Raw genomic sequence first — 72089 nt, 5'->3', positions numbered from 1 at the left:
TCACTCTTGTGCTTTAGGAATTTTACCCATGTCCAGCGGCTGTAATCATCAACGATTACTAGTCCATACTTCTTTCCATTGACTGATGCTGTTTTCACAGGACCAAATAAGTCAATGTGAAGAAGCTCCAGAGGCTTGGAGGTAGAAACAACATTTTTCTTTTTAAAAGATGTTTTTGAAAACTTTCCTTTCTGACAAGCTTCACACAGAGCATCTGAAGAAAATTTCAGTTTAGGTAAGCCTCTGACTAACTCAAGTTTAGTTAGCTGAGAAAGTTTTCTCATGCTAATGTGGCCTAAGCGTCTATGCCATACCCATTGCTCTTCGTGAACTGACATTAAACATTTAACATTTTGATCTTTTAAATCAGAAAGATTTATTTTATAAATGTTGTTTTTCCTCTTGCCTGTGAAAAGGACAGAGCCATCGTTATGACTAATTGCTTTACACGTTTTTTGATTAAAGATTACATCATAACCGTTATCACTTAATTGACTTATGGATAACAAGTTATGCATTAATCCTTCTACATAAAGAACATCAGATATAGAGGGAAGAGTACCGTTACCAATAGTTCCGGAGCCTCTGATCCTTCCTTTCTGATCTCCTCCGAAGCCTACAAATCCAGCGTCTTTAAGTTCCAGGCTTTGGAACATAGACTTTCTTCCCGTCATATGTCGCGAGCATCCAGAGTCCAGGTACCATGACTGGTGTCTGAACTTTGCTGCATAGGATATCTGCAACATAGATGATCTTATCTTTCGGTACCCAGAATCTCTTGGGTCCTTTCAGATTAGTTTTCCCAGAGTTTCTTACAACTTTGGGTCTTCTAGCATTTTTAAATTTGTGTTCTTGTGTGTGTGTGTAGTGGTATGAAAAAGGAGATTTAAGCTGGTTACTGGTAGAAGTTTTATCAGAATCAGAATCATACCCAATTCCCCTTTTATTATTCTGACTTACTCCATAAATCATGGATGCCATAATACTCCTATCTATTCCATTCTTCAGAAATTGTTGAAAGGCTTCTTCATATTTATAAATAATTTCATTTGAAGTTTGTGGTGCTTGAGACAACACTTCTTCTAATTCTAAGCTTTTCGTTTTAGCTTCATCTCTTTCTAACGTTAAAGATATGATTGTATCATCTCTTGCTAGAATTGTTGTCTCAAGTTTACTACACTCTTCAGATTTTGCTTTAAGAAGGCCTTTGATGTTTTTAACTTTTTGTTTTAATTTCTGAAGAGAGGTAAGAGTTTCTGATAAACATGATTCTAAGTCAGATCTAGAAAGTTCAGAAAATACCTCTTCAGATTCTTCATCTGAGCTGCTGGATGTGGTAGCCATAAGAGCTACGTTGGCCTGTTCATCAGAGTCAGATTCTGATGATTCGGATTCACTATCGTCCCAGGTGGCCATTAATCCCTTCTTTGTTCTGAAGGTATTTTTCTTGAAGCTTTCTTTCTTAGAGTTGTCTTTCTTCAGCTTGGGGCATTCATTTCTGTAATGACCTGTTTCTTTACATTCAAAACAGGTAATATCTTTGTTAGGTTTACCTTTTGAAGTTGACTCTGATCGATCCCCTCTGGGTCTTGATCTTCTGAAGTTGTTGTTGTTCCTCTTTCTCCAGAGTTGCTTAACTCTTCTGGTTAGTAGGGACAGCTCTTCTTCATCATCAGAGTCTTCAGGTTCAGAGTCATCAGTGTCTGCCGTTTCTGCTTGAAGAGCCTTGGTTCTGTCTGACTTCCGTCTTTCAGGTCTGGACTTCAGCGCCACTGACTTGTTCCTTTTCTGAGGCTCATCCTCCTCCAGTTCTATCTCATGGCTTCTGAGAGAACTAACAAGTTCTTCAAGGCTGATGTTGTTCAGATCCTTTGATAACTTCAGAGCAGTAACCATTGGTCTCCATTTCTTTGGCAGACTTCTGACAATCTTCTTAACATGATCTGCAGTCGTGTATCCCTTGTCTAGCACTTTAAGACCTGCAATAAGAGTTTGGAATCTGGAAAACATAGCTTCTATAGCTTCGTCATCTTCCATCTTGAAGGCTTCATATTTCTGGATCAACGCCAGAGCCTTCGTCTCCTTGACTTGGGAGTTTCCTTCATGGGTCATCCTCAGAGAGTCAAGTATATCTTTAGCCGTCTCTCTGTTGGTGATCTTTTCGTATTCGTTGTATGATATAGCATTTAGAAGTATTGTTCTGGCCTTGTGGTGATTTTTGAAAACACGTTTCTGATCTTCTGACATTTTGCTTCTGGGAACTTCAGCTCCATTTAAGACTGGAGGTTTGTATCCATCTGTGACAATGTCCCAGAGGTCAGCATCATAACCCAGAAAGAAACTTTCGATTCTATCTTTCCAGTAATCAAACTTTTCTCCATCAAAAACAGGAGGCTTGGCATTGTAAGAATCTTTCTCATTTGAGTGGGCCATTTGTTTTTCTCGCACTGGATCTCTCTACACGGTTAAGTGTTTGATTTGAAAATCAATAACAGAGCCGGAGCTCTGATACCAATTGAAGGTGAGAAAAACAAGAAAGGGGGGGTTTGAATTGTTTGAAAAATAAGCGCTTTTTGCAAAATGAAATCACACAATGATTTTATACTGGTTCGCTTATAACACAAAGCTACTCCAGTCCACCCGGCCAAGGTGATTTCGCCTTCAACAAGGACTTAATCCACTAATCTTGAAAGATTACAAACAACCCCTAAGAGAGAAGAAAATCTCTTAGTCCTCTCAAGTCTACAGACTGCAAAGAGTCACTTGAGGAAATCAAATAAAAATTAGATACAAGATGTGTAATCTAGAGTGCTTCTAAGAAAGCAAATATTACAAACTTAAGAACAAATTTTTCACTTGATAAGCAAAAGCTTAGTGAAAATCTTTGAAGAACAAGGATGTTTTTCTTGAGCGTGATATGATTTCAGTATAGTTTTGGCTAGTGATTTCTTCTCTTACTGAATGAGATTTCTTCTCTATTTATAGGAGTTGAAGTAGAGTTGAAGTAGCGTTGAATCTGTTGGATATTGAGATGTAGTTACGCCATTCCATTAATAGCTTCTGCAGTAGACTTTTTCTCTTAGAAGTGACTACTTACCACAATTAGTATCTTCTCTCTTGGAAGTGGAGATTAACGTCTCTTTCTAATTGAGGAAATCCATTTGCAGAACTTTAACTTGGCTTAAACGTTACTTCATCATGATTAACAATTCTGATTAGAGTCTTCGTGTATCTGGAGAATCTTGCTTCTGATGTTATTTCTTGAAAGTTCAGATGGCGCTGATAACTTCCAGAGTTTACAGAGGGCATTAGTTCAGAGTCAGAGCTTCTAGACTTTACTTCATGTTCAGATGCTTCTGATACTTTGTAGTTTTGTCCAGAGTCAGAGCTTCTTGAATGAGATTCCTCTTTAGATGCTTCTGATACTTGAGATTTTGCATCTGATCTTGTTTTGCATCTGATGACATCATCAGATTTATTTCTTCTTTCTATAGAACCCTGCACACTTAGAAACTTTTCGTTAGGGTGCCATTTTTGGTTTCATCCTTTGTTATCATCAAAATCATGGAATCTGTTGTAGAACAATTTTTGTTCTTACAGTCGCATCTGCTGCTACCGGAACATAACCATCAGTGACAAGATCTAGAACATCTTGAGCATCGAACAGTACACGCATTTGGATCATCCAACGATTCCAGTTTTTACCGTCAAATACTGGAAGTTTGGTGTTCATGTTGCCGTTTCCGTTCATCTTTCTACCTTGCACAGTACACTCAGATTTCTCACACAGTGTTTCCCAACCCACAGAATTAAAATTCTGATCAGATTTTGTTCAAGATTCAACACGAATCTAAGAATCAAAACCAAACACACAAGACCTCACGTTCACTCGTGTTTCCCGTGTTTCCCAATGAATCCGAACCGGAGCTCTGATACCAATTGTTGGTGCAAAGGTAGAATAAAAGATGAATATTCTATTAAGAATGACGGCTACAAAACATGATTAAAAGTTACAATGATTGACACCCTATTTATAAGCCTCTAACAAACTTAAATATGAATCAAATCTAATAAAAATGACTCATTGATGAAATAATTTTGTTGTAAATGTGTTGGAATTTTCATTTCTAGACACTGCAAAGAACATTTTTGGGTTTTGTATGGTTGGGTGAGCACCAGTGTGAATTAATAGACTTTAAAATTATCTTTTGTTTATGAAAGGTATATGTGAACACGGTCCTAGTATATATATTTGTTCTCCAAATTCCACAAGCCAAAAAACAACTATATTATTTCCAACTATTTGGCAAATATGATGCTAATTCAAATACTACCTTTCATCAGCAAGGCAACTTGTATTATATTTTGGGTGTAGGCAAATCTCACTCTAGTCTCTATTGATGTATCCTATGCTTATATAAAATTGACATTGTATTACTTGTGGAATAAATTAATCGCATAAATGTGTCCAATTTTTTAAAAATTAGTAGTTACTAGAAGTTTGATGATGTGTCACAATCTTGAAGATAGAATATTAAATTAATACATATTTTTAAAATTTTAAATAATAATTTTAATTTTTAAAATATAGCAATTATAGTTAATTAATTAATTAATTAAAGATTAATTATTTTTCCTTTTTTTAAATAATGCTTTATTAAAAATTAGTAATTCATGTAGATTATCTAGTAGTTTAGTTAATTTAGACGATTAGTTTAGAATTTAATTTATGATAGTAATATTTATTTATACTTATGTAATAATATAAATAATTTTTTGATATTTATAAATTAATAAATTTAAAAAATAATAATTATGAATTTATTTTACCGTCGTATTTTTAAAAGAATTTTTTACTAAAATAATCCAATATTTCAAAAAAAATCTATTTCAAAAAAATTCTCAAACCACCCCACTTTTAGGAGGAAGCATCAATCCAATTGGCGCCTCCTTTTAAAATTAGAGAGGACGCGCCAATTGGATTGGCTAGGGCACATGGTGCAGCCAATTCAATTGGTGCCCATGTGAATGGGTTAAAGGGAGGCGTCAATTGGATTGGCACCTTAGTGTATTTTGTATAAAAAAAATCAAAAAACAGTCTACGTGATACATAATTTCGAAATCAAACAAATTCATATTAATATAAATTCCCATTTACACAAAAAAGACTAATGTTGATGACCGGGATCACCTAACCGACCTCTGGTTCCATATCCCCTAGCTACCCGAACCCGTGACCCTAACCCAAATTGATGATTCACCACTGGTGTTTGACCATCTGAGGGCCCAGGTACATCACTACCAACTACAGGATATGGCATGTTGAGATAGTCAGACAAATCAACGTAGTCTTGAGTATGCATCGAAGGTGTACCGCCATAGCTGAGTTCATGACCCATGCCAGAGTGATTGAGTTGTGTTTGACTTGTTGGTGGGCGACCAGGACGGTTGAAGGGAGACATTGGTGTGAATGATGCGTCGAGGAAAGGTTGGAAAGATTGTTGTGATGTTTGGTAGAGATAGGGTTGTTGAAGGTTTCGGTTTTGTGAGGTTTGGGCTTCTTGGCTATGGTAGGAGGAGGGACGGTTGGTGTTAAATGATCGTTGAGTGTTCTGGCTAAGGCTGCTTTGGTAGGGTGATGTGTTGGATGCGAAGGGATGTTGGGTCTCTGGTTGATGATCTATTTGTTGGTGGTGGTATGGGGTATGCTCTTGGTATTGTGGTTGGGTGTATGACATGTTAGGGTTGTATGTTTGTATGTTTGTGGAACGGAAAGTTTGACGGATATGGGGTTGTGTGTAGTCGGTCTGACAATGTTATTATGGGTTAGATGTTGAGGCGTCTGATGTGTAAGTTTGTTGGCGTGTGTCGTATAGGTACATATCCTCGGCGATGAACTCAAAACCAACCGATCTGTACCAAGCCATATAAGTACGACTTGGTTTTTCTTCATTTGACATCACTGCGCCAATTAAGACATGGTCATGATGGTGCTTCCATTTGCGACACTCAGATCTAGCTAAGCTTTGCCATGGGTTGAAGTTCCATTGGTCGTTAACTTTGTGCAGATGTCATTCTCCTAGGTTTACTGGGGGATTTGGGATATGTTGAAGCATACCGAACTGCAATTTCACACGATCACTGTTGTGCATCTCCACAGTTGTGAATCTTATGATCGGTGTACATGCACTCCATACGGTTGCACCTTCTTCGTTGATTTCATGATCATGATCCAAATTTAGGTATGGACGCCAAATGAACTGAAATGTGAACGTATGTTAGATTATAAACTTGGTAGAAGAAATTAACAAATTATTACGAAATAATTAGGTTATTATCCATACATCTGTCGATCGAAGGCAATCCAAGAGATTGCGATACTGGGTAATACAATGTCTAGGACATTTTTTATAACTCATATCACGTGCCGACCATCTGCACCATAAAGGTAAAAATATTAGTTAGAGATATAATCGTTAAAGTAAGTAAATATATAGCATTTTAAACAACTTACTTTTGTGCATACAGGAATGTGAAAGGATTGTTATTGACGGGCGCTAGGGACGGTAGTCTTGACCAACCCCATGCTTGGAGCAAACCAGCACATTCAAAAAAGGTAGATGTGTCTTTGTGTGAATTTTTACACAAATAGCTATAAAGATAGGCCAGACAAGCGGATCCCCAACTGTAACTTCCTATTATATCTACATGTTTTAGTAAAGGTAAATACATTACATGCATACTAGAACCACTACCTTTGGGAAATAAAAAAGAACCAATTAAAAGCATAATGTAACACCTAGTTTTTATTATTCGAGCCTCTTCGGTAGAATGCTCATCTAAATGTAAATTGTTATAGTATGACTTAAGGCGTGAAAGGAGTATACCTTGATCTCTTGAGTTATCATCTAACAAATCAGTATCCAAGAGGTCCATGCAAATTGAATTTGCATAGTTGGTTTTACCATTTACAGCTTTACCTTCAATAGGTAGTCCCAATAGTATGTAGACGTCTTCTAACGTCACGGTACACTCATCGGTTGGAAACCATAATATGTGTGTCTCGGGACGTCATCTTTCACATAACTCGAGAATGAATTTATTATCCACCGACCAATACATAATTTTGCTTATATGTCCAAAACCGGTGAGTTCGACATACGGTTGAATCATCGGGTCCATGTGGACATATTCGTGGACCCGAGTACGGAACCTTGAAACATCCTATAAAATAAACAACAAAACACTTTACTAAGTTGATATGTTATTAAAAGGTACTCTAGACAAATAACAAAAGAATTAAACGCTTACATAAGTTGTTATGTTTGCAACTGTTACTCTGTGTGATTCGCCCATTGTGAGGATAGACATCTTGTCGAAGATGAAAGAGGTTGGTGCAGATGAAATATTTGATGTTGTAGAGGAAGTAGTGAGTGATGATTGTGTAGTTTGACCCATGCATCAAAGATTTTGCATTTTGCAAACCTGTTATTCAAATTGATGGAACATGGTTATTCAAATTGCTCACAACAAACATCACTACAACATAAGCAAACTGAAAACAGAATATTTCTAACTGATTACAACAATCAAAGTGATGTCATCTCGTTCAAACATCATTTCCCTAGCCTCCTTATCAATTTTCATTTGCACCCAACCAAAGAGATTGTCGAGTCTCTCAATACTTCTAATTTTTTCCCTTCTGGTATTTTCCCATCTCACCAACGAACCAGTTCCCTCTTCAGTTGATTGAAAGTAGTGATGTTCCAGAAGAGCATCAACATCTGAGGTTTGTCTCTCGAATAAATCACATTTCCATAGCAGCGACGAACACCAAACATGTGTTGCAAAATGATGAAATGAGATGTGGAAAAATGATTCATACAACACCTTTATATTTATAACAAAAAAAATTGCATTTTGCACTGAGGCGCCAGACCAATTGGCGTCTCCTCTCAAAACTAACACATGGGCGCCAATTGAATTAGTTGCACCATGTGTCCTAGCCAATCCATTTGGTGCCTCCTCTCTAATTTTAAGAGGAGTCGTCAATTGGATTGGCGCGTCCTCCTAAAAGTAGAATAATTTGATAATTTTTTTGAAATCAGAATTATTTTTAAAATTATAGATATTTGGATTAAAAAATCACTTTTAAATCCATCTCATTTCCAAAATAAAAATTTAAACTAGAGAGACAGATATACTAAGTTTTAGGAACTTATCATATCATTTATAGTTTTAAGATTACCTTATTATATTATTATATCATCTTATTTTTGGACAAACACAAGATTAAGATAAATATGATATAGTTATCATTTTCTATCTCGTATCCTACCCAATGAATTCACCATTAAATCTTTCAATAAAACTCTCTTAGTAATAAGGGACGAAGACTCTTAACCAATCCCCATTCCCTAATTTTTAAATTTTTAAAGCTAAATATTATCCTAACCAATCTTTCTTTTCTCTTGGTTAAATAGGGGCACTGTCCAAGCTACTTTTGGAGAAGCATACAAGAGTTGCTTGGATCCTAAAGAAGGAATAATGTTGGTGTTGGTGTAAGCCCTAGAGGCCAATATTTTTTGTACTTGTATCAAATTATTTATTAATAATAAAAGGCTTTTTTTTTATTATGTTTGTTTAATAAAGTCCCTAGAATGGCTAGTCCGTTTAATGTATCAAGTGTGACTTAATCATGAGATCACATTAAACATAAGGACACTATTCTGAAAGTATCCGTAGTCGAGCTTTATTGTGAAGTGGGATAACATTAAAGCATTAAGACTATTATGTATATAGACTGATGATTACATCTCATGGATCATGGATAAGGAGTTATCAAGTCTTAAACATAGGTATGAATATTAAGAGTAATATTTATACTGGATTGACCCGCTATGAGAATACTATATAGAATGTTATGCAAAATGTCATAAGTTATTCTCATGGTGATAATGGTGTATACCACCCTTCGGCCTGAAACCACTATGGACCCTAGATGTAGAGTCAAGTGCCTTATTGTTGATCAAACATTGTCCGTAACTGGATGACCATAAAGACAGTTGATGGGTACTCCACGAAGCATGCTAAGGGACATGAGTGACCTAGATGGAATTTGTCCATCCTACGTAACAGGATAAATGTTTATGGGCCCAATATTGAACTGGACAAGGATGACACGGTTTATGCCTTGTGTTCAATATAGACATAAGAGCAAAAGGGTAATTATACACATAAGTATTATCACAGAAGGATTTGTCAGATCACATGACATTTTCGTGTCTTGGGTAGCAGTGATGTGTTGCTAGATACCGCTCACTGTTTATTATGTTAAATACGTGATTTAATATAATTACCAATGTCACGAAAACCTACAGGGTCACACACAAAATGACAGATTGATGAGAGATAGAGTAACTAAGGAATACCGTAATGTACGGTGTCCTTAAGTGAATTGTAGAACATCGTAAGGTACGGTGTACTTAAGCAGAATACGAAATATGGTAAGGTCTCACTCGCTTAAGTGATTTTGGCATATTATAAGATATGGGCCACATATACTTGAGTGGGCTTTTTAGCTTGCAGCCCACACAAGTGGTTCTATAAATAGAACCCTTGTGTAGAAGCATTTGTGCAGTTGCAATTTCGTTTCTCTATCTCTCACATTCAAAGCCTTCATTCATAGAAGCTAGCACTGAGATTGAAGGAATCCGTTCGTGTGGACTGAGTAGAGACGTTGTCATCGTTCAACGTTCGTGATCGCTCCGTAGATCTGCATCAAAGGTTACAATTGTCCCAAGAGGTAACGATTCTATCACTGATCATGCCCATTCGTAAGGATCATTAAAGGAGAAATTTTAAATTCCGCTGCGTTTTGGATCGCCCTTCTCCTTCAGTTGGTTAGTAGGATATGGCAATAACACTGATATTTGAAAGGACGTCTGGTTACCGGCTCAAAATGACCACAATATTTGGATTAGTCGGACTTGGTAATCGATTACTTCACAATTTCAAATAAGTATCGGGAAAATCTCAAGTCTTATATTGGTTAGATATAATGGTGAACATGAATTGGGTTAGACTGAATTTGGTTAAATTCATTATCCAACTCGTTCGAATTTCAATGTATTGGGTTCATCATGAAATCCGCAATTTCATTGTTAAAACCGATCAAAATCGAGTCGTTCATTTATAGATTGAATTGCATTTTTTTTTGTGGATTATGTTTCAAATAAAATATATATTTTTTATGATTCTTGTATGTCTGTTTAAAAAAAACTAACACAATTCAATACAATCATACTCATTTATAACACTCAAATTCGATAAAATACATCATATAATATCTAATAAAATTCATCAACACGACATAACATTTGATAATAGTATCTTTCTTTTCTTTTAGGTCAGCGAGTTTGTGGGTTGACCCGCACCTATGGACATCCTTAGTTAGATATAAAATTTGCAAAGAGTTTATATAGACTGACACTCACCTTACAAGCCAATTTTGTAAGGATGAGTTAGATCAGACTCTAATATGGTAGCAATGTCTATCGATCAGACCATAAGTCGTCCATCGTTAATCTCCACACACTAAACCCAAAAGAGCGTTGGGCATGAGAGAGTGTATTGGGAAAATTCCAAGTACCACATTGATTAAACATAGAGATTGCAAAAAGTTTATATAAAGTGACACCCCTCGCCTTACAAGTAGGTTTTATAAGGATGAGTTATGTTAAACTCTAATACCAAACACACCTTTTTATTTTGAACTTGCATAACCAAATAGGAGGCTAGAAAATTAAACTCTTGGGCTTTTGGGCTTTTTTTATATAGATCCTTGACCCATTTGCATTTTGCATTTCCCTTTTTTTTCTTTCTAATTGCACAACTTATTAACACTTTGTCAAAAACCAAGACTTCCTAGTTCAAGAGAGTTTTAAGATAAGACTTTTTAGACCCTTGTGAAAATATTGAGGCTTGGCTTATTTTTCTTTTTTATAGACTTTTTTTTTAATTTTCGTGAAGGTTTTAATATAGTAGACATATGTTTCATCTTTTTTTTCTTCTAAAGATCTTCTCTTTAGAATATTTTTTTTAGATTTTTATGAGAGATATCATCTCCTTCTTCTAAAACCGATTACATATTTTGAACAACTATTAATAGGACTCTATTTTGTGATTGTAGAGCACGCCTCTATCACATAATTAATTTTTAAGTTTATGTACCTGAACCTTTTTGGAACATTTTGCGTTTCTGGAAACCATAATGTTTATAGGAGTTCATTTCTTATTACATTCATGATTTTTCTTTAAAAAAACAAAAGAAGAAATATAACCATTTTTCTCATCATAAGTACATTTAAACAAGTTCTTCCTACTAATGTTATTAGATGGACAAAAGTTACTCAAGAATTTAGCATTATTTTCATATTGATTTCTTAAATCATCTTTATTGTATGCTCCTTTTTTATTTCCAAAATTATATTTAGATTATTTCTACCTTTTGTAATTTGCTAAGATTTACATGCATATCTTCAAGCATCATATTTAGATTATTTCTACTTGTCTATCCCAGAACCATAATTTAAGTGTAACCTGGTGAGGTGGAATACTGAATCAGTGGGGACGGTCTTCGATGCGGTGCCGCGTGGTCAACATGTAAGGTTAACACTCCAACATTTAAGTCAGTTGAAGATTCGAGATCAGTGTAATCAAAAGTGGAGATCATAACGTTTACCTTGCATTTTGCGTGAGATAACTTTTATACCTTGAGTCATCTGGAGTAGATTGACATTAATTTGGACCCTATCAGTTTGGGTCTTCGACCGGTCCAAAACAGTTGCCACCAAGGCTTGTTGGGCGCTTAGGTGTAAGTTTATAGTGCAATATAAGAGAGGGTGAAATAGAATTGCTGGATTTTTTAGATTTTTTGCGCTTAGGATATCAAGTTGATATTTTACTGAAAGCAAGATTTGAATGTTAATTGAACGATAATGTAAAATGCATAATTTTAAAGACATGATTGTAAGAGACACAAGAATATATACTGGTTCCCATTTTCAAAATAGGGTAGTCCAATCCCTTCACACCATGTGAAGGATTTTCACTATGTTAGATCTTTATACAAGTCTAATACCAAGACATCTCTTACAATCTTATAACATAGATATAAAACTTATGGTGGACTTTGAATCAACTCAATTCAAATGACATTTTCACAAATACCAACACTATGATAGACTTTTAATCTCCCTGAATCAAAGAATCTTTTACAACACAAACATAAAATGTAACACTTTCTCTTTGTACATACTTTTAGAAGTGCACATACTGTTTATTAACAAATTAAGTCACCACACACTTGGTGATCAATTACAACACTTAAGCAAATTCGAATATATGAAGTTGTTCTTGATTCAATTTCAAAATAAAAATGTGATCTTCTCTTTCAACGTACAATTCAAATATATGAAAATACATGCTAAAAAAGTTTCAAGGTTTTGGATGGAGAAAATATCTTTAAAAAAATTTGAATTGTATATTAAATTTGAGTAAAAGAGGTAATTTGAAAACTGGTACATTTCGTCTTAAATAAATCTTAATACACCTCTATGAAATGATGCATAATATTTTAGAGGTTTCGTGATGATTTTGCAAAACTTTGCAATCATACTGGTTCATATTTTTCAAAAATTTACAAGTTGTAATCGATTACATAAATGGTGTAATCGGTTCACCTTAGGTAACAACTATATTTATAAAATAAACTCAATATGTAACTAGTTACATAAAAGGTGTAACTGATTACCACCCTGTCAGTTTGCAAAAATGCATAACATAATGATCATATAGCAAGTAACGTACATAGTGTAACAAGTTATACTGTTGCGTAATTTGAAAAATGCTTTTGCAAATGATTTGGCATGCAAGGTATTGATGCGTTGAGGCTTAGAAATATTTGAGATGAAAAGATGAATGACTTTATAAGCATTTAAGGATATACATAATATGAATTGTAATCGAATGCATTTGCATCATGATCAATTTCTTTTAAATCAATATTCAATGTCTTTTGTAATCTTGATATTTGAACGAGCTTAGATTTTCAATCTTTTTCTTCTTTGATAATCTTTTGTCTTTATCAAAACTAAATTAAGCTAGATGATGAACATCTTCTTCATAATCTCCCCATTTTTTATGATGACAAAATATATGAATGAAAAGTTTTTGTTTGACACATGATGCTCCCCTTATTTTGTATATACCCCCCTTTATTTTGTAACTCATGCTTTGCCTTTGGTATTAAAAAATTTAACAAAAATAACCATCTCTTCTCTCCCTTTTTGACATTATCAAAAAGAAAAAGAGTAAAATCCAAAGTAAAGTAATATAGGGAAAAGATACATCATATATTAATGTACTTATCTTCTTCACAATGTTTTGATGCAAATGTTGATATCAAAGATGATTCTCTTTGAAACTGATTATGTTGATACCAATGAGATTCTATTTGAAAGTGTCAATCTTTTCAAATCATGTTCAATCAAATTAAACTTTAATCTCACCATATCATATGGTTTTATTGTGTCTTGAATAACCAGGCTTGTTGGACGCTTAGGGAGCCGAGGAAGTCTTTATTGGTCGTGGTCGGCCTCCGAGGATATTGTTTGCTTCAAACTAGAAGTGGAAACGCTTGGATCCATTTGAAAAAATATTTGAGAACAAAGGCATTAAATTAATTTCCATCATTGAAATGTTTCACTGCTTATTTCTAAAACATGTGCTAAAGTGACTAGTTAGGGCATGTCGCTTATTATAATGCTTTTGAGTTTGTTTGTGTTTCCCAAGGAAAATACAGCTGTTGATTTTATAACTTCTCTTTGTTGTTGATCTGGTTCTTTTAATCACCTTCTCATATATACAGGGGTCGTTGAGATCAGAGGAAACTTTTTGCAACCCTTGAAAGTTAGTTTCCATTCATAAGTGTTTCTTATTAGCAAGTGTCTTCCTCTATTCACTCCTGAAAGTACTTAATAGAACAGACACAACTCTTCACTTAAAGTTTATTCCTTTCTTTATTACATTTTCTTCACCAACTTTTCCTCACCAGGTACCATTCTCTGCTCAAACTTTTATCTTTATCATTTTCTGTTATTTTTGTCAAGATTAATGATAGCTCTATTCGCATAGTTAGAAATTCTGAGAGCGATGCTTCCTCTGTCGCGAGAACGGGAGTATCTCCTGACTCAAATCCCTCTCTTTTTTCCCATGATTGGATGGGCTACAAAATTATATCATTGTCCGATGATTTTGATTTGAAAAGGGTATTTGGGAACTCCCTTGACGAGAGAGCTTCTTCCATGAATTCTTACGAGGACCTCTTGTAAGATGATGGCGGTGAGAAAGACCATACGGGTGTTCCTATGCCCCCTTCTATTTTGTCTACTGTATAAATACAAGTTGCTAAGTTGAGGAGAGAACGCATATGAAACTTCATTCAGGTTTACCAAATAACTTACAATCATGAACCCAATGATGCTGAAATCAAGACCCGTATGGAGAATAATGGTAAACCATATGTAGTTTCTTGGATCAATCCCAATGAACATTTTATAATTGATGAGTTATCCGAAAATGGGTGATGTTGGCGGAGTCAGGAGATAAGAGTAAGCATACATGGGTAGCTGCAAGATTGGTGGGGACCCCATCCATTTTGAATATTGAGGCGGCCATAAATACAGACAACATTGTGGTCGTCGCTCTCTTATCTTGGCTAATCCTCCATGTGTGTATTCCTATTGGATTGGCCCTTTTGATTGGTTTCATTTTGCAAAATATTAACATGGAAAGTATTCAAAGTATTCAAGATTATCTAGATTGCTTAAGTTGTATATAAGTGCAAAAGGGACACATGTTAGACTTTATGCTCTAACATGAGGTACGACATCAGGGCCTTTCTCAACAAGCTCCAGATTGATGCGTTGAATGAATCTTTTGAGAAGATTCAATTATATTTTATTGCTTTTATTTAGCAATGTGATTAGGTGATTTGTTTGACAGTTGAGAAAAGATTGATTTAGATTTAAATGAATACTTAAATTAAAATAAATCATATCTTGTTGGAGATATTTATGGAATAAATAATATCCAACGGATTCTGCAATAATTATGGACGAAATCGAATCTCGAATCCAAGAAGAAAAACCCATAACTATTATGCTATATAAGGAGCTCAAAATCTACATTGGAAGCTAAGCAATATATTGAAGATTTTAAAGTGATAGGGTTTATTTTGAGTCCTTGTTATTATTGTATGTACACCTCTATGTTTCAATAACTTGGTTCAATTTAACAATTTTTTGTTCAAGAGTTTCACATTTATTAAATACTGAATTTTTGAATTGGTCGAATTTCACTTTCATGTCATTAGCCTTACTTTGTAGAGATAAAATTATTTTCTTTTATTTTAAACATGTTATAGAAAGTGTCAAATATTTTGCATGCAATTCAAGGAAAGCGTTATGCAATTTATCATAAGATGGCTCAAGATCACTAACCTTGTTTTCTTTATCACCATAATAGTGTAAAACCATTAATGTCATGTTTTTTTTCTTTATCTAAAGAAGAACTTACTTCATTGTCTTTCCATGTCACATATGCTCTTTTTGTTTTCCTATCCTTCTTGTTGTTGACTTTGATCTTCTTTTGAAAAGTATGACACCCACTTTTGACATGATCTCTTCTTCCACATTCAAAATAAGTAACTTTCTTCCTTGAAGTTGATGCTTCTCTTTGACTTATTTCCTCTTTCTTTTCCTTTCTTAATATTTTTTCAATTTTTTTATCAGTGCATCATCTTTATCATCTTCGGATTGAGATTCTTCTTTTTGATCACCATCATGTTTAGACTTCAAAACAAGGGTTTTACTTTAACTTCACGCCCTTTATGCTTCTTCAATAATATAATTCATATCTTTGCAATCGATCAAGTTCCATTTTATGTTCTTGAAGTTTTCCTAATAATACAGCCAATGGCATTATAGAGAGACTCTTATTTTTGGATATTACCGTCAATATTGGTTATCATGCTCTAGACAATGATCTAAGGAATTTTAAGTTTAGCTCATCATTTATGAGGAATTTTCCAAGAGAGCCCAAGTGATTCGTTAGGACGATAAACTTTTTTTATATATCAAGAATACTTTCATGGGGTACCATTCTGAAAATTTTATGTTCTTGAGATAAAATGTTTAATTTTGATATTTTGACTTCTCCAGTTCCTTCGTGTGTTACTTCTAATGTATCCCAATTTTTTTTGGTTGTTTTACAATTTGACACTCAGAAGAATTTGTTCATTCCTAATAATTATGCAAGTATGTTCTTTGCCTTCTTGTCATACAACACTTTCTTCTTGTCATCATTATTCAAATAGCCTTTCACATTTGGTTCTTCTACATTATTTATGACAGATGTAGGAATGAATGGTCTATTTTCAACAACATCCCATATTTCTTCTTCTTGTGCTTATAAGTACATATGCATGTGAATCTTCTAGAAGTCATAATATTCACCAACAAAACATGGAGATTTGTTGATATTGCCATCATATGCCAAGAACAGTGTTGCGGAAGCCATAGCTATCCCGATTGAGGAGAACCTTACCTTAACTTGTTTTGATGCCAATTATAACTATAGAATGCAACTAAGAGGGAGGTGAATTAGCTTTTCTGAATTTTTCTTGTTATTTTACAAATTTTATTTTATTTTTATTTTTCCGGAATAACAATGATGAACTTATAACAAAGAGTGCAGAAAAATAAACCGTAGAAATGTAATGACACAATAGATTTATCCTAATTTCCCTTTCCAACTTAAGGGTACATCTAGTTCCTTCACACCTTGCATGATTTTTCAATGTGTTAGATTTTTATACAAGTCTCACACCAAGATCTCTCTTGCAATCTTCTAACATAAACACCAAACTTATGGTGGACTTTGAATCAACTCAATTCAAATAACATTTTTACAAATACCAACTATGGTGATCTTTGAATCTCCCAAAATCAAATAAATTTTTACAACATAAACAAAAAATCTATCATTTTCTATTTGCAAACACTTTAAGAAATTAAGCATATTTTCTTTATAAATTAAGCCACCACACACTTGGTGATCAATTATAATACTTGAACAAATTTAAATATATGAAGTAATTACTAAATCAATTTCAATGGATAATTGATTTTCTCTTTCAATGTACAATTTAATAAGATATGAATCTTAAGTGCTCAGAAATTTGAATGAAACTTTTTCAGTGATATGAAAGTTTATATACAAAGTTTCATTATTTTTATGTTGTATGAACAACTTAAAAATTGTTTGAATTATATGTGAATTTTGTATGGAAGAGGTTATTATAAAACTAAGGTGTTTTGCTTTAAATACATCCTAAGAAATCTCTATGAACTGATGCAAAAGTTTGAGATATTTCCATGAAGGTTTGCAATAATTTAGAATGATAATGGTTCATGAAAATCACAATTTTGCATTTTGTACATGATTTCTTAAATCGGTTAAACAGATACCTCATTTAAAAAGTAAAAAATATTTTTAATTTTCAAATATTAACTTATATGTAACAGGTTTCTTAAATTGGTTAACCAATTACCTGACTTAAAAAGTACAAACTCAATGTTTTAGAAAATTCAACAAAAACAAAGGAGCAATTGATTACACAAATGAAGTAATTGATTGGCACCTTCAAAAAATTCAAATTTTCAAGATAGAAAGTACCCTACAATCAATTCTTTTAAATGGTCAATTTATTGCACTAACTAAAGAAAATTGTGACGGTTCTGGAAGTGTGTTTATGGTGGTTTCATATGGTGTAATTTAAAAAAAAATAGTTTTTTTCTTTTTAAAAGACTTGACATGAAATGTCTTGATGCATGAATGTTTTAGAAACCTTAAAGATGAATGTATGAGACTTTTTTAAGCATAAAAAGTTTATACATAATGGTTTGCTATTGAGTATCATAACATCAAGATCAATTTCCTTTACTTCTAAAATATCCATTAGTTTATGCATTTTTTATTCTTGATTCCAAGCTTTTTTTTCTTTGATAAACTTTTTCCTTCATCCAAACTAAACTAAGACAGATGATGAAATCTCCTTCACAACCCTGAATTTCAATAATTGAAAAAAACACTTATTTCTACCAAATTGAATCCTTATTTCAATTTCCAAAATGACACATGAGATAAGATAACTTTTATATGATCCATTTTTCATCTATAACTTGTATAAATATGTCTCATATGTAGATGTAACTAACAAAAACACCTCACTATACTTCAGTATTGGTATCTCACATTTGTTTACTTCAACATCGTGAAACCTCTTCTTGAATTTATGATCATAGAGGATACCCTGCTTGATGTCTAAAATCTAAATTGGATAATCTCTTGCATTACCTAGACAATCACGAGTGATTAAGATCGAGTATCATTTATCCTCGATTGATAATGAAGGAAATGTGAAGTTCATTAATTTTTAGTTGAAGATGAGTGATATTTAAGAGCTACGTCAAGTATGTTTCACCATTATGACACAAAGAGTCTGAACGAAGTGGATTTGATAGCGGTGAGGTCTGATGATATTCCTAAGATATTGAAACATCCTCAACCCTCTCTTGATCATGAGATGTCATGTTAAATTTATATTAACAAAGATCTACGTGATGTTACTTGTTTATATTTATGTTAATTTTTCTATTTTCTTCAACTCTTGTATGTGATCGTGAAATTGTTTATGTTTTTTTATAAGTATATTTTAGATTTTAAAATCCAAAAAACCTCTTGGAATATGTTTGTGATTCTGTATTTGTGATAACAAGGTATATTTCGGATTTTAAAATCCGAAAACACTTCTAAACATCGTTCTATATTATATCAAGATGAATTTCTGGTGGGGTTGAGTAATAGTATCAAGGGAGAATTCAAATTTTAAAATTCAAATTTGTTTTTAATATTTATTTTACATGTTTCATAGTTGGTTGCATATTTTAGATGCGTCAGATTTTAAAATTCATAATCTTTGAGTAGTTTTAGAATTCCGTCCAAGTGTTTGAGTAAATCATTCGGTGCATTAAACAACCACTAAAATTAAAGTTAAAACCAAAATTATAACATATTATAATATGATAATTAAGGAATTTAAAAGTTTAATTTATAAAAAAATCACTATTTTTGGCGAGTTTAACCGTATAACAAGAAAAAAACACAATTAAATTAAATATTACATAAACAATTTTAATGAAATATTTCATCCAATTATTATAACCAAATATTCTCTTTTTAAATATAATTTCTATTTAAATCACATTTATAGGTTATTTAATAAATCTAAAAAGTTTATTTTTTTAATAATAGTGATAGGGGGAGAGAGTAGGCATTTAAAGGGGGAAAAGTGGAGAGTTTTTAGATATCTGAGTCATCTGCCGACCAATTAAAATTTGAACATAAGACACAATCCCTCCGAAAAGAAGCAAAAATATTGTTGAACAAGAAAGCCATAAAAATAAAAACATGGCAATTCTAAGTTTATTACAAAAATAGTTACAGCAAACATTTATTGTGTGGTTAGTACTTAGCAAATTCTATCCTGAGGCTATGCTAGTTGTCTTTATGCTTTACTTTCCATATACGTTCATCGTCATTATCAATGACTTGCATTATGTGGCACCAAAATAATGACCCAAAATAAAGCAAATAATACAGTTAATAACACGTCTTAGAATCCTCCCTTTGTTGCTCATCATCCGTGAACGTCATTGCCTTTTTAGTTTTCACTTCATAAACAACATTCATTCATCTCATATCATAGCTCTTATATGTTTCATAATTATCATCATATGTTAATAATAGTAATAACCCACCGCGGTTAGCCAGTTTTTTTATCAAATATTAATGAACCTTCTTAATTGTTAAAATTAATCAATGTCCATGAAGTGGATTATGTGGCTCAAATACATGGTTGGTGCTTAATCAATCTTCTTCAACCAGCTACAGTTCCACTATTTCATGTCATTAATTGAATTTGCCGTTAAGATAGTATATTTAATTAAACATTAATACTCTGGTTAGTTACACTTTTCTGTTCCTCATGCTACATCCAATTTTAAATTTTACTTTCACTAAAATTAGAGTTAGAAAATGAACCGAGTTGAGTTCACATCGCCTCAACTCAGTTCGACTAGATAAAAATTAGTTCAACTTAAATTTTAGATTGAGTTTAATATATTTTTTTTTAAAACTCAAATTCGATTTGTTATAACTTCTCGAACAATTTAGTTTAATTCGTTAGATTCATCTTGTTAAGTTTAGTTTCGTTGCTTCACAAGTTTAAAAACCATTTATATATATATTTGACATTTTAAATTAATATATATTTTTTAAAATAAAAGTTATCCGATTGGAATTTAATTTTATCTCAAAAATCTAATAATTTAAAAACTACACAACTTTCAAGAGATATATTTGAAAGCCTAATTCAAAAGCTACTCAATTGAAGTTTAAATTTGTCTAGAAAATACAACTTAATCTAAATATTTAGAAACCTTACAAATTTAATGAAATTGTTGATATTTGTAAATATAGTGTTAAGAATATTTGTATATAGAATAGTTTCGCATCAATTATATCATGTAATTAGTTGTAATCTCTCTATATAATAATGTCTTCATAACGCTTTTCAAAACACATGGTTTATTGAAATGCCTCTTAGTCTATTGTATTTCAACATGGTATCCAGAGCCTACTGAGAGACAACATTTCCTCGTACTTTATCCAATTGATCCATTGTCTTACTGTGAGAATTTTTTGACAAACCATGTCATAACTCCGGTTTGCCTCCCATACACTATCGTGACTCATCCGGACATCAGTTTTCAAAATTTTGCTTCACCGTCGCACTACTGTCGTTGTCCTCCGCCGTCACTATTGTTCCGGGCGACCTCCTCCGATCCGGCTGTTTCCAACATTTTCACCGGCAGAATCCGCACGCGGTCACATGCGCCACCTTTGTCTCAGTGTGTGGGCCTCATGCTCTGCCAATTAAACCGCATATGATAGTACGTCCTGCGGCCGATCCCGACAATTTTTCCACCGCCCCACTCGCTATCTTTCAACTGTTTCAAATTCGGTCTCATATTTTATTTTCCACTTGCGGAAAGTTATGATCCAGTTCAAGCAGAGTCTTTTTAACCCAGTTCGCCTGATATTTTCTCTCTTCAAATACTCATGGCTACTCCTTAGAACTTTACGTCAAACTACGATGATTTTTTCAGGTAGTATCAGAATTATCAGAACTCGTATTCTATTGCTTCGGTAGCACACACTTGTAATTCATCTATTTGCCTTTCTCAATCATCTTCTCTTGGACCTTGGATCCTTGATTCTGGTGCGTCTAATCATGTTACCGATACTAAAAATCTTGTATCTTCCCTCTCTACCTCTGGTTTCTTACCTACTATAACTTCTGCCAATGAATCTCAAACCGACCCGAATGGATTAGTATTGTTCAATTCTACCTTCTCTCTCTGTTACTTATGTTCTCTATGTACCTAATTGTCCATTTAATTTACTTCCAGTCAGTTGTTTAACTCGTTTTCTTGATTGTAGTGTCACCTTCACTCACAATAATGTTACCATGCAGAATCGAAGTTTGGGACGGACGATTGGCGTCGGATGTGAGCCTTAAGGCCTTTATTACCTCTCAGTATCATCTCAGACATGCTCGGCCAAAGATTTTTCACTCACTATCCATGCTCAGTTAAGTAATCCTAGTCTTCCAAACTACATAAGTTGGTGCCAAATTTATCGAAGGTATCTAATTTACATTGTGAGTTGTGTCAGTTAGGAAAACACACTCGTAGTCAATTTCCCAATCAAGTCAATATATGAGTTTCATCCCCTTTTGCTTTAGTTCACACCGATGTTTGGGGTCCCTCGCATATTGTCTCTACTCTTGAGTCTAGGTATTTTGTCACCTTTATTAATGATTTTTCACGTTTCACGTGGTTATTTTTAATGAAGAATAAATCTGAATTATTTTTTATTTTTGAATAATTTTATCGAAAAATAAGAACTCAATTTGGTATGTTTATCTGTATCACTAGAAGTGTCAATGCCTGTGAATATTTATCCCAACAAATTTAAAATTTTATGTCACATAATGATATTCTCTATCAAACATATTCTCGTCACACACCTCAACAAAATGGGGTAGCTGAACGCAAAAATCGGCATCTCGTAGAAACCATTCGGACCCTACTTCTCCATGGTAATGTTCCACTTCATTTTGGGGGGAATGATGTGCTAACAACATGTTACCTTATAAATCGCATGCCCTCATCTATCCTTGACAATAAAATCCCTCATTCAATCCTTTTTCCCAATTCCTCACCGAGTCTTTGGGTCCACATGTTTTGTATACAATCTCTCTCCTGGTCTTTATAAACTATCAACTTGATCACTAAAATGCGTCTTTCTTGATTATCATCGATCCCAAATAGGTTATCATTGTTATTCACATACTCTACAATGATGCCTCATATCGACCGATGCTACCATTTTCGAGTCAGTTCCATATTTCGTGTTCATCCACGTAACTCCGAAACCCCTTCTGGAAAGTACTCCCACACCTTTTCCGGTATTTATTAATGTACCATCTACCATTATTCCCCATCAGTCTATGGATCCTGCCCCTCCCCCCCTCCCCACCCACCCACACCCACAGACACATACACACCACCACCACCACCATTTTTCGACCACTTCAAACATATAAACATCGTCAACCAACGTCTGTCGTACTTGTCCCTAAGGTCGTACTTGTCCCTGAGGTCATTGCAGACCTTACTCTGATGCTCTCACCATCAACAGATCAGATCATGCAACCTGAGTCTGATCGTCTGATTGCCCTTCGAAAAGGTATACGTTAAACACGAAATCCTTCTCCGCATTATATTGATTTGTGTTATCATCGTCTTTTCCCTTTGCAGTATACTTGTTTGTCTTCTTTATCTTCTGTTTGTATTCCTAAAACTTCAGGTGAAGCATTATCTCACCCTGAGTGGAGGCAGACAATGACTGATGAAATATGTGCTCTTCAAAGCAGTGGTACCTGGGAACTGGTTTCTCTACCCCCTAGAAAATCTTTAGTAGGTTGTCGTTGGCTTTATACAGGGAAGGTTGGTCTAGATGGTAAGATTGATCGATTTAAAGCTCGCTTGGTAGCCAAAGGATATACTCAAATGTTTGGGTTGGATTATAGTGATGCTTTGTCGCTTGTAGCCAAGATGACATATGTTAGACTTCTTCTAGTCATTGCAGTCATTCGACACTGGCCTCTTCATTAACTTGACATCAAAAATGCTTTTTTACATGGTGATCTTGAAGAGGAAGTATATATGGAGCAACCACATGGGTTTGTTACTCCGGGGGGGGGGGGGGGGGCATCGAATATGGTGTGTAGGCTACACATGTCTCTTTATGGTCTTAAGCAATCTCCGAGAGCTTGGTTCGGTAGATTCAACAATGTAATACAATAGTTTGGTATGGTCTGCAGTGAAGCTGACCATTCTGTTTTTTATCGTCACTCAGTTCAAGGGTATATATATCTTATTGTGTATGTAGATAATATTGAAATACATGGTAATGATAAGCAGGGAATACTCTAGTTAAAACAACATCTCTCAAATCAATTTCAGACAAAAGATCTTGGTAAACTCTGTTATTTCTTGGGTATTGAGGTAGCCCAATCTAAAGATGGTTTGGTGATTTCTCAGCAAAAATATGCTATGGATATTTTGGAAGAAACATGTTTGTTGAATGCTAAATCAGCCGATACTCTTATGGATCCAAGTGTCAAACTACTACCCAATCAGGGGGAGCCTCTATCTGACTCGGGAAGGTATGAGAGATTGGTCGGAAAGTTGAATTATCTCACAATCATTAGACTGAACATTTCTTTTGCAGTCAGTTTGGTAAGTCGGTTCTTAAATTCCCCTTGTCAGGAACACATGGATGTTGTTATACGGATTCTGAGATATATCAAATGTCCTCCAGGAAAATGTCTATTGTATAAAGATAAAGGACATAGTCAGATAGTTGAATACTCTAATGCTGATTGGGCAGGGTCACCCATTGATAGACGTTCCACCTCTAGGTATTGTGTACTTGTTGGAGGAAACGTTATATCTTGAAAGAGTAAGAAACAAAACGTAGTTGCAAGATCAAGCGTCGAGGTAGAGTATAGGGCTATGACAATGGTAACATGTGAACTTATTTGGTTAAAAAAATTGCTCAAGGAACTTCAAATTGAAGATGCAAGACCAATGACACTTATTTGTGATAATCAAGCTGCATTGCACGTTGCTTCAAATCCAGTCTTCCATGAGAGGACCAAACATATTGAGATAAATTGTCACTTTGGTAGAGAGAAGATCGAGTCATGTGACATCATCATAAGCTTTGTCAACTGTAATGCTCATTTGGTAGACATGTTTACAAAATCCCCGTGAAGCCCCATAACTAATTATATATGTAACAAGCTTTGTGCATTTGACTTAAATGCTCAAGCTTGAGTGGGAGTGCTATTATTTGTAAATATATTGTTAAGAATATTTGTATATAGAATAGTCTCACATCGATTATATCATGTAATTAGTTGTAATCTCTCTATATATAATAATGTCATCACAGTGCTTTTAAAAACACACGGTTTATTCAAATGTCTTTTAGTCTCTTGTATTTCAACATAAATAATACTCTAAAAAATACTATAAATTAATACATTTCCATCACAAAATTATTACACCACTTGCAACCTTCATTACACACGCTATTTTAGAAAATATCATTATGTCTCCAACAAGGATGATTCTAAATGCAATTATCAGTCTTATTGGAATAACTAGTACGAAAGGGACAACCTACAAAATGCAAGATGATCATTTTCAAAAACAATTAAATTCATATATATCATGACACGCTATGTTACGCCACCATGGTTTCCATCAACAATATAACACAAAACAAATTATATCCCAAAAAGATGATTAAAATAATGAAATTGAGTATTTTTGTAAATGAAGGAGAAAAATAAAGAATATACCTATCTATCACTAAGGAAGTGATGCGATTTTTGTTTGCAGATGCTTCACCTATTGACAAAAAGAAGAAGTTAATTTCAATAAATTATCAATATTATTTTTGAGAGTTTATATTATATTTAATAATCAAGAAAAAAAAATATTATCCAAAGTTTGTTTCTAATTCTATGAAAAAATCAAAGTCAATCGCCTTCACATATTAAAGCTTCGACAATAGATGGATATAAAGAAGTTCGAAATGTATCAATAACTCTCCTTCTGATGCTAAAGGTTAACTCCAAAGCCATCATAGATATTGGAATGGCAAGAACATTTGCTACCACTATATATTTTTCACCATTAAATTAAAAAGAAATATAGGGCTAAAATTTAAAATAAATCTTTAAATATTTTCTTAAAGACAATATAATCTATTTTATATATAATTGAGTTGACTAATAAACTTAACGAATAGTGTTCCGGACTGGGCCATGACCCTAGGCACGGCACGGCCCAATACTCGCCAAGCCCACGTCCAAACGGCCATGTCCACACGACCACGAGGACGCGTCAGGTGGACGACAGTCCGCCCGACGAACGTCTCCCCGACCCCTTAAACACGTGTCGGACAGTGAGCGGGTCCTCCTCGTACGATCTCCATCCACTCACCGTCAACCCACGTCGCGGGCACCTCAGTTGTGTCGGGCAGGGCCTTAACGGCATCCCACTCACCACGTCACCCAACTCCCCTATATTGTCGCCTTAGGGATAGGGGCAGTTGGACCAGGGGGCAGACTTTGGTCTAGGTCTTAACGCTTCTTACGCGTCCCCTGGCAGCTCCTCCTTGGGCCTAGCTAATCCAGCCCATTAGGAGCCTTGGCCCAGCGCTGGGGGCTCACTATAAATACCCCTTTCATGGCAAAGGGGCAGGTATTCTAACTCACACTCTGATAACCTCATTCTGTACCTTTTCTGACTTAAGCATTGGAGCACCTTGCAGGTACACCCCCCTCTCATTTCATTCTCCGGCCCATTAACCAAGACCGTGGAAGGCCCTCCTGATCAGGTGAGATCAGTGGCGCCGTCTGTGGGAACTAGCTATCCCCATCTTCATCAAACGAGGATCAAAAGCTCATTCATTTCTGTCCTTCCAACATGGCCGGAGAACAACATAGCGATCACAGCCGTCCCCTCGTCAACTACAACATGGACGACGGCCCGCCATCCCATGAGGCGGACGTTCGGGACGGTCATCCATCCACCCCGTCTCCAGAGCCCCAAAACAACGGAGATGTCTCTCACGCCCACAATTTAGGGGCAGAGACATTTCATCCCATTCCCGTTCCCGTTGAAGGAGACGCCGTAATGATTGCCATGGTGAATGCCCTCAATCAGGCCGGTTCTATGCTCCACCAGCAGCACGAACGAATCATGGCCCTCGAAGCCGAACGACAAGAGGCCCGGCCCCAGCCGGTGAGTAGGATACAACAACGTCCGGAGCCAACGAAGAAGCGAGGACGTCGCTCTCCCGAACCCCACGCCAGCAGGGCACGCGCCCATCGTGACGGTGGTCGAGCGAGAACATCACCAAGGCGCGGGCACAGCCCCGACAACAACGAACTGTCTCCCTTAAGGAGCGACGAGGAAGATTTGCATTGCCCCCTATCTCGAGCAATAATGGAAGCCCCGCTCCCCAAAGGCATGGAGAAACCGCCAAACCTAGCTGTGTACGACGGGACTACAGATCCCGACGATCACGTCGACAACGTCAACGCGATGCTCGACTACCGCAATGATATAACCGGGCACCTCAAATGCCGACTGTTCTCAACGACCCTCAGGAAAGGGGCCATGGCCTGGTACAAAAGCTTGGCCCCTGAGTCCATTACGTCATGGAGAGTCATGAGGTCCATGTTCACCCGGCACTTTACAGCTTCCCGTCGTCACCCCAAGACTGAGGCGACCCTTGAAGCCATAGTGCAGAAGAAGAATGAAACACTGCGCTCATACATCGAGCGATTCAACCAGGAAGCTGTCGAGGTAGATACCACCGAGCACATGAAGAAGTATCTCCTCGAGAGAGGTCTCTTACCCGGCAGTGAACTTAGCAGAGCTGTAGGGATCGAGCCTCCCCGCACCTTAAACGAGCTCCTGCATAAAGCCCAGGCCTACATCAGATACGAGGAAAAGCAGGTGGCACACAATGCCCGCAGCGGACGTAACGCTGGGGAGACCGAGCACTCAAAACGCGAGGACACGAGCATTTCCCGTCGCAACGGAGACAGACGAAGAGAAGAAAGACCTCGCGAGCTCCGGGAAGGAAGAGGCCCCGCGGGCAGATATAGCGAGTACACCTTACTGACAGCTCCTCGAGAGCGTATCCTCGCAGAATGTATCAACTCTGAATTTAAGCAGGGCAGGGTCAGGTTCCCAAAACCGTCTGCACCAAAGCCCCACACCGACAAATCAAAGTACTGCCGGTTCCACAGAAGTCACGGACACGTGACCGAAGACTGCGTCCACCTGAAAGATGCGATTGAAATTTTAATCCAAGAAGGGCACCTGAAGCAGTACACGAGGAAGAACGAAGCTCCCAGACACGACGAGCCAGAGAAGAAGAGACCCCGGGAAAACACACCCCCCGACAACTCTCCCTATCAAGTGGCCCTCTGCGTGTCACGACCGGAAGATTTCTTCCCCCCCGAACCATTGCCCGAGGGCAAGATCACTGCACTCAGCCCCTGGGAAGACTTCCCTACCACACTGGTGATATCAGGAGGAGGAACTAACGGGGAATCCGCGGCCCTCTCCGTCAAACGCAAGTTCGACGAACTCCTACTGACTGCCCCCGAGCAGAAAGCGACATTGACAAAATACCGGGGAAAATCCAACCCAATATCCTTCTTCCTGGAGGAACTCCCGGGCGGATCCCCGAACTCGGCCATCCCACTATTGATTAGAGCAAAGATGGCCAGATTCGACGTACGACGCATCCTGGTCGACGAAGGCAGCTCAGTGGATATCATGTACGTCCACCTCTTCAAGACTCTGAAGCTAGACAAGACCAACTTAGCCCCCTACGTCGGATCAGATCTCCAAGGATTCAACGGAGCAACAACCAGACCGTGGGGATATGTTGAGCTCCTCGTCACTTTCGGCGAACAAGAAACGGCCAGGGAAGTCAAAATCCAATTCCTGGTCGTAGACTGTCCGTCTCTCTACAATTGCATCTTTGGACGCCCGACACTGGCCGAACTCACTGCGGTCCCATCCACCGTCCACCTGAAGATGAAATACTACACCAAATTGGGACGTGTGGTCACCATCCATGGTGACATCGAAGCAGCCCGGCGATGCTACGACGCCGCAGTAAAAGGACAGGCCGTAGTCAGCACGAAGAGCAACTGCAACAACAAAAAACTCAAGACCGAGGATCCCGCCCGAGGAGTCAACGCCATCGACCTCGACTGTCGCGTCGGGCTGGACGAGACCGAAGAGGGGAGGTTCCCCAAGGAACGCTCTCTCGAACACCCGGTCCGACCAATCCCCGACGGGGAATTCGAACTCATTCCTCTTGGGGACGATCCGGAAAGGACGGTGAAGATAGGTAAGGGACTACCCGAGGAAACAAGAGAAGAGCTAGTAGCATGCCTCAAAGAGAACTCCGACCTCTTCGCGTGGAATGCCGCAGAAATGCCCGGGCTGGACCCCGAGATCGCGTGTCATAAGCTAGCTGTAGACCGGGCAGCCAAGCCCATAGCACAGCGTAGACGCAAGCAATCGCCCGAAAAGGCAGAGGCTGCCGAGCGAGCTGTAAAAGACCTCTTAGAGGCAAATTTTATTTCTGAAGCCCAGTACACAACCTGGCTCTCTAATGTAGTCCTCGTTAAGAAAAATAATGGAAAATGGCGTATGTGTGTTGATTATACTGATCTTAATAGGGCTTGCCCGAAAGATGCTTTCCCCCTCCCTAATATAGACTCGCTCGTTGACAACTCTGCAGGTTTTAAACTCTTGTCCTTCATGGACGCATATAGTGGATACAACCAGATCCCTATGTCGCCCGCGGACAAGAAACACACAGCGTTCATGACCCCAACGGGCAACTACTATTACAACGTGATGCCGTTCGGGCTCAAGAACGCTGGCGCTACATACCAACGCATGATGAACAAAGTCTTCAAGGACGAAATAGGGGACATGCTCGAAGTATACATGGACGACATGATCGTTAAATCACACGAGGAAATAACCCATGCTCGACACCTTGCGAAGGTATTCGAACAGGCGAGACAGTGTAAAATGAGGTTCAACCCCGAGAAATGCACGTTCGGAGTCCGGGCAGGCAAGTTCCTCGGTTTCTATCTCACCGAAAGAGGGATCGAGGCCAACCCCGACAAATGCCGGGCATTCTCGGAGTTTCCGACCCCGAAAACCAAAAAATCGATCCAGTCGCTCAATGGAGTGCTCGCCTCACTCTCCCGTTTCATCGCCAAGTCCGCCCAGCACGCATTGCCATTCTTCAGACTCCTTCGCAAAGAGGCTACCTTCGACTGGACCGACGAATGCGAGCAAGCGCTACTCCATCTAAAGAAGGTTCTGTCCCAACCCCCGGTCTTGTCACGGCCATCAGAAAAGGAAACCCTATACTTGTACCTATCCGTGGCGACCGAGGCCGTCAGCGCCGTTCTAATAAGAGAAACCGACGAAGGACAAAATCCCATCTATTTTACGAGTAAAGCACTCCAAGGTCCCGAGCTCCGATATCAGCAAATCGAAAAGGTCGCCCTGGCCCTCATCAATGCAGCGAGGAGACTACGATATTATTTCCTCGCACACACGATAAAGGTGAGGACCGATCAGCCAATCAAACAGCTGCTCGGGCGCCCGGATATGGCCGGGAGGATGCTCAAGTGGTCACTAGAACTCTCCGAATTCGACATACAATACGAAAGTAGGAAAGCCTTGAAAGCTCAGGCGCTGGCCGACTTCGTCGCGGAGATGACCCACTGCCCGACTCCAGCAGAAAGCGCCCACAAATGGACGATCTTCGTCGATGGCGCCTCTAGCACATCAGGCAGCGGGGCCGGGATCATCCTCGAAAATGAAGAAGGGATCCTGATAGAGGTATCGTTAGCGCTAGCGTTCCCAACATCAAACAACCAAGCCGAATACGAAGCCTTCCTCGCAGGCCTGAGGTTAGCCGAGGACCTGGGAGCAAAAGAGGTAAAAATATCCACCGACTCCCAGCTCGTGGCCTCACAAGTGCGAGGAGAATACCAAACCAAGAACGACAACCTCCTCGGGTACTTGTCCCTCGTCAAAGAAAAACTTGATAGATTTGAAAAATGGGAAGTTCAACACATACCCCGCGAGCACAACACACGAGCAGACGTTCTCTCGAAACTAGCCAGCACGAGGAAAAAGGGTGGGAATAAATCAGTAATCCAAGAAATTCTCCCGCGGCCCAGCATCGACAAACTACCGCCTCCACTCGAGGTCAACGCTATTGGAGATGCCCACTGTTGGATGACACCCATCTACAATTACCTCACACGAGACGAACTCCCGGCTGACCCGAAAGAGGCGACCACTGTCAAACGACGCGCATGCTCGTACGTACTCCTCGAAGGCAAACTCTACCGGAGAGGATTCTCCATCCCACTACTCAAATGCGTCGAGGAAGAGAAAGTCCCCGACATACTTGGAGAGATACACCGGGGAATTAACGCTCAGCACCTCGGCGGACGATCGCTCGCACGAAAAGCCCTTCGAGCAGGCTACTACTGGCCGACCATGCAAAACGATTCGAAAGAGCACGTCAAAAGATGTGACAAATGCCAACGACATGCCGACATGCACCTCGCACCCCCGAACGACCTCAAATCACTGTCTTCCCCATGGCCCTTCGCGTGGTGGGGCATGGACATCCTCGGACCCTTCGTCACCGGATCATATCAGAATAAATACCTCATCGTCGGGGTGGATTACTTCACCAAATGGATCGAGGCGGAGGCACTGGCTAAAATAACCGCGCAGAACATTCTCCGGTTCTTCAAACGCAACATCCTCGCTCGGTTCGGTATACCCCAGGCACTTGTCACAGACAACGGGACACAGTTCACGGACGGAGGATTCCAGGACTTCATCGCCAGCCTGGGCACCACACAGCATTTCACGTCTGTCGAGCATCCGCAGACGAACGGGCAGGCAGAGGCGGCCAACAGGGTAATCTTACGTGGCCTCAAACGCAGACTCGGCGAGGCAAAGAGGGCATGGGTCGAGGAGCTGCATAGCGTCCTATGGGCCTACCGCACGACACCACATTCTACCACCGGGGAAACCCCGTTCCGACTAACTTACGGCACCGAGGCAGTCATCCCGGTGGAGATACGGACGCCAACGAGGAGGACAGAGGAGCCCCTAGACGAGGAAATGAACGATGAAACCCTTAGAGCCGAGCTCGACCTAGTCGAGGAGATACGTTCCGAAGCAGCTCTCCGGGAAACAACCCTCAAACAAAAGATAGCACTACGCCATGACGCGAAAGTCATAAAAAGAGAGTTCCAGGTCGGCACCCTGGTCCTCAGAAGAAACCAGAAAAACCCGAGAGAGGGCAAACTGGCGGCCAACTGGGAAGGCCCTTACCGCGTCCGCGACAAAACGAGCAACGGGGCCTATTACCTAGAAAACCTACAAGGAGAACAACTCGCTCGACCATGGAACGCAGAAAAACTTAGACAATATTACAGCTAAATACACCACGGGGAGACGTGGCAGGTACGACCACGCTCTTCGTCCCCAAAACCCCAGGGAGGAACCACGAGACCCGGGAACGATCCGGGGTCACATAACAAACACAACCCTCCCCGACGGTTGGGATCTTGACCAAGGCCCAACGTCGAAGTACCAAGACTGGCAGGGCACCCAGCTCGCGATGGGAGGACCCAAGCCTCGGGACCAGGGTTCGAACAACGAACCCGGGCTTCGATACCCACGGGCACAAAGCCCGACACTTCGTCGGTTCCCTAAACCGAGGAGATTAACAAAGTCGAGCAGAGTACGAATTCATACAAACAAGTATCAGACACAAACGAGCACAATGAATGATAACGAAAATATTCATGCATTAAAAACGATAAGAGTGGCCGAAGCCAAGTACGCCCGAAGGCCATATTACAACGCCCGAAGGCCAAAATACATAAGGCACGCAGGCCATGATAAGAAAAACATATAAACTAAGACTCCGCTCGGAGCTCCTCTTCATCCTCTTCTTCTTCTTCTCCCCCCAGCTCCTCCTCCACTTCAAACGGGCAGATGATCTCACCATCCCGGACGCAGCAGTTATAGGCCGACCCTTCCGTCACCAACTCAGGGTTCAGAAGCCCGAGCTGCTCGACAGCATTGTCGAAACCCTCTTTGAAGCAGGCCACAAGATCTTGGTTGAGAGTCCGAATATGCCCTAGCAGCTCACCGCGCGAGCCAAAGGCGCGTTCCTCCTCGGTCTCATCTGCCAGAGGACGGACCTTTCCCTCGAGAGACTCAACCTGAGCCCGTAGGTAGGCGTTGTCCTCGGTCAGCTTCTGATGGTCGACCACCTGCTCTTCCAGGCTCGCCTTAGCAGCCTTCAACTGGTCCCTCTCCCTTTCCACCTCCTCCAGCTTCTGGCGCAGCCCTTCCTGCAGCTGATGCTCTTCTTTGTAGTCCGACAGATCTTGAGATAGTCTTTCCTTCTCTGTCCGAACCTGCAAAAGGGCTTCCTCCAGCGAGGCGGTGGAGACCGAAGTGTCGGTCAGAACCATGGCCGTCTCCATCACCCGGATGACGGCAGCAATATCCCTGGCCAGATCTTTCCTCCGGGCAGCAACATCCTGGTCCAGAATAGCCTTGGCCTCAGGCGCAGGCACAGCAATCGACTCCTCGGCCTTGAAGAACGACCGTTCCACATAGCAGGGAGGCAGAAGATAGCTGCCCGGTCCATGCGAACCTCCTGGAGACGACCTGGTAAGGGCCCCAGCCGGACGCTTCCGTTTATGGAGGGGAGAAGCCGCTGGCGACGGACTGCTATCAGGAATGGTGATCGGGTTAAGCCGAGGAGGAGAGGAAGGAATCACGCTCGCCGCCTGCGAGGGACCGACCCCGGCATCGCCAGCAATCTCCGAGACACGGGCCGCAGTTTTCTTCTTCTTCTTGGGCACCCGGTCAGGAGCGCCGACCTGATTCGCCAGCTTCAGCACCCGATCACGAGCATTGGGCATGGCACCTGCAAATAAATTACACACAAACGTTAGCGACCGAAGTCATAAACAGAAATAAAAAGCTAAACAAAGTCTGCCTACTCAATAACGCCAGAGCTTCCTCCTCGGTATCACACTCGAGCAGAGCCTTCGTATTGATATAACGCGTCTCGGTGATTAGCTCCCCGGCCTCATCCAGGTAGGGCACGCCCTGTCGATTCGCCCAGAACGCCAAGCTGAAGCTCTGCACGTAATCGACCAGCTTCTTGTACGCGAGCCTATCCTCCTCGCCGAGCATCGCGTACTTGACCCGGTAATGCGCTGTGGAGAGATCGAAATGATCACGCTGCCACCTCAGCGGTATCTTCGACATCAGCGTCTCCTCCCCGTTGGGTTCCCGTTGATAGTAGTAGAGAGAGTGAAGGGCAGCCCGGGTAATCGGCATCACCACGTACCACCGGCTTTTGAAATGGCGAACAGAATCCTCGTACGTCTTGAACAGACGCACGGGCTGCTTGAAAGAAACCCAACTGTGGCGGCCACGGGAACCGGACCTCTGGAGATGGAACACGTGGAAGAAGAGAGCCCGGGTGCAACCAATGCCGAGGAACTGGCAAACTAACTCGAATGCCCGCATAAATGCGAGGGCATTAGGATGTAGTTGGGACGGCGCCAGCCGGAGCCACTTGAAGACCGACATCTGGAAGGAGCTGAAGGGCAGTCTCATCCCCGCCTCACGAAAAGCAAATTCATACATGGTGAACTGCTTCCCCGGGAAATGATGACAAATGCGGTCTTCTTCCTTGGGGGCGCAGCAATACCAGTTCGGTGGATCCTCCCGGTTTATGGCCTCGACCATAGCGTGAGCAGTGATGGCTTCGTCACAGAAGTCTGATTCCTCCTCCAAGGGCTCGTCCGCAACCCAGGAGAAGTCGACCTGCCCGGAAGAGGAGGCGTGTTCGGTACCATCTCGGACACTCCCATCCCCGACAGGGAGACGAGCGATTGTCGCGTCGTCGGTGGAGGACCCAGAATCTTCCTTCCTCGGTCGTAAGCGCCCGGTAACACCTGAAACGCAGACAGAAAGAGTGAATTCGACGTCGTATCAAATCCACCCTTCCACCGCAGGTCAAGTGAAAGGGCGTAACGGCGACGGACACTAACCGTGCTCAACTCGGTGGCCCGCGCATTCTATGGAGACCGGGCATAAACTTCATACAACCTATGCAAGTGTTGCCCGGCATATGAAGTTTATGCCCGGTACAGTAGGATCCCAACCCTATTTTCTACCATCTAATATACACCTACAGTCCACTACACTGTCCCTAAGTTAAACCTAACCACATTTCTACGAAAATAGCATGCGTTTGACAGAAAACAACAAGGAAAAAGAATGGGTCACAGTGGAAAACCATACCTGACATAGTTAAGTTGAAAAGGTACGGTGGTGTCCGAGCAGAAAACGGTGGTTCAGATAGGAGGACGGGCGGAGACGGCGGTCCAGACGGTTGAGAGAGCAAACGAGAGAGAATGTGGAGAACTCCGGTGAACGCGTGAGCAAAAAGAAAAAGTGGAAATGAAGTTACTCAACCCCTTTTTATAGGGCTTGGCACGTAGACCAGCACGCTAGGTCATCATTACCTAGCCTGCCTACGCCGTCTTTGCGCGCGAAACGAAGCGACCCCACTAATTCTGAGACACGTCTGTCAAAGATGAGAAGCTGAAACGACCCGAGCACCTATCCATCTCCTCGACTCACCAAGACGCCACCTCCCCGCGTCATACCCACGTTTACTACAAGGAAGGCGCAGATCAACCGACCACCTCCATCCCCGACATTCCCGAAGAAAGGGTCGGTCATGAATAGGTCTGGCACGACCTCGCCTGTCTAACGGTCAAGCTTCCCCATCGTCGCGGGGAACCCTTAGTCGAAACATAAGTCATCCCTCTGGCTCAGAGACTCGACTTGGGGGGCTCCTGTTCCGGACTGGGCCATGACCCTAGGCACGGCACGGCCCAATACTCGCCAAGCCCACGTCCAAACGGCCATGTCCACACGACCACGAGGACGCGTCAGGTGGACGACAGTCCGCCCGACGAACGTCTCCCCGACCCCTTAAACACGTGTCGGACAGTGAGCGGGTCCTCCTCGTACGATCTCCATCCACTCACCGTCAACCCACGTCGCGGGCACCTCAGTTGTGTCGGGCAGGGCCTTAACGGCATCCCACTCACCACGTCACCCAACTCCCCTATATTATCGCCTTAGGGATAGGGGCAGTTGGACCAGGGGGCAGACTTTGGTCTAGGTCTTAACGCTTCTTACGCGTCCCCTGGCAGCTCCTCCTTGGGCCTAGCTAATCCAGCCCATTAGGAGCCTTGGCCCAGCGCTGGGGGCTCACTATAAATACCCCTTTCATGGCAAAGGGGCAGGTATTCTAACTCACACTCTGATAACCTCATTCTGTACCTTTTCTGACTTAAGCATTGGAGCACCTTGCAGGTACACCCCCCTCTCATTTCATTCTCCGGCCCATTAACCAAGACCGTGGAAGGCCCTCCTGATCAGGTGAGATCAAATAGTATAAATCAAATTCAATGATTTAATTATTGAATTGGATTCCAAATTATTTTTGAATTAGTTCGATTCTTTATAAGGAAAATTTAATCAACCATGATTAAAGTAGTTTTAATTTCTAGAAACAATAATAGGTAAATACTCCATAGCAACCTACCAGCGTACACGTGTCATGCAGTACACAAAACCTCGTTCCACCTCCACGTGTCAACATCCGAACACGTGAAACGTGTCACTGAAGCAAGCGAAAAAATTATTTTCACACCACCTAAATTCAAAAATAAAAGAACCTTTCATTTCGTTTTATTTTAATTTTAGTTTTATTTTGTTTAGATTTCTTTGACGCCAAAGTAGACGAATTAATTGGGATCACACATACCAAACTTTACCAATAAACAAATTACTCTACCCAATTGGTCAATTTTAAAATTTCTAATTTCTTTTCTCTCTCTTTTTCTGCATATAAAATATAAAAACGCACTTACACTAATTCATTTGATCCTATACAATATCCCAAGACAGAACCTCTCCACACACTTTTCCTTTATTTTTGAACCAAACTCTTTCACTTTTCCTTTATTTGCAGTTTCTTTTTTCAATATCTGTGAACAAAATTAAAGCTATCAAAATCGCGTTTCAAAAGCAGAAAAAGAAAGAAGAAGCTATTATGATGGAAACCATGCAGCTTCAGAAGCAGAGAGATGAAGGAGAAGCTTCTTTTTCTTCTTCTCATAATCATAATCACGTTTCGCCTTCTCCAAGTTTCAGCAGTTACTCATCGGAGACACTCGCCGAGATCGCCGCCAGAGTAATCGACGAGCTTCGATGGGATCCTCATTCCGTTTCCGACGACGACGCGCTTTACCAACCGTGGGAAAACGACAGCGGTTTTGCTGCTACTCCAAACGAAGGTGAGGATGACGGTAGTGAGTTTGAGTTCGCGGTGGTTTCGACGGACTCGATAAATTTCCCGGTGGTTTCCGCGGATGACATTTTCTATAACGGTCAGATCAAGCCTTTGTATTATCCAGTTTTCGATCAAAATCTTCTAAACGACGACGAAGCTGTTTCCTCCGTGACAGTTTCCAATGAAACTACAACACGACGTCGTTTACCTTTACGGACGCTGATGTTTGAGGACAACGAAACGACGGCATCGTGTTCGTCGTCCACTGACGAGAGTGTAGACCTAGAAGCTGTAGCGGAAGGGAGTTACTGCGTGTGGAACCCTAATTCGGTTGGAATTGAACCAAAAAAGAGTAGCTCCGCCGGTTCTGGATCGAAGCGGTGGAAGCTTCGGAACTTGCTTTTGAGAAGCCATAGCGACGGGAAGGATAAGCAACCGGTGATGTTTCAGATTCCGAAAACGACGGCGGGTAAAGTTTCGCCGTCGGTGGAGCATGACGGGAAGAATCAGAGTAAGAAGAAGTCGTTTTTACCTTACAGACCCGAATTTGTTGGACTTTTCGCTAATGTCAATGGGGTTGGTAGGAATCTGAACCCGTTTTGATTTTTCGACCCGAGTTCAATATTATCAGTATTTTTATTTATTTATTTTTAATCATAGTGTACTATTTATGTGCCATGTCAATCTAATTATTTTATAGTTTATTTGTTTTAGTATTTTTGCGCCGCGTATTATATCGTAATTAAAGAGATTGAGATGTAGTAGTATTTATTTATTCTTTACTCTGTAAATTATTTTGAATTTTAAGTTATTTTTTTGTTCGGTATCAAAGTTCTATATTCGGTACGGTTTGTTTGTATTTGAATTAGTGTGGTGGTGATGTTTTTATGTATATAAACTAAGATATTTGGGTTGCTTTTAGGCCACAATGTGTGTATATAATCTATTTTAATAGTATTAGTGTTAATTAATTAATTAATGTGATTTGCAATTTTGGATAATGAAGAAAGGTTGTGTATCTTACGCGGTTAAACTTTTGGATTAGAAGATTATTATGCTAAAGATAAGTAGAATAGTGTGGGAAAGGAGAACCGAAATAGTCTTTGGTGGATAAATCACTTTAGACCCGGGAACTGTTTGACAATTAAATGGAAATCATGTACTTGTAACATTCTACTACTCTTTCCATTTTGTGATAAACGTCATTTTGCATTTTTAGAAATATTAAAAAATTAAATTTATCCCACCATCTATTCACTTTTTGAAAACTCAAATGACAACATATTATTAAAAAATTATTATTATTTAATTATAATTATCTCTTGAAAAAATTACATATTTTTAAAACTAATTTTAAATATTTTAATAAATTAACAAAAAAATTTAAAAGTAATTAAATTTCTATATTTCATAATTTAAATATTTTAATAAATTAACCAAAAAAATTTAAAAGTAACCAAATATGTTAGAATTATTCTATTATTATTGTTCATAGTAAGTTTCTGACTACCAACTACTATATCCTAAAAAAATTGAAGACGCAAACTTGAAGAAACAAAAAAAGTGATATTTGTCTGTTATAGCAATAGCAAATTAGCAATATTGATCATTAAGTTCCACTCTTTTCAACCAAAGAAGAATTAAGGAAGATTTTGAGGGAGATACTTCTAGAAATCAAGTTCGTCCTCCCTACTTATTGGGCCCCTCTTTTTTATCCCTGCCTATATACTCATAATCCTTTGAATTTTTTGTTTTAATATTCAGAGAAAAACCTCATTCACACAAACTTCATTTCTAATTTAGTTCTAGAAGCAAAAACAGTGAAGAGAATGTGAGTACTCCACATCATGCTTAATTATATATTTTTTGTTAATCATATTTAATTTTAAAAATAATTCCTTCTATATTTTCTTTTATCAAAAAAACTTGCACAGTACACAGATAATGATATCTTTTTTAAATTAAAAAAAATTAAATGTTCATTACTGTATATAGTCTTGGTATATACGTGGTGGGTTAGCCCCTACTTTTCTAGGAAGTTTTGCTTTGATTTTCAAATTTTCTGTAATCTTCTAGGAAGTTTTACTTTCGTTTTCCGTGACAATTTAAACTTTTTCTATAGAACAATACTATTCTTTCTGCCTCTAAATATGATATTATCCTTGAAATTTACACCAAAGTAGAGCTTTATTTAATATATTTGCTTCAATTGTATCTCAGATTTTTTAATTTATGAATTGCTTCTTTTCTTGGTTCTTCTGTTGTGTGTCGATATAGGCCTAAGCAGTAAGTGAGATTTAAGGTTGATATATGCCCATCAATGTTATTATCTTTTTATTTAAGGTTGGTAATTATTAAAGTTAATTTGTTTTTTTAATTGTGTTCTCTAATTGTTTAGAATCTCTTAATGAGTTGTTTTATCCGCGTTCCGTGGGTTTAAAGCACTAAAAAAAAATACTCATTAGTCACGTAATTTTCACATCACAAACATCAATATCACGGCATTACCATAAATTGACACGTAAAAAATTGAATTTTTTTTTTAAATATCCAGAAATTTCAAAAAAATTTCAAAAATATCCAATTTTTCAAAATAATTACACAAATGGCCAAAATTGGCCATTTTTTACACTTAGGCGCCACCCTAGTTGGCGCCTACCCTTAATGGGTAGGGCAAGTCGCCACTAGGGGTGGCGCCTATGCCCAATCCATTTTTTTTTTTAATGAATGTTTTTTTTTTTTTTTAATTTTTTTTTTATTTATAAATTTATGTTTTTTATTAAGTATATTAATTTATGTTCACACATATATATAAATAAATTTTTTTATTTATATATATATATATATATATATATTAATTTATATATATATATATTAATTTTTATATATATATATATTAATATAATTTATAAGTAATTAATATTATTTGAAAATTTTTGGAAAAAAAATTAATTTATATATGTATAAAGATATGATAGACAATATTTTTAAAGATAAAGATAAAGATATAAAGATAATAAACAGAAAATATTTTTATTTAAATAATAGACAAGGCAAATATTACAAAGATATGATTAATCACATATGATGCGGTCCCTTGTACGATCCGCACGGGGGAGGTCTAGTTACTCGCCTAGACGGTTCACGTGGTGGTGGTGCTTCCCTATTACCACCCCTTGCCCTAACGCGCCCCCTTGCCGCTTGCCGTTGTGGTTCGGTGGAAGTCCCTTCAGTGCTGTAGGAAAGACGGGTCCCCTCTGCGCCCTCGAAGCTTTGTCTCGGTGGGACAAACTGACTACTGCTGGGTGCGCCCTCGAATTGTGGTCTTTGGTAGTTTAGGGTTGAATCGGGTTGGCCAAAGTGCAATGTTTGTTGTGGTGTGTAGTAGTCCTGTTGGTAGTCCTCTTGTATACCCGTGTCGGGGCTAGGTGGAGGACTGGAAGAGCTTGGGAAATTGTCGTGTTGGAAGTGTTGGGATTGGTGGAAGTATGGGGATTGATATTGTGGTAGGTGTTGGGACTGTTGATGGTGGTGGGAATGTTGAGTTTGTTGTTGGTAGTCTTCATGGTATTGGGATTGAGTTTGTGGTATGTATTGTTGATTTGGTTGGGGGGTGGACATGTGTTGTGGTTGTTGTTGTTGGTAATATGGTGGTGGTGGTTGTTGTTGGTAATAAGGAGGTGGTGGTTGTTGTTGGTAAAATGGTTGTGGTGGTTGTTGTTGGTAATAAGGTGGTGGTTGTTGTTGTTGGGAATACTGTGGTGGTTGTTGTTGTTGGAAATATGGCTGTTGCATCCGGGGATCGTCCAAATAGAACGGGTCAGACACAATCATTTCTGGATTGGTATTTGCTCTATACCATTCCACATATTCCCTTGTCGGCTTCATTTCGTTGGGCGCCACCGGAAATTGTAGAACATAGTGGGCACGGTCTTTCCACATTTTTCGAAAGTCCTTAGCAAATTCCTTCCAATTTTGGGCATACCACTGGTGGCTGACTTTTTTTAGATGCCAAGGTTCCATGGACATTGGGGGGCCTGGGATGTCTTGATGCATTCCGAATTGAAGCTTGACACGGTCACTTTGGTGCATCTCCACAGTGGTGAACCGCATTATGGCCGTTTTTGCTGTCCAAACAGCTGCATCTTCGGGGTTGGGTTGATGTTCCAATCCCAAATATGGCCTCCAAATAAACTGCAAAGAAAAAAGTAAATATGTTATTTATCGAGAATGCATGACATTAAAAAATCAGTTAGAAGTTGAGTGATTTAGTGGTAATACATCCTGTGCTCGGAGACGATCCAACAGTTGACGATAAAATATAATTTTATTTTTGGGGGTAAGACTGTAATCCAGACCGGTTGTAATGAACCTAAACAAAAAAAGATAAATAATATTAGTTACAAATACGTATAGAATAAATATATACAAAATGAAATAAGATCATAAATTTACCTAGTTGCGTAGGGGAAGGAGTAGTCATTAGGATTTTCTGGGGCTAGCCTCGGCAATCTCCACCACCCCCATGTTTGAAGCAAAAAAGCACATCCGGAAAATGTACAGTGCTCATTTTGTGCATTTTTACACAAAGAGCTATATAGGAATGCTAACACTGCAGAACCCCAACTATATGTGCTTATTCTATCAATGTCCCCGAGCAAACTCAAGTACATAAAATTTATGCTATTTCCCGTCCCTTCGGGAAATAGCAAGTTCCCAAACAATAGCATAATGTAAACCCGGGTTTTTATGACTTTTTCTTGTTCGGAGGATTCCTCAGTCAAAGTTATGGAGTCGTGGTACAATTGTAGGCTAGATAATTTAATACCCTGACCCCTTGCTTTGGCAGACCCCTCACCCTCGACCAGATCTACCCCCAACATTTGAACACATATTTGGTTAGGCTGTTGAACATTTCCGGTGACAGGCTTACCATCTATTCTAAGACCTAAAAGCATGTACACGTCCTCTAATGTGACGGTACATTCACCAGTTGGTAGGTGAAAGGTGTGTGTCTCAGGTCTCCAACGTTCACACAGAGCCAAAATGAATTTGGCATCAATGGTGGCATTTACGACATGCATTACATGACCGAAACCCGCACGCTCTATGTAAGGTACGCACCATGGGTCTGGATAAGGCATTGGGTGTGAACGTTGACGAAATTTCTTGGGATCCTTTAAAAACAAACAATATAAAAAATTATTATATTGGACTTTTAAAAAACTAATTACAAACATACGAAAGAGGCAATGTTCAAGAAGAACTTACAAATGAGGCAATGTTTGCCCTAGTTCCTCTGTGTTCTTGGCCCATGGTAAGAAGCGACATGACTGCAATGTAGGAAGAAGCTTGGTGGATGAGAAGTTTCGCCTGAGTTCTCTGAATAAAAGTGTTAGTGGTAGATGAAAACTTGCAAGAATGACCCCCTATTTATACTCTTTTTCAAGTAAACTGAATATGCAAAAATGTGACAAGTTTAAGGCATGCGTGGTAGTGTTGGCATGCATTGGTGGAATCTGATGATGCAGAAACGTGACAAGTGTGAGGCATGCGTGGGAATCTTGCAGAATAGGTGCAGACTACGTGGCAGTGTTGGCATGCATAGGTGCAGACTAGGTGGGAGTTGTCATGTCTTGGGGAAGACTTGGTGGAATCTGATGATGCAGAAACGTGACAAGTGTGAGGCATGCGTGGGAATCTTGCAGAATAGGTGCAGACTACGTGGCAGTGTTGGCATGCATAGGTGCAGACTAGGTGGGAGTGGTCATGTCTTGGGGAAGACTTGGTGGAATCTGATGATGCAGAAACGTGACAAGTGTGAGGCATGCGTGGGAATCTTGCAGAATAGGTGCAGACTACGTGGCAGTGTTGGCATGCATAGGTGCAGACTAGGTGGGAGTGGTCATGTCTTGGGGAAGACTTGGTGGAATCTGATGATGCAGAAACGTGACAAGTGTGAGGCATGCGTGGGAATCTTGCAGAATAGGTGTCACACTGTACAGGTCAGATGAGAAGTTAAGTGTCACAGAGATAGTAGAATCCAATTTTAGCTTTGATATCCCCCAAAAATTTATTTAACGGTTGAAATTTGACTTTCAAATATTCATTATTGTGGTGTACGCGTGCACTTTCAAATATTTATCAAAAAGAAAAACAAATAATTATATTGTAATTAAATTATTTTATGTTTTATTACAACTTTAAATTGAATACTTCATTTAGTTACGCCATACTAATTGGCGTATATGTGTTATAAAAGTACAAAAAGTCCAAAACACCTGCATGGGAATCTCTGAGACTAAGCTCAGGCTAGGTGGATAGGTTGGCATGCATTAGTACAGACTAGGTGGGAGTGTTGCATTCAAGGGTGTGACACGTGTAAGGCATGCGTGGGAATCTCTGAGACTTGGTGGTGAAGACTTGATGGGGAACAGGCATGCATGGTAAAACTTGACCACCAAGTCTTCACCACCAAGTCTCAGAGATTCCCACGCATGCCTTACACGTGTCACACCCTTGAATGCAACACTCCCACCTAGTCTGTACTAATGCATGCCAACCTATCCACCTAGCCTGAACTTAGTCTCAGAGATTCCCATGCATGCCTGTTGCCCATCAAGTCTTCACCACCAAGTCTCAGAGATTCCCACGCATGCCTTACACGTGTCAAGGGGGTGGTAAATTAAAAATGTTGGATAAATATATGGAGGGATTAAACTCCCCTCACTGATAAAGAGATTCTTAAAATCGTGTTAGTAGTTTCTTACAAATAAAGTAAAATAGTGATTATGTGTTTAAAATAATATTCAATCGTGTCACATTTTTTTTGTCATCAGAATCCACCAAGTCTTCCCCAAGACAAGACAAGTCCCACCTAGTCTGCACCAATGCATGCCAACACTACCACCTAGTCTGCACCAATGCATGCCAACACTACCACCTAGTCTGCACCTATTCTGCAAGATTCCCATGCATGCCTTCCACGTGTCACACCTTTGCATCATCAGATTCCACCAAGTCTTCCCCAAGACAAGACAAGTCCCACCTAGTCTGCACCAATGCATGCCAACACTACCACCTAGTCTGCACCAATGCATGCCAACACTACCACCTAGTCTGCACCTATTCTGCAAGATTCCCATGCATGCCTTCCACGTGTCACACCTTTGCATCATCAGATTCCACCAAGTCTTCCCCAAGACAAGACAACTCCCACCTAGTCTGCACCAATGCATGCCAACACTACCACCTAGTCTGCACCAATGCATGCCAACACTACCACCTAGTCTGCACCTATTCTGCAAGATTCCCATGCATGCCTTCCACGTGTCACACACATATCTTCACAGCAATCTTCACACACATATCTTCACAGCAATCTTCAGTAAGATTCTTGCAGTATAAATATTCACACACATTTTCGCAAAGGTATTCACAATATCTTCACACCAATCTTCACAAAACCTTGACAATATCTTCACAAAACCTTCACAAAACCTTCACAAAACCTTCACAAAACCTTCACAATGTCTTCACAAAACATGTCATCTTCTTCACAATACAAAGTCAAAGCTCACGTCAACGGTGAGACTTATGAATGTGATATGTCTGGCTTCCTATTTAGAAACACCGAATGCACTCGGTTTTGTCTAAATAGAGGAGCTGACTTCTCTTATCTGAAAAGGAAGATTGAGTCCAAACTAAGACAACCCGTGTCCCAAATTTTTTATCAACAACCTTTTTTTTCAGAAAACAACTCTGTCAAGTTTTATAAGTCATTGATTCAAAATGACATGGAGACACAATACATGCTTCGTAACCATGAGTACTCTGGTTACGAATACATAGTGTTGTACATTGTGTTGGAACAACCTCAACCAACTCAGAATATTCAATCACAGGTTATTGATCCTGTGATTGATGACGAACAAGATGCTGAGCACCACGTTGAAGACGATGTGGTTGATGATGCTGAAGACGTGGTTGATGACTTGGTGAACCGTCATTCTGAAGACGAAGACCAACCTCAAATACCTATAGCGCAACGCTACTCACCTCCTGCGCACTTCACAACACTTAACTTGGGCGAGGATGAGCCCTCATCAGATATGTTCTACAACCCATATATGAGGTCTGATGAGGACTTAAAGAAGGGTGACCAATTTCGGACCAAGGAAGAGTGTCTGTTAGCAATAAAGAACTGGCACTTGAAAAATTGTGTTGACTTCGATGTTATCAAATCAAATCCGGAAAGATACGTTATTGTATGCAAAAATCCGGAGTGTGGATATAGGTTGATGGCATCGTACAAGAAGAAGCATAATGCGTGGGTGATAGGGTCCATATCTCAATCTCACATTTGCGTCAACACCAACATGGCACAGGATCATCGCAAACTTAGCCATGACATGATCTGCCATTCCATATTACCTCTAGTTGAGGCTGACCCATCACTGAAGGTCAAAACAATTATCTCCCATTGTGTGGCTGTTTTCAAATATACACCGTCATACAGAAAGGCTTGGTTAGCGAAAACCAAGGCAATTGAACTGGTGTACGGTAACTGGGAGGAATCATACAAACAACTACCACGCTACCTGGCTGCACTACGATTGTATTCACCTGGGACGGTTACTATAATGGAGACCTTGCCTGCACAATCCCCTGACGGAACTCGTCTAGAAGGTAATGGAATTTTCCACAGACTTTTCTGGGCATTCCGTCCATGCATCATCGGGTTCACATTCTGCAAACCACTTGTCCAAGTCGATGGAACTTGGCTGTATGGGAAATACAAAGGATCGTTACTGATGGCGGTCGCACAAGATGGCAATTCAAATATTTTCCCAATAGCCTTTGCATTGGTGGAAGGAGAAACGGCTGCTGCATGGAGTTTCTTCCTTAAGAATCTTCGAACGCACGTGACTCCACAAGCTGGCATCTGCGTTATTTCTGACAGGCACGCCTCAATAGACAGTGCATACAATAATCCAGCAAATGGCTGGCATGACCCCCCGTCTACCCATGTTTACTGCATCAGGCATATTGCCCAAAATTTTATGCGGGAGTTCAAGGATAACTTCTTGAAGCAACATTTGATAAACGCGGGGTATGCCTTAAACCAACCTGGATTCCAATACTATCGCCGGGAAATAGTGTTGGCAAATTCTGATGCAGGGAGGTGGATCGATAATATCGACCGAGCGAAGTGGACTAGATCATATGACGATGGGGTGAGGTGGGGCCACATGACAACAAATCTTGTGGAATCAATGAACGGCGTGTTTAAGGGCATACGTAACCTCCCGGTAACCGCATTGGTGAGTGCGACGTATTTTCGGATGGCAACGTTGTTCGTAACAAGAGGCAGGCGCTGGAATGAAGTGTTGCAGACGAGTCAGGTATATAGTGATGCCTGCATGAAGTTTATGAGGCAGGAATCTGCCAAAGCCAGCAGCCATCGGGTTACGGAATTCGACCGCCATGGCCACACTTTCAGTGTCAAGGAAACAATTGACCACAACCAAGGGCTGCCCAGACAAGAGTATAGGGTCCTAATACCAGACCGTTGGTGCGACTGTGGTCAATTTCAGGCGTATCGTATGCCTTGTTCCCATGTCATTGCAGCGTGTTCACACAGCCACTTCGATGCATTATCGCTAGTGTCTCCAATCTACAAAGTTGCAACATTGCTCAATGTATACGACAATCCCTTTCCGGTGGTAGCATTGGAGGCGTATTGGCCAGAGTATGACGGGGAAATTGTTTGGCACAACGAATCGATGCGGCGGAATAAAAGTGGTCGCCCAAATAGCAGGCGCATTAGAACTGAAATGGACGTCGCAGAGAAAATGCAGAGGAAGTGTAGCATATGTAGACAACTAGGGCATAATAAGAACAAATGTCCATATCGTGGATCTAGTTCCACAACTTAGTTTTCACTTTCATAAATCTGTGTACCAAAATCATTTTAAATTAAAGTTTACTTTTTATTCCAAATAGAAGATGACACTTGAACAACAAACACAAACATCTAACATTACAACACCAATTACTAAAACAAAAACAAATACTGGAACAAAAACAAGTACTAAAACAAGAACAAGTACTAGAACAATAACAAATACAACAACAACATGACAAACAACCATTAAAATCTAAGAAATTACAACAGTTAACACTATGTCGTCTGATCCATGCATCATTTGGATGCAATCAATGTCGCTTTCAACTTCAACCCACCAGCGTATCGTTTCTCCAGTTTCAAATGAGAACCTTGTTCTAAGCCTCTGAATCCTTCTGATGACTTCACCAGGTTGGTAATCTCCCTCTAACCAAGACATCAAGGACCTTTTTAGTTGGTCCAACGAACGGATGTTCCAAAATTTCATCTCCATTGGGGGTTTCAAAGGCGAGAAAATAACATGCCCATCCCTTTTTAAGATTACTGGTTCAGGATCCGGGCGCCTTGATGATGTTCGCTGCCATGACGACGGTCTTGGGGATGCCATGAACTCAACTTGATACAGAAGGTGGTAGGAAACAGTGGTGAAGAAAATGCAAGGAAATAACACTTTATTTATAGGAAAAGATCTGGGTTGTACACCAGTCTACCTAACCCTAATTCTCCCAAAAATTTATAAATAATATTATTTACTTATAAATTAAATTAATATATATATAAATTAATATATATATATATATATATATATATATATATATATATATATATATATATATATATCTTGTAAATAAATATTTATATATATTAATTAAATGTGTATAATATTAATTGTTTATAAATAAAATATATATATATATATATATATATATATATAAATTAATATATATATAAATTAATATATATATATCTTGTAATAATTTTATTTATATATAAGTGTTAATATAAATTAATATAATTTATAAAAAAAATATATTTATCAAATATCTAATATTTAAAAAAAAAAAATTAAAAAAAAAATTAATAAAACATTTAAAAAAAAAAAAAAAAAAAAAAAAAAAAAAAAAGGGATTGGGCATAGGCGCCACCCCTAGTGGCGACTTGCCCTACCCATTAAGGGTAGGCGCCAACTAGGGTGGCGCCTATGTACACAATTAGGGCAAATTTTGCCCATTTGTGTAATTTTTTTGAAAAAATGGTTAATTTTGAAATTTTTTTTAAAATTTTGGATATTTAAAAAAAAAATTCTAAAAAATACGCCATAATTTTGTTACATGAAAATCACGTCACAACTACGACACGTGAAAAACGCGCCACAACTTTGTCACGTGAAAATCATGTCACTAATATGTACATAGGGGTAAGTGCAGAAACCACCAACACCAGATTCCTTCAAGTTTATGTTTTTTTTGCTGTTTCAAAATGCCACAACTTTGGGTTGCTAATTTGAAATGTTTTTGTTGTTGTTCGATTTAAAACGCTCACCATCATTTGGAACTTTTGATTTGGACTGCTGGTTTAAAATGTTTATGTTGTTGTTGTTGTTGTTCAATTTGAAACCACCACCACCATTTAAAATCGTTGATTTTGTTAGAATTAAACCCAAGACTTTGAGTAATTCTGAATCAATCTCGATGAACAAGATTCAATCGCACCGATTGAATTCCCTCTTATTTTCACTCATCACTCGAGTGAATCGACCAACCTTGGTTGCAAGATTGTATCGCTGCACAATGGTGATGAAAAACAAGAAAAGAAGATTGAATTGAGAAGAAAAGAGTTAGGGTTTATCGAGTGAAGGAAGAAGATGAATTTTTGCAGAGTTCCACTATGCTCACAAACTGTGATTCTTTATTCTTTTGCAACTACAAAATTCAAGTGTTTAAATAATAGGGGTTACTCTCCATTTATAGATTTTGTTTACTTGCCCTTTAAGCAACGCCCAAAAACAAAAGTCCAAAATACCTAATTCTACGAACACTACAAAATTAGGTTTAAAACTAAATCCATGTCGAGGCTAACTCCTCGACACTTCGACACACAATATTTCGACAACAAACTCTGTCGAAAATACTGCTTTGAAACAAAAATTATAATTCAATACACCACCTAATTCATTGTGCCTAAGATATCTACATTCATCATAGATCTTAACTTCTTGAATACTTCGACCTGCACTCCTTTCGTCATGATATCTACAATCTGATTCTCAGTTCTGCAGTGTTCTAGGTTCAGCTTCGCTTCTGCTACTTGCTTTCGAAGATAATGGAACCTCATTTCGATGTGCTTGCTTCTTCCATGAGCTATCAGATTCTTTTCCATATTGATAGCAGACATGTTGTCAATCTTTATGGTAATCGCTCCATGATATTTTCTAGTAGTCTCTTCGACCAAACTCACCATCCATGTTGCTTGACACGCACAAAGAAAATCAGTTATGTACTATACTTCACACGACGACAATGCTACTATTGGTTCCTTTCTTGAACTTCAAGCAACTGTTGCACCACCTAGCATAAACACGTATCCAGCTGTGGATTTTCTATCCTCAACATCACTACACCAACTTGAATTAGTGTAACCCACTAGCTTGCATTCTTTTCCTTCATTAGCTGCAGGAAACAAAATACCATAGTCGAGAGTTCCTTTCAGATACCTTAGTATCCTATTCGTAGTTGTTAGGTGTGATACCTTTGGTTTCTACATGAATCTACTCACCATACCTACATTGTATGCTAGATTAGCCCCTGTGTGACAAAGGTATTGAAGTGATCCAATGAGTCTTCTGTACTACGTTAGATCGACATCATCTTCATTTGTGTCTTTTGATAGTTGCAATATGGGCTCAGCTGGAGTCGAAGTTGGGTTTCATTCTTGCATCTCAATTCTCTTGAGTATTTCGCCCGCATATCTTCTTTGATGCATCATCAAGCCTTTACTACTTTTGTAGATTTCAATACCAAGGAAATATGAGAGATTTCCCAAGTCAGACATTGCAAACTCCTAACTTAGGTCATATTTGAAATCTTCGATCTCCTTCTTGCAACTTCCTGTTATCAACAGATCGTCGACATAGAGACATAGTATAAGAAATTCACTATTGCTTCTTCTTACATATACTCCATGCTCAGTTGTGCACTTCACAAATTCATTTCCCCTTAGGAAACTATCTATCTTCTTACTCCAAGCTCTTGGAGCTTGCTTAAGTCCATACAGGGCTTTATGCAACCTGTATACCTTACTTTCTTCACCATGTTTCACAAACCGAACTAGTTGTGCAACATAAATTTCTTCATCCAAAGGGCCATTCAGGAATGCATATTTCACATCCATCTGACATGTGTTCCAGTTTTTCATGTTTGTTATACCAATAATCAACCTGGTTGGTTCAATCCTAGCAACAGGTGCAAAAACTTCGTCGAAGTCGATTCCTTCCTTCTAAAGAAATCCTTTCGCCACAAGTCTTGCCTTGTGTCGAGTTACCTCACCTTTGGGATTCAAATTCACGTTGTATACCCATTTCACATTGATTACGTTCTTATTTTGAGCAATTCGACAAGTGACCAAATATTGTTGTCTTCAATGGACTTCAGTTCCTCATTCATTGCTTTCACCCTCTTCAAATCCTTCAATGCCTCAACTACATTGATTGGTTCGACATCTTCATATAAATCATAGTGTACCAGCTCACCTTCATCATCGACCACATCATCTGATGTAATCACACATTCTTGCAACCTTGCAGGCATGTGTCTTGTTCTGTGAGGTCTGCTTTTGCTTGCTTGACCTCTGACTTCTTCTTATCGATCTTCTCTTTTGACTTCAGTTACTGGTTCTTCACATAAGATTCTCATTGAATCCTTCTTGACATTTTCAGTCCAATCCCATTCCGTAAGCTCATCTATGACCACGTCCCTGCTGATTACTACTTGCTTGTTCATTAGGTCGAACAACTTGTAACCTCTAGTCTAATGATATTCTATTAGGATCATCTGACTTGAATTGTCATCAAGTTTTCTTCTCAATTAACCTGGAACATGTCTATGTGCTAATGATCCAAATACTTTCAGACGACTCAAGCTAGGCTTGACACGAGACCAACATTCTTCTAGCGTAATTACTTCTAGCTTATTCGTTAGACATCTGTTCAAAATACATGTAGTTATCGACACTGCTTCTCTCCATAATTCTTTGGGTAGACGTTTGCCTTTCAAAATACTTCTCACCATGTTCATGATGGGTATATTCTTCCTTTATGCCGTTCCATTCTGCTGTGAAGTGTAGGGTGGCACCACCTAATGCACAATCCCTTCTTTCTCACATAGCTTGTCAAAGTCTTTCGACGTATACTCTTCACCATCATCAGTATTTAGAATCTTGAACTTTTGACCATTTTGTGTTTCGACCATAGATTTAAACTTGGAAAATACCTCGATCACTTCACTTTTCTTCTTGATCAGGTAAGTCCATAATTTTCGACTGAAATCATCTATGAATGTGACAAAGTATTTGTTACCTCCAATCGAACCCACCTGGATAGGACCACACACATCAGAGTATATGACTTCAAGAATTGCCTTCAACTTGATTTCTACATCCTTGCTGAAGTTGTTCTTATGTTGCGTTGCCTACACACATTCTTTACACACTTCATTTGGAAATTCAATTTCTAGTAACCCTGAAACCATATTTCTTATTTTCATATTTCTGATGTCTTTGAAATTGAGATGGACAAGTCTATAGTTGCATATCCATTCATCCCTGCTAGCTGCAGTTGCAAGGGACTTGTGTTCCATCACATCAAGTTTAATCCTAAAGGTTCTATTCTGAGACATAAGTGCCTTCATGATTAACCTTCCACCTGAGTCGAGAACTCTCATCATCTTGTCTTTGATCGACACTTTGTAGTTCTTTTCGACTAACTGCCATATGCTAAGCAAATTACTTTTCATGCCTGATATGTATAATACATTGGAAATTACTGACATCTTGCCATCTTTCACCATAATCAAAACATCACTAATACCTCCAGCTGCTAGAGTATTGTCATTGCAAATTTTACCATGTTCTTCATTGAGGGTTTCATGTTGATAAACCAATCTTTCCTACAGGTCATGTGTGATGAGCATCTTAAGTCCAAGTACCATTGATCATGGAATATTTCTTTATCTCTTGTTGTGACCATCAACAACACTCTTTTTCTTCATGCTTTGCAAACTTTGCATCAGTTTCCTGATTCTTCTATTTTCAGAATAATCACTTGAGTAGTGACCATACTTCTGACGATTGAAACACTGAATGTGACTTTTGTCAGGTTTTCGACCACCACCTATTTCTCTACCTACAACACCATCTCTTTGGTTACTTTGGTATTAGGGTCTTCTCTAATTCGACCAACCTCCTTCTAGAAATCAAGTTCGTCCTCCCTACTTATTGGACCCCTCTTTTTTATCCCTGCCTATATACTCATAACCCTTTGAATTTTTTGTTTTAATATTCAGAGAAAAACCTCATTCACACTTGTCTAGACTCTAGAATACTCAAACTTCATTTCTAATTTAGTTCTAAAAGCAAAAACAATGAAGAGAATCTAAAAGCAAAAACAATGAAGAGAATGTGAGTACTCCACATCATGCTTAATTATATATTTTTTGTTAATCATATTTTAATTTTAAAAACAATTCCTTCTATATTTTCTTTTATCAAAAAAACTTGCACAGTACACAGGTAATGATATCTTTTTTAAATAAAAAAAAAGTTCATTACTATATATAGTCTTAGCCCCTACTTTTCTAAGGAAGTTTTGCTTTGATTTTCAAATTTTCTATAATCTTCTAGGAAGTTTTACTTTAGTTTTCCTTGACAATTTAAACATTTTCTATAGAACAACACTATTCTTTCTGCCTCTAAATATGATATTGTCCTTGAAATTTACACCAAAATAGGGCTTTATTTATTATAGTGGAATCAGCAAAGCTTCAACTGTATCTCAGATTTTTGAGTTTATCAATTGCTTCTTTTCTTTGTTCTTCTGTTGTGTGTCTCAGCAGTAAGTGAGATTTAAGGTTGATATATGCCTATCAATGTTATTGTCTTTTTATTTAAGTTTGGCAATTATTAAAGTTAATTTGCTTTTTAATTGTGTTGTCTAATTGTTTAGAATATCTTAATGAGTGGTTTTATCCGCGTCAGCGTCGGTTTAGAGCATTAAAAAAATATTCATTAATCACGTAATTTTCACGCCAGAAGCATCAATATCATGGCATAACCATAAATTGACACGTAAAAAATATGTCACAACTTTGTTACATGAAAATCATGCCACAACTATGACACGTAAAAAATGCATCACAACATTGTCACGTGAAAATCATCACTAATATGTACATAGGGATTGGTGCAGAAACCACCACCACCACATTCCTTCACGTTTCTATTTTTGTTGTTGTTTCGAAATGCCACAACTTTGGATTGCCAATTTGAAATGTTTTTGTTGTTGTTCGATTTAAAACCACCACCATCATTTGAAACTTTTGATTTGGGTTGCCGATTTGAAACATTTTTTTTGTTGTTGTCCAATTTGAAACCACCACCACCATTTATAACCGTAGATTTTGTTGGAATTAAAACCAAGACTTTGAGTAATTCCAAATCAATCTTGATGAACAAGATTCAATCGCACCGATCGAATTCCCTGTTGTTATTCACTCTTCACTCGAGTGAATCAACCAACCTTGGTTGCAAGATTGTATCACTGCAAAATGGTGATGAAAAGCAAGAAAAAAAGATTGAATTGAGAAGAAAAGAGGTGGGTTTATCGAGTGAAGGAAGAAAATGAATTTTCTACAGAGTTCCTCTCTGCTCACAAACTGTGATTCTTTATTCTTTTACAACTGCAAAATTCAAATGTTTACAATAATAAGGGTTACTCCCTCTTTATAGATTTTGTTTACTTGCCCCTTAAGTAAAGCCCAAAATACCTAATTCTGTCAACACTACAAGATTAGGTTTAAAATCAAATCCATGTCGAGGCTAACTCCTCGACACTTCAACACATATCATTTCGATGACAGCATACTCTATCTAAAATACTGCTTTGACACAAAGAATTACAATTCAACACACCACTCAATTAATTGTGTCTAAGTTATCTACATTCATCATAGATATTAACTTCTTGAATACTTCGACCTGCACTTCTTTCGTCATGATATTTGGAATTTGATTCTCAGTTTTGTAGTGTTCCAAGTTCAGCTTCGCTTCTTCTACTTGCTCTCGAAGATAATGGAATCTCATTTTGATGTGCTTGCTTCTTCCATGAGCTATCAGATTCTTTTCCAGATTGATATCATACATGTTATCGATATTCATGGTAATCACTCCATGATTCTTTCATGTAATCTCTTCGACCAAATTCACCATCCATGTTGCTTGACATGCACAAAGAGAAACAATTATGTACTCTACTTCACACGACAAAAATACTACTACTAATTCCTTTCTTGAACTCCAGGCAACTGGTGCACCACCTAGCATAAACACGTAGCCAACTGTGGATTTTCTATCCTCAACATCACTACACCAACTTGAATCGGTATAACCCACTAGCTTGGATTCTTTTTCTTCATCAACTGCAGGAAACAAAATGCCATAGTTGAGAGTTTCTTTTAGGTAAATTAGTATCCTATTCGTCGCGGCTAGGTGTGATACCTTTGGTTTCTACATGAATCTACTCACCATACATGCATTGTATGCTAGATCAGACCCTGTGTGACAAAGGTATCGAAGTGATCGAATGAGTCTTCTATACTACGTTGGATCGATATCATCTTCATTTGTGTCTTTCGACAGTTGCAATATGGGCACAATTGGAGTCAAAGTTGGGTTTCATTCTTGCATCTCAAATCTCTTGAGTATTTCGCCCACATATCTTCTTTGATGCATCATCAATACTCTACTACTCTTGTAGAATTCAATGCCAAGGAAATATGAGAGATTTCCAAAGTCTTACATTTCAAACTCCTCACTTAGGTCATATTTGAAATCTTCGATCTCCTTCTTGCAACTTCTTGTTATCAACAGATCATCGACATAGATACATAGTATAATAAATTCACTATTGCTTCTTCTTTCATATACTCCATGCTCAGTTGTGCACTTCACAAATTCCCTTTCCATTAGGAAACTATCTATCTTCTTATTTCAAGCTCTTGGAGCTTGCTTAAGTTCATACAGGGCTTTATGCAGTATGTATACCTTGCTTTCTTCGCCATGTTTCACAAGCCCAATTGGTTGTGCAACATAAAATTCTTCATCCAAGGGGCTATTCAGGAATTCATATTTCACATCCATCTAACATCTGTTCCAGTTGTTCATGTTTACTAGACCAACAACCAACCTGATTGTTTCGATCCTAGAAACAGGTGCAAAAACTTCGTCGAATTCGATTCCTTCCTTCTGAAGAAATCCTTTCGCTACAAGTCTTGCCTTTTGTCGAGTTACCTCACCTTTGGGATTCAACTCCACCTTGTATACCCACTTCACATCGATTGCATTCTTGTCTTGAGGTAATTCGACAAGTGACCAAGTGTTATTGTCTTCGATGGACTTCAGTTCCTCATTCATTGTGTTTACCCACTTTGAATCCTTTAATGCCTCAGTTGCATTAACTGGTTGAACATCTGCATATAAAGCATAACGTACCAGCTCACCTTCATTATTGACCATATCATCTAATGTAATCACCTATTCTTGCAACCTTGCAGGCATGCGTCTTGTTCTTTGAGGTCTGCTTTTGCTTGCTTGATACATGAATTCTTCTTGTCGAACTTCTCTTTCGACTTCAATTACTGGTTCTTCACATAAGATTCTCATTGAATCCTTATTTAAATTTTCAATCCAATCCCATTCCTTAAGCTCATCTATGATCACGCCCCTGTTGATCATTACTTGCTTGTTCACTGGGTCGAACAACTTGTAACCTCTAGTCGAATGATATCCTATTAGGATTATCTGACTCGACTTGTCATTAAGTTTTCTTCTCAATTGATCTGGAACATGTCTATATTCTAATTATCCAAATACTTTAAGATGATTCAAGCTAGGCTTGACACCAGACCAACATTCTTCTTGCGTACTTCCTTCTAGCTTCTTCGTCGAGCATCTGTTCTAAACATATGTAGTTGTGGACATTGCTTCTCCCCATAATTCTTTGGGTATATGCTTGCCTTTCAACGTAATTCTCACCATGTTCATAATGGTTATATTCTTCCTTTCTGTTGTTCCATTCTTCTTTGGAATGTATGGTGACACCACCTCATGCATAATCTCTTCTTTCTCACATATCTTGTCGAAGTCTTTCGACACATACTCTCCACCATCATCACTCCTTAGAATCTTATTGAAGTCTTTCTCACACACTCTCCAAGACTTTGAGTAATTCTGAATCAATCTTGATGAACAAGATTCAATCGCACCGATCGAATTCCCTCTTGTTCTTCACTCTTCACTCGAGTGAATCAACCAACCTTGGTTGCAAAATTGTATCGCTGAGCAATGGTGCTAAAAAACAAGAAAATAAGATTGAATTAAGAAGAAAAGAGTTAGGTTTTATTGAGAGAAGGAAAAGACGAGTTTTCTACAGAGTTCCTTTCTGCTTACAAACTATGATTCTTTATTCTTTTGCAACTGCAAAATTCAAGTGTTTACAATAATAGGGGTTACCCCTTATTTATAGATTTTGCATACTTGCTCCCTAAGCAAAGCAAAAAAACAAAATCCCAAAATACCTAATTCTGCCAACACTACAAAATTAGGTTTAAAACCAAATCCATGCCGAGGCTAACTCCTCGACACTTCGACACACAACATTTCAACGACAACAGACTCTGTCGAAAATACTTTTTTGACACAAAGAATTACAATTCAACATATTCGGGTTGCCAATTTGAAACTTTTTTATCGTCGTTGTTGTTGTTGTTCAATTTGACACCACCACCACCATTTAAAACCGTTGATTTGGGTTGCCGATTTAAAATGTTTTTGTTGTTATTGTTGTTTCATTTAAAACCACCACCACCATTTAAAACCGTTGATTTGGGTTGCTGATTTAAAATGTTTTTGTTGTTATTGTTGTTTCATTTAAAACCACCACCACCATTTGAAATCGTTGATTTGAGTTGTCGATTTGAAACGTTTTTGTTGTTGTCTTTTTCTTTGAAAAATGTGTGTGAGAGAAAAAGGAAGAAGTTGGTGGAAGGTGATGAAGAGATAAGAGAGAAACAGGAAGAAGATGGTGGAAAGTGGATTTTGAGAGAGAGAGAGAGAGAGAGAGAGAGAGAGAGAGAGAGAGAGAGAGAGAGAGAGCAAGTAACCATGTTTTTTTGTTTTCTTTTTTCAAGACAGTTTAGTGACATATTTTTCACATCATATGGTATTTTTCCCAAATTTCAAAATCCCCCCCACGTGAAAACCTGATTTTCATAATTTTTTAAATTTTAAATGTTTAACGACGTGAAAATCACGCTACAATTTTGCCACGTGAAAATCATGTCACTAATATGTATATAGGGATAGGGTCAAAAGCCACTACCACCATGTGAAACCTGATTTTCATATTTCTTTTTAATTCTAAATGTTTAGCAATGTGAAAATCATGTGGCAACGTCATATTTTAGCGATGTGGTTTTCACGTGACAAAACCTGATTTTATTTCAATTTTAAATGTTTAGCGGCGCGAAAATCACGTGACAACGTCCTTTTTTATTGATGTAGTTTTCACGTGGCAATATCACGTCGTTGGAGCCCATTTTTTTGTAGTGGCATAATCAAGGTTGTCTCTTATATTAGGGTCATGTCGACCTCAAAGTCAAGGGAGTTTGCCTTTGTCTCATTATAACAACCTCATATGGCCTCATTCAAAGTCGTTATGAGCCCACCTACTTCTTATGGAGTATTCTCTAGGATATTAGCAAGACCTCTATTATAGGATTGGTCTTACTGGACTCGAGTGTTACTATGTGAAAAATAGATACCTTGTAAAACAGTCTCCCAAACACGAGGCGTGTAAGGGCGAAGTGCTTTGAGTGAAATACCATGGAATTACATAGTTACTTAAGCATGAGGTGTGCAAGTGTGAAGTACTTTGAGTGAAAAAATTGTGACATTATAAAAGTACTACAAGCACGAGTCATGTAGAGGCAAAGTGCTTGAGTGGTAGACCATTCTCCTTGGTTGGCCTCTTTCTAATGGTTGATTTTGGATTAATGGTTGGAGTTCACTCAACTTTGTGATTAGGGGTTTGAAATTTATTATGCATTTACCTTATTAGCTATAGGTTTCTAAATATTCCTTTTAATTTGTTGTAATGATTAAAAATGCCTTGGGAACATATATACCAGTCTAGGGTTTTCAGGCTCTCTACCTTCCTAAGGATATAGTTCTTAAGTTTTGGCATCCAATTTTTCAGTTTCACTATTTATGTTTTTCCTACTTTGCTAACCATTTTTCTTTCCATTTTTTTAGATGCTACTTCGTTCTGCTCGCCACTTCATTCTTCAAACATTTTTGAAACTAGGTAATTCCTCTTATTCTTTAGTGTCTTTAATTTCCTTTTTCTAGCCATGTTTTTCTTCGTGACTGTGATTCTCGTGGCAAAATTATTAAACTCACAAATTTTATTGAGAAATTTGAATTGTGGATTCGATGTTTGAGAAGTTTAAAATGGGGCGGTGGTCAAGTGAATTGAAGGTTTTTTAATATGGAGATGATGGGTAGTTATGATAATTTATCTAGTGATAGTTTATGTAGTGATTTTCCTAGTGGTAGTGACATTAACTTGGTGTCTTGTTCCTCGAGATTGTCTATGTGTTTAGTTTTATTTCTACCTCAAAGAGTGTCATCTTATGTGATTATTTAATGAATACCGATGATGCTTGGGTATAGGCTTACCGTACAGGTCCGTGCATATTACATACTGGTAATGAAGTCGACATTAGATTGGAATCTTGCGTAGTAGGCGAGAAGGCTTGCATGCAACAACCTTGATGGGTAGAATATGAATACTTCTACTTCTATACAAGCTTGATTTTTGACTTCGGGTATGTATCATGTTCACTATTCCTTAGGAAAACATCATGAAGGCCATTAATGTCCCCTTTATCCTGCTCCATCCGAATAGTTGGGTCTTCGTCCGAAGATTCCAAATTTTCTGTGGGGAACTTGGAATCACGTCTATTATGGGCATATTCTTCTATTTATATGATACAAAAGGATTCAACCAAGGAAGTTAGGTTTTAGTAAGTGATATTCCTTACAAAGTAATCCCTTACTTATATTCCTCAAGTTATAAGAATTGGAAGAACAAATTTGTCTGAGTTCAAGGTGGCCTCCATTGTTCAGAGTTAATTTATGAGGAGGATGACACTCCTAGGTTTCCACTATATTGGACAAGATAGACCTTGTCCATCATGGGTTATGACTTTGATAAACTTACTTAGGCAGAAAAAAAAAAAGGATTTTCTTCTTGGAGAAATTTGTATTATGTATGTGAGAGACTTGATGCAATATAAGGGAGATTCCCTAGCATTAATGGCATTCTTGGGTAACTCATTTTATATTATGTTTATTTTAATCATGATTTCTTATTATTTCTAACCTTAAAATTTTATTTTTGCAAAGAACATGACTCGCTTCACTGCTGCAGCAAAAAAGAAAGATGTTAGAGAAAACAAAAGCTTGGATGAGGTGAGGATGGTCATCCCAGCCACAAAAGTGATTCAAGCGAATTTCAAACCTAGTCTTTAAAGAAAAGTTAAGTTATAACATAAAGGAAAATTTTCCATGTCATTCCCATGTTTGTCGTTCAACCACCTTCTAGTCTAGTGATATTGACCCAGCTTCTACTAATAAGGGTAAGGTGGGCCTTGGTAAAGGTCCTATAGATTTGGAGGCGAACATATCTATACACTTATGGACATGTATTCTTGTAGAAGGTGGTACCATCAAAAACCCCAAATATGGATCTTCGACGCACTTAGGTGAAAACATTTTCATTTTGAGGAGAGAAGTTTCAATGTGATGGCTTTTGTCTATGATCATCTCAACACGTTTGACAATGTGGAGAATGGAAGGAAAATATGTTTCGACAAATGCTTAAACTTCTTGAAACTTACCTGATGAGAAGCCCCATGTGTAACACCTCAAAATTTGCCCTCCTTTCTTGGGACTAGCTTAGCATATCGCATTTCATTTTTAGGACATTAGGCATTGCATCTTTGCATATCATGTGAATAATAAATAAGTCATCCTCCAAAGTCTTTTTCAGAAGATAGAGAGGTGAAGAGATTCAAGCCTGAGGGTCTCATGGATTGATCATCAACCATCTGAAGGTTTGTGCTTCAATTAGGGTTTCTTGGTTCTTCAAGAAGGTTGAGCATTATCTTGTTGGGAAGGATATATCACCATCATCATGGTCTTGTCAGCCTCAAGGGGTTCATTGTGCCTGATCATGTTCTTTGGGATTAGGGTTTTGACCTCTGGTCAACCCTAATCAATGGCATTCTCCCAACCAGGGATTCTCAAGGAGATGAGGTCTTTATTGAGATGGAGATCATCATATTGATTTTATTGAGCTTGTACAAGCTAGGGTTTCATTTTGGAGCCATTTCATCAAGTGGTTGAGGCTCAAAATCATCTGTGCATGTTCAAGTCATTTGTCAACCATAAAAGTCAATAGAAAGTCAACTGTGGGCTAGGAGGTGGAGAAATGAGTTTCAACATCCCATTCATGTTCAAAGGGGGTTCATTTGTCATTACAAGTGCATATCTTGAAGAATTTGAGGCCAGATCAAAACTTTCCAAAAGTGGAAAGTGACCTATAATTGAAAGTTTCCAAAAATGGAAAGTTTTTGGTTCAAATTCAACTTGATCTTGCATCATCAAAAAAGCTTTAAATGAAATTTTTTCCAACATGAAAGTTGAATATCGCTCTCTCCCATTTCCAAAAAGTCCAAGATCATGAATTTATGATGAATGGTTGAGGAGATATGATCCAATCATTGTCAAGTGTGCATGGGACTTCAAAAGGGCATATCTTTTGATTCATAACTCCAAATTGAGTGGCTCTTCTTGCATTATTCTTCTCATGACATGAAGTTTCCAAATCAATCATCACATTGCATAGAATGTTATCACATGATCATTTGCATATCCATGCCCATTTTGGAGGGAAATTGCAAAATTCAAAAATGGTGCATCACATGAACTTTTTACCATTGCCATTGTGTTTGGAAGATGATTTTGAGTGAAATTAATCAGTCACATGGTACTGTTCACATTGGAAATAGCCATGCACCCTCCAATTTTCAAGTTTTGGTCATAACACCTTATCTTGATTAATCACAACAAAACCATGCCTAATTTTAATTAGTATGTGATTAAGAGAGCATATAAATACTAAAACCTAACAGAATTTCAGATTAGCTTCATCAATTCTAGATCTAGATCTCAAAATTCTCTCTCCCTCCAAAATTTTCTCCTAATCACAATTCAAATTTCTTGAACATAGCACTTTGTTTTTATTGAAGATTCATGATCAGTGAGTTGGATAGAGTGTGAATCCAGTGTTTGTTTGAAGAATTCGAGCATAATCAAGCAGTTGAAGTTCAAGAACTCAAGAATGGAAGTGGATTGTTAAGCTAGATCTACACGGTTTCAAGCTTCATTTTCATCATCAAACATCATTACAAGTGTTATAGAGTTGATTTGGATCATTGCCAAGCCTTGGATCGTGCACTTTCAAGAACTGCTCTTCAAGAGGTTCAGTTTTCGAATCTCTTAATTCCTCAATTCATTAACATGTTCATGTAGATCTCTCTTTGCTGATAATTCTGAGCTAAATTTCACATGATTTGGTGCATTATTGAGTGAGTTATGTGTGAATAAAGTTTTGTGCACCAAACTTCTTTTGCTCGATTCTCTCTATTCATGTTGAATTAGGATTAGTTATTGGTTGATCTGAATTCCTGGTTGATAGAGCTTTGAAATGATGTATGATTTTTGAAATTCTGGAAAAATTTGTTTGAACTTGTTCCTGTTCATCATCGTCTTCATGAGGAAGACGATGTAGCGTCCGATTTGTGTCCATATTGCGTCTGCCTGGTTTTGCTGATGTGGTTAGGGTTTTTGTCCTATTCACTGCTTGCGTGTGCGTCCTCGTGGCTGATCCATTGGCCAATACTTGTTTGACCGCGTCCACTTGTGCCTTGACTTGTGACGAGGCATCCACGTCGTTTAATGAAACGACCGCGTTTCATATTGTGGCGCGCCTCATTTCAAATTCATACATGGTTCGATTCCTGGCGCAGCATGTTTTTCAAATCTCACTTCCATTTATGCATTTCCCTCCATAATTTCATGCTATGCTTCATTTCATTTCAAATTTTTTCTTCCAACTTTGAAAATTCATATCAATTTGAAAAATGCTCCAAATAATCCCTGGTTTTTTGCTACTTGTTCATTGAGATGTCCTCTATTTGATGATGTCAAATTCTGAAGTTGTGCATGGCTGGATTTTGAATTGTGTTAGAATATGTGAACATGTGTACATTTGTGACCTTGCTCCATTCATCTTATCATGAAATGCTTGATATTGATCCAAATGCTTTGAAATTTTGTATGATTGTTCCTAACATGTTGATGGATGTTTGAGGCTTAATTGTGCATTTTTCTCATTTACCATTTCTGTTTTATGCATGTGTTTGTATGGTGTGACAATTTGTGTCACACAATTTGATGTTCAACTTGTGCAATTTAATTTCCATGCCAATTGATCTTTGATGCTTCTGATTTTTGGTATGATGATCATGTTTGATATGTTGTATGCTCATAATTCTTTCCAGAATTATTTGAATCATTTCTGTTTTGATTTGGAATTTTCATTCTCAATGTCCAAATATGTGCTTTGAACTTGTCTTTGACTTCCCTTGCACATGAAATGCCTTTGCTTGATGATTTTGTTTTGGTCCTTTTTAGGACATGTTAATATGTGTTTAAAGTTGCATTGTGTTGAATCTTTGCTCCTGTTTTGAATTTTTTCTTCACCTTTGACCCTAGGCTTTGACCTAGTGGTTTGTACTTACATGTGAGCTTTGAATTTCAGGGCCAAGCACCCAAATTCCATGGTTGATGTTGCTTCATCATTTGAATGTTGATATTTGCTATTGATTGCTAACATTTGGTTGTTTTGTAGGTTGATGATAATTCACTTGAGTTTGCCTTATGGCTTATATGTTGTACATTGGGATTGTCTGTTTGTTGTTGACTGTTGTCTGTTTGTCTGAATATTGTACTGATTTGTTTAGTTGTTTACAAAGGTACCTAAGTTGCTTTAAGTTCATTTGAACTTTGCTTTGCTTGTGGTTGGTATACCACTTAGGTATTTTCCTTGATCTCCATGTAGTCTGGAAGACCTGTCATGTTATTTTGGCAGGCACCTGTCTGAAGCCCTCCTTAAGAGGCCATGTTTTTGCTTGTTTACCTTTGTGCCTTGTACATTTAAAGACCTCATAAGTGAAGAGGCATTGGCAGATAAAAGGGGTGTGCAATCCACCCCCTGCTACTCAGTTGTGTCATTCATCTTGCTCACACCCTGTGTTGACGCACTTTGAATAAGAACCCAAAATCTTGTTGTGTCAAGTCATGTGGAATAGAGTCCCACATTCTGGACTCCCACACATTCTTTGATTCAAGCTCACCCAGGCCTGGGTTAAGAGCTATGAGGCATAACCCTCATCTCCATTTCATCTGCTCACCCTAACTCTCAATGTTAGAGGTTAAGAGCCTGACCACCCTTCCAGTATTTGGCTTGTTTGTCAAGGTCGATATGACCCCTTGACTAAAGCCCAACCTTGCTTGAGCCCCCTTGGTTGTGTATAGTGTGTGCTATTTGCTTTTGATGTTTATCTGCTTAGCTTCTCATCTCCTTTCTGTAGGAGTCGTGTGATCAACTTTTGAGGAAGTTGACGTACGTAAGGATAGACTTGAGTTGACTCACTGCCTGTGTGAGTCAAGCTCTTGTTAGAAACCTCAACCTAGGACTATTGTGGATTACATGATAACTATTAGGCTCGAGTCAGTCTCCCTTCTAGTTTGTCATTTCCCAGTCTCTGGTTAGGATAGAAATTTCTCCCCTGTTCAGGGGAACTACGTCGCCCTGATCCTCATACCAGATGAGGTACGTAGGCAGGAGATCGTGCGAGATCTCTCCGGGCGCCCTTTTCCTTTTTTGTGTGTTTTGCTTGACAGCTACTAGGTCCGAGTTCCCGACTCCCTTTTAGTCTGTGTGTTCAACTACTTCGTTTCTTCTGACGTCTCAGCGTCTTCTTGGTGTTTGCTTGACAGCTAGTAGACTCGAGTACTAGACTCTCTATTAGCCTGTTTGTTTAACCTTTGTGTGTGTGTGTGGAGTCTGATGTAAGCCCAGCGATTGGCATTCGGTTTCCTCGTTGGTGTTTCTTTTGTTCGGAGTTGGATGTAAGACCAGCGATTGGCATTCCGTTTCCAGTGGTGTGTTTGCTCTGATGTTTCAGCGTCTTTGTGTGTGTTTTGTTTCGGTGTGTGTTAGCCGAACTACGGTAGCTCTGATTCTCATTCCAGATGAGATACGTAGGCATAGGATGCGATATCCTAGCGAGCCCGTTCCCCTTTTTCTTCCATCTGTGTTTCTTATTCCAGTGTGTGTGCATTCTTTGAGCAGCTATTTAGCAACCTTTTCCTATTCTCTTGAGCGTGGATCCCGTCGAGTACGACGGACGTGAGGGGGTGCTAATACCTCCCCCTTGCGTAACCGACTCCCGATCCTTGCAATCTCCGGTCGTAAGACAATTTCCTTTCCAGGTTTACTTCGAGCGTTTCCTTTCCCTCTTTTGGGATAAATAACGCACGGTGGCGGCTCTGTTTGTTTTGCTTTTGCCCGCCGGTTGTTTTTCGCGGATGCGACAGCTGGCGACTCTGCTGGGGAAATAGAAGTTGACCTCTTGCTGGTCCATCTTCCCTAAGCGAGTCACTCCTAGCGCTCTCTAGGATAGTTTTGGTTGCTTGTGCTGCTTTAATTATTGCATTTATGATTATTATACTGTGATTATTTGCATATATGTTTGCATGCATCATATTATCATTATGTTGGATTCTGTACAGGTTTGGTTCCTCTGATTTAGGGGTGGGTGTTCTGAGTGGGGCTAAAACCCAGGCCCGAGTATACACCTAGGATTAGTGTGGTCTCACGTTCCTCACATGTTGGTTGGGCATGTTGTTGCGACGTGACATACCACAAGCCGGACGAGGTTCTTCTAAGAGAGCTCTTCCATTGTGGAGTATTCCACTTTGGCTGGGTTACCTCTTTTGAGCTATTGACTTCGGTGACCGTTCTTTCCCGGATCTATGGTTTAGACAATCGTATGAGAGCTGCAACGGCACACCCGAAAGGGAAAACCCGTTGAGTATCTTTGCCCGATTGTCGAGACCATTATCCGCCTTAGGATGACCTGATTAGAATTCACCTGTGAGGGGAGGGTTGATTCCTACAGATGCATGTTCTGATGGTGACTTTGATGGTGACTAATGGTTCAGTTCTTGATCTGGGTCCTATTTATAAGTCGGATTTATGGATATTTATTTCTGAGACGCCGGAGTTCTGTCTGTGGTATTTATCATTGGGGATCCGTTTATTTCAGGATTCCCTGGGTTGATTCAGAGATTGTTGTGGTTATCAGTCCAGTGATTTCCCAGTGATGATGGTGATATATCCTTCAGTTCCGTTTATTTCGGAACCTCCCAAAATCGGATTTGTGGTTACTCAGTACCTCAGATGGTTGTGATCAGTTCAGAGACCGGGGCTTCTGTACAGTTGATGATCGGATGACTTGGAGGATGGCACAGTGCATTGCATTCATACATCAACATCATTCACATTTTACATTTATCCGCATCTAACACATGTTTATCCATATGCAGGGGACATTCTTGATTGAGATCCTGGTTGAGAGACTTCTTTACTCAGATATGAGGCCCGGTTTGAAGGACGATGTTGTCTACAGTTTCTTTGATCCAGAGATCAGTGTGCTGAAGGAGATGATATCATTGATTACACCTGACCATGTGGGGATGTTCCGTGAGACTTATGGGGGTATTCTGAAGATGGTTTTCAGGCTCACAGACAGGGATAGGAGCGCCATCCATACTCTTCTCCAGTTGTATGATCCCGGTTTGAGATGCTTTGTCTTCCCGGATTACTTATTGGGGCCTTTGATGGAGGACTATGCTGGTATCTTGGGTATTCTGATCAGAAATCAGGTTCCTTTCTATGCTACTAAGGAAGAACCTGATATTGGTGGAATCTCCCGTGCTCTTTATTTGAGCCCTGAAGTGACTAAAGGAGGTCTGAAGGAGAAGGGAAAGTTGCCTGGTTTTCACCTAAGTTTCCTAGAGGCTAAAGCCAAGGAGTATGCTGATTTGGGTGATTGGAAAGTTGTCTGTGCTTTAATTGCTGTGAGCATTTATGGAATCATCCTGTTCCCTAACCAGAAGAACTTTGTGGATATTAATGCCATCCGTTTGTTTGCTAAGAGGAATCCTATTCCTACCCTGGTTGGGGATGTCTATTACTCGGTCCATAACAGGAATGAGAAGAGGCGTGTGGATTGATCAGATGTTGTGCTCAGCTACTATACAAGTGGTTCATGGGATATTTGCCTTCCAAGGGTGCTTTTGTTCTTCTTGACCATACTGTAAATTGGGCGACCAAGTTGATGGGTTTGCGAGCCAAAGACATAGCTTGGACTCACAGTAGTGGGGTTGGATAAGATTTCATTTGCAGTTGTGGGGGTTTTCCCAATGTGCCTCTTATAGGAGTTCAGGGTTGCATTAATTATAACCCGACACTTCTTAAGAGACAAATGGGATTCGCTATGGAGGTTCCTCCTCTCAAGAGTGAGATTCAGGAAACTTTCTACTTCCCGGTTGAGGGTAACCAGTCACGGTTGAGGCAAGTGTCTGATGCATGGTGCAACATTCAAAGGAAAGGCAAGTTTTCTTGGGGTAGGGCTAATAACAGGTCTTTTCCTCCGTTTGATGATTGGCTCAGCAAGAGAGTGGAGTTCACTCGTCTACCATTTCCTGTGGGTGATCCTTGGTATCTGTTGATTGAGGAATCTCATTCTTCTATCAGCATGGAAGAGTTCCTGAAGATGAAGAGGGAGAGAGATCATCTGCATGCAGAGAAGACTGAATTGGATATGAGTGTTGCTAGAATCCAAATGGCTAATCAGGAAATCAAAGGGAAAATGGAAGACCAGGATAAGAGACATGCTCTTATGGTGAAGCGCTTTGAGATAGACACCGCTTATTATGGCAAGGTCAGCCAAGCCTTAGAGTCATCCACGAGGGAGCACGACATCACCAAGGAGAGGTTGGCTAGAGCTTCGAAGGTCATCGAAGATGAGAAGAGGAGACAAATCCTTATGAGGGATCAGAGGGAAGACAGAGTCAGAACCCTTATCGCTGAGTGGGAGGCAAAGCTGAAGATTAAGGAAGTAGAGAACGTGAAGATCATTGCTGAGAGAGATCATTATATTGCCGAGAGAGATCATTATCTTGCTGAGAGGGATCATTACTTCCGATAGATGAAGATTCACCAGAAGGAGATAGGGAGATTGCAGCAGGAGAACACCGAGCTCAGGTTCGCCGTGAAGTTTACCAGGATGGTTGATGATGTAGGGCCTTCTGTGGGACCTTCGTCAGATTAGACCTTTCTTATTTGTGTTGGATTACCGTCAGGCCTGTTGATGGAATTCACTTGCTTGTATTTCCTTTCTGTTTCTGGAGAATTGTAATTTGATTTGTATCAGACTTGATGTACGACTCTCGCGCATATTGTGCACTTTTGGTATACAGTGGTTATTTTCATTCAGTGATTGATCTTCAAGCTTTATTTGCTTTGCCATGCTTCACTCACATAGCACACACATGGTTGGGTGATATCTTTGCTAAATCATATATCTCTGATCGGATTGACAAAACCAGACGATTGATATCAGAATATTGCTGCCGGATTATTATCTGTCTCGATGAAACCAGGATTGAAACACAAAGTGCTCCTCATATGGATAGACGTTGCATTCATGTATAATCATAATAACTTGTCTTCTATTTTGCAGATGTCAGTTTCTAACGTGCTTGATTGTTTCAGGAATCATTGCTCGCGCACGTAGAGTCATTCCTTTGCACGCAGCACGTCCGCACAGATATCCAACTAGACGCAACACATCCAGGCTGATGGATCTACCCAACGCAGATATTCTCGAGCTGAAGGAGAAAATGAACGAACTGATCAATGTCATGCAAGGGTTTGCCGTGGGGCAGAAAGCACTTGCTGATAAAGTGGAGAAGCTCGAGCGGGCTTCAGCTGCCAACAGTGGTATCAATTTAGAGGGCGTCTCCAACAATGGCCTTGGGGGTTCTAGGGATGGAGGAGATCTCAGGAAGAAAACTACTGCTGGTGTAGTGATAAATAATGGAGGTGGTTTCGGTGTTGCCACAGGCGGTGGACCAGGTCCGATGGGTAACAATCTGAAGGATAGCTTGTTTCCTCCTTTCTTCGGGGCCGAGGAGGATAGAGAGGAAGACAGAGAAGCGGATCAGTTCTCCATGTTGAATGAACAGTTTGGGAAATACGGTGTCCAACCACCAAACAGAGAGATTCAGGTGCTGGCAGAGAAAATCAGGGCTCTTGAAAGCTATGCTACTCCGGGGGTTGTTAACATGTCGAATATGGGGCTTGTTGAGGGAATTGTGATTCCACAAAAGTTTAAAGCGCCCGCGTTTGACAAGTACAATGGGAGTTCTTGCCCGAAAACTCATCTCCAGGCTTTTATCCGAAAGATTTCTGCTTATACAATGGACCAAAAGCTTTGGATGTACTTCTTCCAGGACAATCTGTCTGGGGGGTCTTTGGAATGGTACACAAAGCTGAGGTCGTCTGATATCAAGAGCTGGCAGGATCTTGGAGATGCATTCTTTAAACAATATCAATTTAATGCTGACATGGCTCCTAGTCGTACCCAGCTGCAGGGTATGTCTCAGAAGCCTAATGAGGGGTTTAAAGAATATGCACAGAGGTGGAGGGAGCTGGCTACCCGAGTCCAACCTCCTTTGGTGGATAGAGAAATGTCTGACTTGTTCATGGGTACTCTTCAGGGGGCATTTGCTGAAAGAATGGTGGGATGCCCTGTTACTAACTTTGCTGATATTGTGGTGGCCGGAGAAAGAATCGAGAGCTGGTTAAAGCTGGGGAAGATCCAGGGTAACGCTTCGTCGTCAGGATCGAAGAAACCCTTTGGTAATGGCCAACGCAAGAAGGAGGGTGATACAAGTGCCGTGTATACCCAAAAAGGACAGAGTAGGGATCGTTACTACCAGCACACTGCTGCAGTAACAATTCCTACTGATAATCAACATGCACAACAACAACAACAACACCAACAACAACCGCAACAACAACGACAACCGTTTCAACAGAGAACGCAGAGGGCCGGGTATCAAGTAAGAGGGCGAATGAATGATCGTCAATTTGATAGGCCACCGGTGACATACTCGTTCTTGTTGAAAAAGTTGAAAGACTTGGGGTTGGTTCAGTTGAGGACTTTGGCTCCTTTGAGACCTGATCAGAGGCCTCCCAACTATGATGAAAACGCCAAGTGCGAATTCCACTCTGGTGCCCCTGGACACAATGTAGAAAATTGTAAAGCTTTTAAGCATGTGGTCCAGGACTTGGTGGATTCTAAGGCTATCAACTTCGCACCGTCTCCAAATGTTAATGCTAATCCCATGCCCGCGCATGGTCAAATGGGGGTGAATGCAATCTCTGAGGATGGTAGAAGAATTGGGCTGATGAGTATAGACCAGTTGAAGACTCCCCTGGTTGAGGTCAAGAGGCAACTGTTGAAGAATGGGGTCTTTCCGGGCTGTGATGGTTGTTGTGATGCGTGCACTATTGCTGTTAATGGGTGTGTTGAATTGAGGGAGGCTATCCAGAGGATGATGGATGAAGGAAGCCTCAGGTTTGAGAAAGTGGATTTGGGGAAGGAAGATATCTCCACCATAACCATCTATTTCGATCCTGTCGATTTGTCAACGCTGGCAGATGCGGCTTCAGTTACCATCACGGTACCTAGGCCAATTCCTTATGACAACGACGATGGTGTACCATGGCATTATGGTGGAGAAGTTTACTATAATGGGGAGAGGCTGGAGGATCAAGCTGCAGGTGAAACCACCGTTTCAAAGGTGGATAATGCCGGACCCAGTGGTTTCACTCGCAGTGGAAGGTTGTTTGCACCTGACGCTTTAAGGAGTGGAGATGGAGAAAAAGAAAAGAAAGATAAGGCCGAGGCTTTAGCCAGGGCGAGAGGGAAGCAGGTGGTAAATGAGGGTACTCCTGTGGTGACACCGGCGCCTGGTGGGTCAGAAAGAGAACTTAATGATGAAGCTGAAGAATTTCTGAGGATCATCAAGAAGTCAGAGTACAAGCTTGTTGACCATCTTCAGCAGACGCCATCCAAGATTTCAATCTTGTCATTGTTGCTGAGCTCCGAGGGGTATAGAGAGGCTTTGTTGAAAATACTGAAGAGAGCCTATGTTCCTCAAGAGATCACAATTAATCAGTTGGAGACGGTGGTGTCAAACGTCAATGCCAGCCATGGGCTGGGTTTCACTGATATGGATCTGACGGTGGATGGGCGTAATCATAATCGGGCTTTACACATTGCTATGGAGTGTAAAGGAGCGGTGCTCTCGCACGTGTTGGTTGATACTGGCTCGTCGCTCAATGTGTTGCTGAAGAAAGCCTTGGCAAAGCTGGATTGTGAAGGGTTAATCCTGAGGCCCACTGACCTGGTAGTGAGAGCTTTCGATGGTTCGAAGCGGGCCGTGTTTGGGGAAGTGGAGCTCCCCGTGAAGATCGGGCCTGAGGTGTTTAAGTCTGTATTTTATGTCATGGATATTCAGCCGACATACAGTTGCTTGTTGGGTAGACCATGGATCCATGCTGCTGGAGCAGTGACTTCGACTCTGCACCAGAAATTGAAGTACATCTGGGACGGGCAGGTCGTCACCGTCTGTGGAGAGGAAGACATCTTCGTCAGCCACCTATCATCGTTCAAATATGTGGAGATGGACGGTGAAATTGTTGAAACACCAAGTCAAGCGTTCGAAACCGTCAAGGTGGAGAATGCTTTTTTTGCTAAAGAGGAGAAGCCGTCCATTTCTTCGTACAAGCAGGCCGCTGAGGTGGTGAAGAGTGGAGAAGCTCCAGGTTGGGGGAAGATGATGGACATCACCGCCAAGAAAGACATATTTGGAGTGGGTTATCAGCCGGGCCGAGGCTCATCTGGACAGGGCAGAGGACGTCATACGTCATTCACGTTCACCAGTGCTGGAATGCTGGATCCAGATCACATCTGTATGGTGGGTGAAGAAGTTGACAGTGACTGTGAGATTGATCAATGGATAAAGCCGTGCGTACCAGGGATGGAGATCCAGAACTGGAAGGCTGAAAAGATCATCACTGTCACTCTACGTGAAGAGTAATATTTCCTGTTTTTCAATTTTGTCTGCATGAAAGCCATACGTTTTGCCCGAAATGTAATGGTTCATTGTAAGGGCCACCTCATGTTTCATTTTGCAAAATTTGCACCAGTAATAAAAGGATGTTTTTAAATTAAAAGCGGTGTTCCCTGTTTTTCAGTTATTTTTGCAGTTTAATAAAAACAAAAATAAAAATGGCAATGTTTGTTTTCATTTTTCATTTTAATTTGCTTCGCTCCGGTTCTAAAGCAATGCATGAATCAACATTCATGCAGATGCGATCTTTCTCCGGATCTGTAGTGGTGTATTCGTCACTTTATGATTTATTGATTAAATCAAAAGCAAAGCATACAATGAATCGAGTCGCCACCGCACTTCTATTTTTCCAAAGGAATGGCTAGAAAGCGAACAAAAGCCTAAGAAGTTTTACACATAGAAAACCAATAAAAGGTCAGAGATCTGGGTAAGGGGGTAATTATGTTGCGGGAAGGTGTTAGGCACCCACAACATCCTTAGTACTCTAAGGGAACCTCTTTTCACAACTGGTTGTATCAATTTATTTGTTTATGAAATTATTTTTGTGCAAACATTGATTGAAGGGATG

The 72089-nt window shown here is 39.4% G+C and overlaps 3 protein-coding genes across 3 annotated transcripts; 2 read left to right on the top strand and 1 right to left on the bottom strand.

The window, feature by feature from the left end:
- The first annotated feature begins 26315 nt into the window (after positions 1–26315).
- On the top strand, positions 26316–30229 carry LOC127080060 (uncharacterized). The gene is made up of 2 exons (XM_051020392.1): positions 26316–30008; positions 30119–30229. Exons 1-2 carry the CDS (start codon positions 26316–26318, stop codon positions 30227–30229), a joined length of 3804 nt encoding a protein of 1267 aa, XP_050876349.1.
- A 6100-nt stretch (positions 30230–36329) lies between these two features.
- Positions 36330–37595, top strand: LOC127083622 (uncharacterized). Its single transcript, XM_051023941.1, has one exon. It carries the CDS (start codon positions 36643–36645, stop codon positions 37483–37485), a length of 843 nt encoding a protein of 280 aa, XP_050879898.1. The 5' UTR covers positions 36330–36642; the 3' UTR covers positions 37486–37595.
- Positions 37596–39902: 2307 nt separating this feature from the next.
- Positions 39903–42218, bottom strand: LOC127088073 (protein MAINTENANCE OF MERISTEMS-like). The gene is made up of 3 exons (XM_051028984.1): positions 41338–42218; positions 41164–41254; positions 39903–41076 (listed from the first exon to the last, which is right to left on the bottom strand). Exons 1-3 carry the CDS (start codon positions 42120–42122, stop codon positions 39961–39963), a joined length of 1992 nt encoding a protein of 663 aa, XP_050884941.1. The 5' UTR covers positions 42123–42218; the 3' UTR covers positions 39903–39960.
- Positions 42219–72089: the final 29871 nt, after the last annotated feature.

Source organism: Lathyrus oleraceus, chromosome 5 (assembly GCF_024323335.1).
Source record: "Lathyrus oleraceus cultivar Zhongwan6 chromosome 5, CAAS_Psat_ZW6_1.0, whole genome shotgun sequence".
Classification (NCBI taxonomy): domain Eukaryota; kingdom Viridiplantae; phylum Streptophyta; class Magnoliopsida; order Fabales; family Fabaceae; genus Lathyrus; species Lathyrus oleraceus.
The sequence above is the reverse complement of the archived record's forward strand: the minus strand, read 5'-3'. Positions and strand labels throughout refer to the sequence as shown.

What these genes read in the sequence shown, in the direction of transcription:
- LOC127083622 (XM_051023941.1), top strand. Translation starts at nt 36,643, where the DNA reads ATGATGGAAACCATGCAGCTTCAGAAGCAGAGAGATGAAGGAGAAGCT.
- LOC127080060 (XM_051020392.1), top strand. Translation starts at nt 26,316, where the DNA reads ATGGCCGGAGAACAACATAGCGATCACAGCCGTCCCCTCGTCAACTAC. An exon ending in TCCTCGCACACACGATAAAG is followed by an intron (nt 30,009 to 30,118) that starts GTGAGGACCGAT and finishes ATACGAAAGTAG; the next exon opens with GAAAGCCTTGAAAGCTCAGG.
- LOC127088073 (XM_051028984.1), bottom strand. Translation starts at nt 42,122, where the DNA reads ATGTTTGTAATTAGTTTTTTAAAAGTCCAATATAATAATTTTTTATAT. An exon ending in TCCTTCCCCTACGCAACTAG is followed by an intron (nt 41,255 to 41,337) that starts GTAAATTTATGA and finishes TTTTTTGTTTAG; the next exon opens with GTTCATTACAACCGGTCTGG. An exon ending in ATCGTCTCCGAGCACAGGAT is followed by an intron (nt 41,077 to 41,163) that starts GTATTACCACTA and finishes TTTTCTTTGCAG; the next exon opens with TTTATTTGGAGGCCATATTT.